At 52.3% G+C, this 69,310-nt stretch overlaps 2 protein-coding genes and 1 long non-coding RNA gene across 3 annotated transcripts in view; 1 reads left to right on the top strand and 2 right to left on the bottom strand.

The window, feature by feature from the left end:
- The window catches only part of IGFBP2 (insulin like growth factor binding protein 2), a 25,693-nt gene extending 1,872 nt beyond the window's left edge, over positions 1 to 23,821 (top strand). The window contains exons 2-4 of the mRNA XM_044751383.2: positions 20,032 to 20,264; positions 21,022 to 21,162; positions 23,357 to 23,821. Of these exons, the coding sequence (XP_044607318.1) occupies positions 20,032 to 20,264; positions 21,022 to 21,162; positions 23,357 to 23,521 (539 nt within the window). The 3' untranslated portion in view covers positions 23,522 to 23,821. The remainder of the gene's footprint in view (positions 1 to 20,031; positions 20,265 to 21,021; positions 21,163 to 23,356) is intronic.
- A 6,252-nt stretch (positions 23,822 to 30,073) lies between these two features.
- On the bottom strand, positions 30,074 to 52,010 carry IGFBP5 (insulin like growth factor binding protein 5). Its single transcript, XM_014852499.3, has 4 exons — positions 50,192 to 52,010; positions 36,599 to 36,828; positions 35,828 to 35,947; positions 30,074 to 34,686 (listed from the first exon to the last, which is right to left on the bottom strand). The coding sequence occupies exons 1-4, from the start codon at positions 50,523 to 50,525 to the stop codon at positions 34,555 to 34,557; spliced, it is 816 nt and encodes a 271-aa protein (XP_014707985.1). The 5' UTR covers positions 50,526 to 52,010; the 3' UTR covers positions 30,074 to 34,554.
- A 1,458-nt stretch (positions 52,011 to 53,468) lies between these two features.
- On the bottom strand, positions 53,469 to 65,916 carry LOC139041060 (uncharacterized). Its single transcript, XR_011495574.1, has 3 exons — positions 65,781 to 65,916; positions 65,386 to 65,532; positions 53,469 to 58,945 (listed from the first exon to the last, which is right to left on the bottom strand). It is a non-coding gene; the product is annotated as an uncharacterized lncRNA (long non-coding RNA).
- Between the last annotated feature and the right edge of the window lie 3,394 nt (positions 65,917 to 69,310).

Genomic DNA, 69,310 nt, shown 5'->3' with positions numbered 1-69,310 from the left:
CTGTTCTCCTTGAGAATGGAATTAGGGGTCAGAGTTGAAATCTTTCTTCTATGTCTCTGGCACATTTTGACCTTGAGTGCAGAGCAAGTTGGGGCTTCCTGGGAGCCGAACCCCCCAGAAAACCTCGGGCTTGCTTCCCTCCCCAGCCTGCCTCGAAGTGAACCACCCCCGCTCCCCCCCCCCCCCCCCCCCCGCTTCTCTTAGAAAGTAATAGTAGAAGGAACAGACTCGGCAAAGGTCCTTTCGCGGTGGGGGCCCGTCCCCCAGGCCTGCGTTCCTCCCCCATCTTCCTTCGCACCCCGTGGTCCACCAGGGAGGGCCTGTGGTTTCTGAGCTGAACTCTGACAAACTAAACATCTTCCTCAGCAGGGTGAATTTTTCAAAATGCCTCCAAGTTCATAGGATCGTTTGGATTTTGACTGTTTTGGTAAAGTGCGTGGCTCATGTCCTTGCTAAACGTTTGAGGATTTTTTTTCCCTCTTCTTTCCTCTGCCTCTCAGGCTGAACACGGACTCTCCTGCTTCCCAGACCCAGAAGCAGGTTCGGGTCTTGGGAAGGGAGCCGATGGGGGAGATTCTCCCCATTCACTCCACCCTCCCTGGAGCCTCAAGGGGGGTGTTGTCAGGGGCGCCCGGGGACAATGGCGTGAGTTCATGGGAAGAATGTCGCTCTGGATTTTCTGCCTGGTTATGGGACTCCTCTCGGCCAGCTCGCCCCAGCTGCCTCCTCAGCCTTTTCCTCCCCATGCCCAGACAGACGCCTTCCGCATTTTTCTCTCGTGCTCCAGGCTGGGAAGAGGGGACACCAAGGTGTGTGTGTGGGGGGTGGAAGCTGAGGGGCACCCTGGAAAGAAGTGACCCAGAGCAGGGTGTCTGAGGCGAGAGCAGGGCTGAGGGGAGGGGGCACAGCAGGAGCCTTGGCTTGCAGGGCTTTAGGGAAGAGAGGGGGCAAGTTTTGAGGCCTCGGTGCAGGAGAGGGTCTTGGGCTGCCGCTGGGATGGCGGCGCTGCATGGAGAGTGCTGGAGTCCGAGCTGGGTGGGGGGTGCCGACTGAACACAGCCCGGATGAGACCTTAGCCCTGAATGCTGCCGCCTCCTACGCTGGCTCTCTCATCCCTTCTTCTCCCCCATCTGAAGAATGAGCCCACCCCCCCCACCCCCCCATATCCCAGCCTGCATTCCTCTTTGAGCAGGTTGCCTTTGAGAATTTTAAGCATACCCTCTTATTTCAAGGCAGCAAACCCCAGCAGTTCCGGCTTTGCTCTTAGCTCTTTTGTCTTTGTTCCCAGGACTCAGGGGCTGGTTGCTGGCTTCCTGGGGATGGCTGAGATGCAGGGGGTGGGGGTGGGCACATCAGCGGGTGCTGAGCCCGCATCCCATGGGGGTGATGGGCTGGGACTTACTGGTTGGTTCCAAGAAACCCAGAAGTCAGACGGGGCCGGGGGAGGGGGGGGGGGTGGTTGGAGTGGGTGAACCTGGGGGAAAAAAATGGCAGGGGGACCTTAAGCTCAGCCTGGTCTGGACTTGAAAAGTGCGAGGGTGTGTTTGGTGGTGGAGGGGACAGAAGTGCCTAGAAATGCCGGGGAGGAAGAGGAAGCGGGCTTGGGCCCGGCCGGGCCCTTTCAGAATTCAGGGCCTGGGCCGGCTGGACGGGCTCGCTCAGCATCCCCCTGCCGCCTCCGCCGCGCACAATGCCCGGGATTATGCCGAGGGGCGGAGCCGCCGCGCAGAGAAAGGTGCTCTGGAAACGCGCGGTCGTTCCGAGCCCGGCGGCGGCGGCGGCGGCCTGGGGAGGCCCCGCGTCTGCAGTCGCTGCGGGAGCGGGCCCGGGCGGGGGCGGGGGCCAGCGCTGATTTACTGTGGCTCAGCGCAGCCTCAAAAAAGGGGAGAGAGGCAACGCGACTTCTGGCTCGAGGCGCTGCTTTGCATCTTGTTTTGCATAAATTTGCATACCGAGTTCAAAGTCGTAAAATAGACTCGGGGAATGAGTGGGACCCACTGTCGCTGATTGCTAGCACCCCTGCCTGCCACCCTCCTCGCCTCTTCTGGACGGAACACCCAGAGCCAGCGCTGCTAAGCTGCTCCTCCTGAGTCACCGCGGGCGTTGGAAGGAGATGGGGGAGCCGAGGGCCACGCGGGAGCAGCAGGGCGTGGCTCTGCTCTCTGGCCTCGAACCAGCAGAGCCGGCGGTGTGTGGAGGCTGGGGTTTGAGGAGGTTCCAGAATCAGGGGCTTTGCCTGCAGTCTCCTTCCCCAATTGCCATTTATGTCCAAAGTGTTCCCCCAGAGCGTCCCCTTTGTATGGTAATGATGACCCCATCCATTCCTTTGACAAGACATTTGAGGAAATAATCCTATATAACCATGTCAAAAGATCTTACAAAAACAGAAACAGGGCTGAGGAATTTCTGAATTAGACTAGGTGGTGGACTCTGGGGGGAAAGAAGAACCCATCTGTTGTGATCGTGAGGGTCTGTCTGTGCAGTGGTTCTTGACCAAATTGGACTGTTGAGTTTCCTGACAGGCAAAGGGAGAAGGGAGTCTTAGGTGGTTCTCACTGTTGGCTTACTTCAGCAGTGAGCCTTACTTTTTTTGTTTTTTGTTTTTTTTTTGGTGAGGAAGATTGGCCCTGAGCTAACATCCATTGCCAATCTTCCTCCATGTTGTATTATTTTGTATGTGGGACACTGCCACAGCATGGCTTGATGAGTAGTGTGTAGGTTCAGACCTGGGATCCAAACCCTGGGCCACTGAAGCAGAGTGTGCGAACTTAACAGTACACAACTGGGCCAGTCCCCTAAAATAATTGTTTGGGGCAAGTTACTCCTTTGGGTTAGGGGACTCCATGGAAATTAGTTCAATAAAAATGTCTATGGGATGTCTGAGGCGGAGTGTGGTCCATCACCCATCATGGAGCATTTGAGGGCTTGCTTTGAGAGAAGCCCTGCTCTGGCCCAGCTGTCGGGTTGGCCTCTACCTGGTTCTCAGGTTAGCTGTTCTCCAACGTGGAGAACGGGACGTGCAATTGCTATGTTTGATGTGAGGGACTTCTGAAAATTCCTGGTTCTGATGGGACGCAGAACAGGAGCGCAGTACGGAGGGTGGGGGGCACTAGGGGGCTGCTGAGGGGTGTGAGGGAGGAGCAGAGGGTCCACACGCTGTACCACACTTGCTCTTGTTAGCTCTTCTCTCACGCTACAACACTGTACCCAAACAAATCATGATTGTTTTTAAAGAGAGTCCCTCTGCAGGGACGGCATTTAGTTTGTTCCTCTATCCCCTGTGCTCCCTGCGCCCTGTGTCGCCAGCCCCCCGCTTTCTCCACCCTGTCTGACCGGCCTCGCTCCCACGCCTCCCCCACTGTGGCCCCGTCTAGGACACCTGGCTGGACGCGAAGCAGGTGGGCAGGGCTTGAGGAAATGGCCTGGGAATGGATGGCCCCAGCCTTCCCCAAGTCCAGTTAGAGGGGGATCACGTGAGTGACTGGGGACCGAAATGTTTGAGGCAGGAATGATTCTTCCATGAGGAGGGCAGGGCCAGGGCCGGCTTCTCGGGTAGGGAGGTGGCCATAGACCCCTCAGGGGATTCGTACTGAGGCTGCTTCTGCTGAAACGAGGCAGAGAAGAGTGAGGTTCTACTTTTAAGTCACCGGTGACCTGGCTGGCAGATGTTCCAGGCCCATCGCTCCTCCTTGCCATCTCTGGCCAGCGTTTGCTGAGGTGGCAGGCAGGCGCCGGGAGCTCGAGCGTCCTGCGTCTGTCTGTTCCTGTTAGGAACCGACTTCTTTGCCTACTTTGTCTCCTTGGCGGACAGCACCCTGCCAGGGGGGCTCTTCACCTCCCTTTTGCAGGTGTGGACTCTGGGGCCCCATCAAGGGGCGCCTTAGCAGGTAAGTAATGAGATGAGGGACAGACCTGGCTCCTTGGCCTCTGCATCCATCTGCCTCCGTGGGCCAAGCAAGGAAGTGGGGCTCTTGGCAGAAAAAGCCTTTGTTCCTGGATGCCTGCCATGTGCAGGTGATGGACAGGCCACAGTTCATTGCTGCCAGATTCCGTTATTTGTATTCCCTTGACTCCTTTGATTGGCCCAAATCCTGGCGCTTGGGGACTTCAGAAATGGAAGTGGCCAGTGTGCAGAGTCAGGAGAGACAAGAGGGCCCCGGGAGGCCTCTGGAGAGGAGAGCTGGTGGGCAGCAGATGGTGGTGGAGACAGCCTGGCCTTTGCTGTCAGATTGACCTGGGTTCCAGCGCAGACCTGTCTCCGAGAACCTGGGTGATGAGGAGTGAGGGCCTTTCCTGTTGGTGAAGTGGTGAAATTGTACCTCTTAAATGGGCTGCATGAGACGGCAGCTCTGGAAATGGAGGTGGAAAGTGCCTGGGACTAGCAGGTCCTCATACACATTGGCCGCCTCCATCGTGACGAGTGCCATCTCCTCTGACGCTTAGTTAGCTGGCCTTTAAAGCTAAGGCCACATGGGTGCGGGCCACTCGAATGTCTGAAGGCCATCCCTCGGTGGTAAGGGGCCTCCTCCGGGTGTGAAGTTGTTTCGGTTCAAAGCCCGGTTTTTTTTTTTTTTTTTTTTTTAAAGATTTTATTTTTTCCTTTTTCTCCCCAAAGCTCCCCCGGTACATAGTTGTGTATTCTTCGTTGTGGGTTCTTCTAGTTGTGGCATGTGGGACGCTGCCTCAGCGTGGTCTGATGAGCAGTGCCATGTCCGCGCCCAGGATTCGAACTAACGAAACACTGGGCTGCCTGCAGTGGAGCGCGCGAACTTAACCACTCGGCCACGGGGCCAGCCCCCAGCAAAGCCCGGTTTTTTTAGCATCTTGCTCACCTGAAGCAAGAGATGTATTCCCTCTGAGCCCCAGCTTCCTTCTCTGTGAGGCAGGCATTGATGGGACCAGCTCCACAGGGTTGCGCCTGCGTGCCTGCGTGCGTGCGTGCCTGCGTGTGTGTATAAGATAGATAGTACTTCTCAAGCCTGAGCACTTGGGGTTTTTTGTAAGAAGTCCCTTGGTGTCCTCTCTTCACCTGTAAGATGGTGAGCTCCACGCCTCGGACCTGCTCCTGCAGACTGTAGCGAAGCCCTTTGTAGAAAGCGTGGTGAAACTCTGCTTCAGGCCTGTGTCCTAGTGCAGGCACTGACCATTCTTGGCGTGGGAGCTTCACTCTGTAGTGCCTAGACTGGGGGCAGAGGTGGCCCCAGAGTTCAGACACAGGGTACGTGCGCTGGCCTGGCTGTTCCTGAGCAGGTGACACAGTCCTGAGGTCTGCCTCCGCCTGGCCAGCCAGCCTGTGGGACCCAGCCGTCCCACTGCCGGTGGTCTGAGGGCTGGAGAATCCCTGAGGCCACCTCTTGGTGATGGGAGCTCCTTTCTCCGTGGATGGCTCCCCAGGAAGCCTGCGGGGACCCAGGTTCCGGAACAGGCTCACGGAGGAAGCGAGCTGGTCCTCACACACTTAGCAATACGGCGTGTGCGAGGTGGGCCCTGGCTGGGCTGCCAAAGCCAGCAAGACCCCGTGGTGCCCAGTTCCTGCTTGGAGAAAATGGGTTTTCAGATCCGTCCTGTCTGCGCTTGGAGTGCCAGAAAGTTGAACGTGATCCTGGCAAAGAAACTGGACGTTTTATCCAGAAAGTGACGTTTCCTCACTCCAGTGTTCACCTCGCTTCTAAGTGAGCGGGGGAGCAGCCTCTCACTTCCTGGGGGTTGGGGGTTCCCAGCAGGAACGCTGGGCGGGGTGTTTTCTGGGCGCTGGGGTTCTTCCTAATGTCCGATTCCGTCTGTGGTCCGGAAAGCCCTCTGAGTGGTGGCCTGTCTGGGCACAATGACATGATGACTGGGTTCTCAGGCATCTCATGGAGGTGAGGCCCCCAGAAGGTGGCTGCCAGTCTTCGGGGGGTCAGCATTGCTTGTGGTGACACCCAGGATGGTCGGGACAAAGCACAGCCTTGGCACTGGGAATCTGGGGTGGCCGGCCCCCTTAGACTCTGGGGGCCTTCGTGGTGGGGGTTGGGGGAGGAGAAGCCCACTTACAGATGAGGTAGCTGGTCCAGAGGAATTTGTGGCTTTCAGGTTTCAGAGTAACTCCCCCCACGCTCCCCCCACAATGGGTAGAGTGTGGGGGCTACAGGAGACTTTTTTTCTACTGGAAAACAGACCATCCTCCTATGCCCCTCCCCCTACTTGGCTGCTAACCCTCGACCCTTCTCTCCTCCTCCCCGTCCATCACTCCTGTTCCTTCACAAAGCCAGGGAAGATCTGGGCTGGCCCAGCTCCTGGGTGTCAGTCAGGACGCGGAGGGAGACCTTGCTCAGAAAGCCGGGTCCCCCGGAAAGAAGTACAGAGTCGACTGTCGTTAGGAATTGCTTCCTTTCCTCCTTTTTTTGTAGGGGGGAGGGGGCATTTGGCAGCCCTTGGGGCCCCTTCTGGCCGCCAGCCCCACATCTCTTCCTGGCTGTTGGGAGGCAGGGCAGGAGTGAAGATTGGGGAGAAGGGGGCAGGGCTGGCGGGCCTCCAGCGGCCGGGCCGGAGAACTGGCCCGCAGGCCCTGCTTCAGCTGGCCCTGGCAGAGCCTGGGGAGGTTTCTACTTAGTGGACGGGCGTGGGTGTGTCAGTCTGTGTTCATTCAAGGAACTGAGCTCTGGGAGCCAAACTCGGAGCAGGGGAGGGGCGCTGAGCCCAGGAAAGCCTTGGGGAACTAGGGAGGGGGGATGGGAGTGGGCAAGAAGAGTGTGCTCAGTGTGTCCCAGCCTGATAGCAGTTGAGATGGGGACCTCTAGCTGGAGGGATCCGAGTTGCATTGTAAAGCGTCTACCTCAGAGAAGAAACGGCAAAATAATGCTAGTTAAATTTGCTTTTTTTCTAGACACCACCCGCTTCTACCAAAGTGCCCATAGGTTTTCTTTTCAGCACTGTTTCAGCCTCAGGATTCTTCCCCCTTGACAGATGAAGAAATCAAGGCTGCATTCAGGTCCAAATGCCAAGGCAGGCACAGACCAGAATGCACGGAGCAGAGCAGGACGGAGTCTGGGTCTCCAGATTCTCATTGCAGGGCTCCATTCCATCAGACTCACACATGCAAAGAAGCAGTGAATTATATACTGCTGCTTGGAAATGCTCCTTTGCCCTGGGAGGTAGTAATTAAGGCATAACTTCTCAAAAATGTTCTTTTATGCAACGCCCCAGGAAGTTTCTTTTCGGGCTATTGTCTGGACTTCTGGATGGAGGTGCCAAGTTGCCTCTGGATGGTGAACTTGCTTTCTCAAGTGCCTGAGGCCAAGATAAAATGAAAATGGCAATTCCCCCGCTCCCTGTGCCTGCAACTGCCTGATAACGCCCCGGATAGTTTCTATGGCAACAGTGGCAGGAGGTGGGTCAGGCAGGATAAAGGGGGTGGGGGTGCGACGGGTTTACTGGATCATAAAGGATTTGGAAGTGGGGCGGGGCCAGCTGGTATATGACTGATGGCTTCCTTCCCTGGGAAGATAAAGGGCCTGTGGAGAGGGGGAGGGGCGAGGTGAGGGGAGCGGAAGAAGTGAAGTGCTGGGGTTAGAAGGTCTCTGCTGGGAGCTTTTCCTTGAGCGACTCCAATGAACAGATGCCATTCTGGTTGATTAAGAGCTATGAAGCGAAACAACCTGGGTTTGGTTTTGGCTCTGCCATTGAGTACGTGACTTTGTGCCATTGGCCTCAACCCCCATGGCTTTTTTGTCAGGTGTGAGAGGGGATAAGAAATTATCAACCTCATGTGATTACTTGGTGATAAGACGGGATTATGTACACAAACGACTTCGCACAGAAACTCAGATAATCAGCGGTGTCTTACGGGTTCTGGCCCGGCTCCTTCTCCTTCTGATCTCAGCACACAGGGGGAGAAGGCAAATGCCTGTTTTCAGATGTTTTCTGATTGGCCAAGTTTATTACCAAGAGGCACTTAAGAGCCCTGTTAGGAGGTGTGGCGTCTTCCACGGGGTGGGGCGTGGTTTTGCTTTGGAAAGTCCAGAATGGAGTCGGTGGAGGGTTTTCCAGTGGGCAGTCATGGCCTTTGGTACCATTGTCACTCCTGGTCCTACCGATGGCTGACGGCTGCCCGTGGCCCATTTATGCCCCAGAGGTGAAGATTCTTCCCTGAGGTGCTGCTGGTTGTCTCTGGTTTGGTTTGCTGTCTCTAACCCAAGAGAGCGTAACTGATGAAGACGACTCATGGGATGCCGTATTACATCAGACAAAATCAGTGAACTTTTAGTGGAAGCAAAAGAAAAGCATCGTGACCTATTTAAAGACACTTATTTATATTCAGGACGCTTCTTGTGCTGCTTTGAGAGTGTGGCCGGCAATCCTGGACATCTTTGCAAGCTTTTAGTTTCCTTTTGCATCCTCTGGATTCAGTTTGTCAGGCCCGGAGTATCTGGGAGCAGTCTTGTGGGGATGGAGAAGAGGCGGGCAGAAGGGGACGGTGGGAGGAGAGCCTGGGGGGGACCTAATCTGGTCTATGGGAGCCAGTCTGTGGTGACACAGCAGCATCTGAGCTGAGTATAAGGACAGTTGTTTGAATGAGGGTCCTGGGAGAGGGAAGTGTCCTTTCTCTTCCACCTCATGCTTCTTTTTGCTCATTGCCTTTCTTTATTCCTACCACTCTTGAGGCTCTGGGACCTAGATGGTGAGGGAGAGGCCAGAAAAGTGAGAGAGAGAAGGAATCGAACACGACACTCTGGGCCAGAGAGTGTGGGATGCTCATTGGATAGTCAGCCTTCCTAATGCTTAAACGCTGGTTGAGCACATACTGTGTGCAAGCCATGAGACTAACTATAAAAATACGATAGTCCTACCACCCTGGAGGGAAGCAGGAAAAGCATTTAAAAACATTGACTGTTATCTGAGAAGAAACCAAATCCGCAGAAATGTATGTAAATCTAATGCACATAAATAGGCGGCTCTTTCAGCCTTTTGACCAGGGCTCTTGGGAAGATCTTGATGTGAAATAATGGCCACTAAAGTCACGGAAGTAAGTTTCAGAGCTTCCTCCTCCTTTGTTCTTTGAAGAAGAAAGCACAATCTCTTCTCCCAAAAAAGTAAACTGAGCACACAAAATGTTTCCCTTCCTGTTCTCCTTTCATGATGTGTGCTTTTCTTTAAAGTTCTATGGAAGCTAAGTCTGAGTTCGTGTCTTCAAGAACCTTCTATCCTTTGGAGGAGGTGGGAAAGACGTGGACCCGTGGTTTCTTGCCAGCGCACGCAGGCTAGAGAGCTGCGAAGGAAGCTGAGTCAAATCACACGAGCACTTTGCCCAGTGATGCCCTTCCTCGACTCGGTCAAGCAGTCTTTGGGTGCTTGGAGGCCATATTGTCCATGCTCCTTCCTGCTTGAAGGGTTCCTCCTAAACTGTACCAGAGGACATCTGTGCACTTTTTTTCCATCTGCAGCTCGTCACTTGTTTTAGTTCTCTGGTCCTCAAGGAGCAGAAAGGTCTCCCTTCCGTCGAGCACCACTGGCCGTGAGGCACCTTCACGACTCTGCAGCTGGGTGACCCCCTCACCCCTATGGCTCACATCCCTTGGCTTTCCATTCTCGGGTCTGAGCCATCTTGATTCTTCATCTTGCCCTCCTTGACCCTATGTCTCTCTTTCACTCTTCAGGTCTTTTCTCCGACTCATTTCCCAGTTCTTCTTGCCACAGAGACCTGGCCAGGAGCCCACAGTCAGTCCCTGACTGGCGGACAGCTGACCCTGGTGACACTGCACCGGCCTCAGGGTGGTGGTGAAGTTGGCCATGTCACTACTGTTTGATCCTCTTCCTGCCAGTGGGGTTTTAGAGGCCCCCCCAAGTTGACCAGTAACCCTGCTTGACAAGGAGGGTGAGGGATGGGTGGAATGACGGAGGTGACTTTTTTAAAAGAAAATTTTAAAAATGCGGACAAGTAACAAGAATGACATAACAACACCAAGTTGCCACCCAGAACTGGGAGTGGTTGATTTCTTTGTCGTATTAGCTTCAAGTCATTTTTTAAAACTTCCTCTGGTGGCTCTCCCTACCTGCCTCCAGCTCCCTGTCCCTCCTCCCCTGGGGCAGCCACTGGCCTGAATTATTTAGTGTTTCCTTTTCTCAGCTAAACAGACTTGCTAATGGATGACCAATATCTAGAGTTGTTCTCTGAAAACAAATTGAAAATGTACATAAAAGGTTTCATTCTGCAACTTCTTCCCCCATCAACGTTAGTTTTTTTTTGAGGAAGATTGGCCCTGAGCTAACATCTGTGTCCATCTTCCTCTATTTTACATGTGAGACACTTACGACGGCATGGCTTGATAAGCGGCGCGTAGGTCCACGCTCAGGATCCAAACCCTAGGCCACCAAAGCAGAATTCATGAACTTAGCCGCTATGCCGCTGGGCTGGCCCTGACATTAGGTTTTTGAGATCTGCTTCTGATCACAGGTCAGAGCTGTTCTTTTTAACTGCTGTATATTATTCCATTATATTACTTTACTGATTTCGTTACCACACAAAGAGGGAGTTCTCTGCCCGAGGTGCATAAAAAGCACGATTATTATGGCATCAGCCTTTGAGGAAAGAAAAAGCTTTATTGTGAGGTTGACCAGCAAGGAGACAGGAGGCGACACTCTCAAATCTGTCTCCCTGATCCAGGGCTGGGGGCACAATTTATAGGGTGAAGGGCAGGGTGGTCCGAAGCGCGGAGATAGATGATGAGAGGTGAGGAGAAGTAGGTAACTGATGATCTGTGCAAGCGTAGTCAAGCTTCATGTCTCCTCGTATGATGCATGTTCACAAAATGGCGGCATCACGCTGATCTGAGGGTGGAATTTTCAGCTCCTTGATGTCAAAAAGATCATGTGTCTGGCATTTGCACAGGCCCAGTTGATGGGTTGGTGGTCTCAGTAGGCCTGAACTGGACAAGGGGTTGACTCTCAGTTCCTGAAAGACCACTCTTAACTCACTCTGTTGATAAGATGCGCTCAGCTCAAATTGGTCCCAGTGGCCCATTGGTTACAATTTTCATTTATCCATTCACCTATTGAAAGGCTTTTGGATCAGGTTGCTAGTCGTTTTCTGTAACTACAAATGCTGTAATACACACTTTTGTGCACGTGCCCCTGTGCACATGTCTGAGAGAAGTAGAACTGCTGGGTCAGGCACATTCTTCCCGTTCCCATGGCCACTGGTCCAAGTTTGCAGCAAAGCTTGCTCTCTACTCACTTGGGCCCTTCCGCAGGTAGGTCACCTGGCCAGGTTCTCCGGCACCTTTCATTGGACCAGGAGAGAAATGTTTGGGACCCGTGGGAAGGAGTGAAAGGTGATAGTGCTGTTTGCCATCTTGATATCAATTTCTCTGGCTCTTCAAGGACAGCCTGACTGGCTGAGTCCCAGAGGACCTTGGCTGAGTGTGAGCATGTTTTGTTTTCTCTGTCTGCCTCAGCCCTGACCCTCCCTTGGTCTTTGCGATTCCAGGAGTGACCCTGGTGTTTATAAAGCAGCCCTTCGGAGAGTTCATAGGCAGGACGCTCTGCAGAGGCCATGCTGTTTCTGCTCACTCAGGGGGAGCCCGAGGGGATACGGCGACGTGAGGGCATGCTCTAGAAATCTCCGTGATGCCTGGCCGAGAAGGGCCCCTCTGTGCATCCAAGCACACGTGTGTCTGTTTATGAAGCCATGAGTCAGTGGATGGAAAGGGCTCCCGAGGCTGCGTCTTTGCAACGTGTGTATGTGAAGCCATATCTCTTGAAAAGGAGAGAGATCTATCTCTTCTTCTAACCAAGAAGTTCTTCAGGAAACCGAGGCAGGAGAGAGAATCGCAAAGGAATGGGGCCCTGGAGGTGCCAGAGCTTGAAGGGGATTGTTAGAAATACAGAGTCCTTGACCCGTGCCCAGGCCTCCTGTCTCTGAGCCTCGGGGGCTGGAGTCCAGGTCTCTATTTTTAGCAAGCTCTTCAGATGATTTCTGAGGAAGAGCCACAGTTGGGAACCATTCACCTAGTCTAACTCCCTGGAGTTACAGATGAGCACTTTGAAACCTCACATCTTAAACCCCCTGCCTGGCATCACTCAGTCCCAGGCATGGTGGTCCTGTCGGGATCAGATCCTGGGAGCGCTGGCTTTCGGGCTAGCACTTCTCTTAGCATGATGGAACTGGTTGGCCAAGGCTCTGAGCCCAAGAGCTGGTGTTCCACAGGAAATCCAGAAAGGGTTCGGGGGACTCGGCAAGTAGTTGGGCCTCTGCCCTCCTTGCATACGCGTCCTCTCCAGCAGCAATTTCTTCCCTGTGTGAGGGCGGTGGCAGTGCCTGCTGGCCGGTCCGCTCTGCAGAGTTCACTGGTTCTTCGACACTCACTGGGCGATAGACTCCTGGTCGCTGCGGCTGCAGGGAGCTGATCCCCAGAGGAGAAAGGCCAGTGCCTGCCCTGTGTGATGGAACCTGGAAGGCTTGTGGGCCTGGAACATCTCAGGAGGCTGCCTGCATTCATTTCCTACCACAGGGGGAATCCGGAGATGAGGAACCACCTCCTTTGGTTTGACAACCATGCTGGGGAGCTGCTGGTCTGTTGCCAGAGGGATTTCTCCAGAACCTGGTGGCGCCTGAGAGATGTCAGGTCTGCTTAGCTGCCTCCCTTGCGAGGAGCAGGGCCTCAGGGGGGAAGGAATGGGAAGGGAGTCTGGAATGAAGCTGGGTGTCAGCAGGGGGTCGATGGACAAACCGGGAGAATATCAGTAACTGAGCTGGACTGGAATGCGTCCCGGGTGCCAGCCCTACACCACTGCAGACATCCGTGCACGCACTATTCAGAATTCCAGCGGGGGACGCCACTGCCGCCTGCTGCTTCTGACCTTGTGGAAAAGAGGTGGAGGAAGACACAAACAGTGTCACTCCCTAGGGAGACAGGGACCTCCAGTTAAACATTAGCTGAAAAATAGCAAATAGGCTCCCCTTTCTACCCAACCCCATTTCTGACTCCTGCCTCCCCCGGCTGCCCAGCATGGCCTGAATTTTCCACCCCGGCCTCTTGGTGGGCTGTGTTATTGAACATAGTGGCCACAGGCTAGATGGGAATAGCAGCCTTCACTTTAGTAGAATTATTATTCCCACTTTTCAGACTTGAGAAGTTAGAGCTCAGGAAGGTTAAAAGATTTGGCCAGAATGATGGGTGATCCTAAGTGGCAAAGCCAGGACTGGACTTTAGGGCTCTTGACTCCTAGCCTCCTTTGCCCATTCGGATTTGTTAATGAATTGTCCACTGCCATGGGTGTTAGCGCAGAAGTTGTCTGGGAGGCAGGAGGAAGATGGTAGGTAGTATTTATTCTTTTGCCCAACATGTGTCAAGGTTAAGTGCATTTTAGGAGAAATCAACAATGAAGGAGCCAAGTGAGTTCTGTGCCCAGCAGGATGGAAGCAGGAAAGCAGCCAGCATTCTGTCCTGTTCCTTGGATCCATTCTCGAAGGGCCTGGAATGCTGTCACCTGTTGGAGGTGAATCCACTGGAGGTAGTGATGGATTCCAGGTTGGATTAGATCATGTCTGTGGTGCCCCAGCTCTTGGATTTCCAATAGTCAAGAGACAGACGAAGGAGAAGGTTGGAAGAAGGCTCAGGTTTCTTGAAAAGAAAGAAAAGAAGAAAGGAGACACATCCACCTGTTAGGAACATGGTTTGGGGGAAGATGCCCTCTTCTCTCCAGGCCTGCGTGCGGACTGACGCCTCACTCTCTGAGCAGGAAGGAATAGGGGGTGCTTTTACATTCTTGGGGCATGTTTTCCTAAGAATGCTTTACGTCTCCCTTAGATAGGAATCACCCAATGTCAGACGGAGCGCTGAGGTCAGAGCATCGCATTAGGAGAAAGTGCGGTTTCATGCTAGTGAGGATCCGTCAGACACGAGGGTTTTCACCCCTTGAGTAATGGCGTCAGTGCCACAATCACACAGATTATGTTGGGGAAGAAAGGGCTTTGCCAAAATTAAGCTTTAAAAGCAGAGTAATAATGCACAGAAGTAGACACAAAGTTCTTTCGGATTCTCAGCATCCAGCACCCTCCTTGGCTGGATTAGTAAGGCTGGGTTGAAGGGCAGTGTGGGGACCCTGTGCCGATTGTGACACACCTCTGAAAATGGCAGAGATGTGGCGTGTGCTCCTGTAGACTCCGATGGCAGGCCTTCTGGGCCTCGAGTTTGCTGTCTGTAAAATGGGACAACTGTCCGCCTCCTCTCATTCCATCAGCCTTCCTCATCTCCGGCTCCCCCAGGTGTGGAAGGCAGAAAGGTGCGGCAGGTACCTACAGTGGGATGCGACTCCGCCCTGTCTCCAAGCCCTTCACAGAGGAGTCTGGGACTCAACTCTCCCCCTCTTGTCTCCCCCACTTCTCTCTGGAAAAGCTTTACTTTCTGGATATAATCGGGAAACTCCGTGTTGACCCATCTCCCAGGTCGCTCCGCAGGGGAGAGCAGCTAATGCTTACTCACACTCAGGGTGAGAGCTCCCTGGGGGCCTTGCGGGTCCTGTCAGTCATCTGTGGGCCAGAAGCCTTTTTGTTAGGTGATTTGAGTTGCTGAGAACCGTTTCTCAGAGTGGCCTTGCTCTGCCGCCCTCGGAGCTGCATACATAAGTGGTTGCTTAATAAATATTCTTCTGAACCTAACTCTCTTAGGCAGAAGAAAAATGCAACTTGGTATTTTTGTTCTGAGGGCAAATTCCATCTCTAGCTGGAGTTTTCCATCTGGAATGTTTGTCTGCAGGCTGCGCCTGTCACCTATAAGAGAAGGTATGGGAAGAACTTGGTAACGTGGGAGAATGCCCTTGTCTGGCTCTGTGTGAGGGTGCTGTGTGGGTACTTCTCTGGGGGGAGAAATGGAAGCAGTTAGCCCTGTGTTCCTACCGTGTGTCTGGCACTATCTATGCATGCAGCATCTCTCGGAATCCTCCCGGCCACCCACTGGAGGAGGGTGCTGTTTGCGTTTTATGGATGGGCAATGGAGGCACAGAGAGCTTAAGTAACTTGTCTAGGGCTGCACAGCTAGGTGGTCAAGCTGGGGTTCAGTCAGCTGATTAGACTCGGGAGCCTGAATTCTTGAGCCTCTTTGGCCGCGCACAGTAACAGTCAAGGAATGGGCGCTTTTCCAGCCTACAGTCCTTCCTGAGCTCCACGCAGTCAACTCTTTCATTTCCCTTCCCTGGGCTTCTGCTTCCAGATGTGGGGCGTTGGCCTGTGCATCAGCAGACCGGCCTGGGGGTTTCCTCATCTTACTGGCAGGTTCGCTGGCACTGATGAGACCAGTAAAGAAATAGGACAAAACATACCCATGAATCTGGTGGCTTCCGTGAAGGTGGACAAATGGACCTTCACCTCGGAGAGGGTGGGGACATCTTGGGACAGGAAGCCGCTCCGTCCCCCGGGAGAAGACTGCCTGGCTGACCCCGTCCTTGGGGCCTGGAGCAGGGCCGTGCTGTCTTTCGTGGGCTCTTGGCACTTGCCTTTGTGGGCACTCATTAAAGAATACTTTAAATCATATTTTATAACTGCGAATATGTCAGTATTGCATATGAAGACGTTTTCATTGACCACAAAGCTTATTTTTCCTTCTGATTTTAAAAGAAATGAAAACATTCTCCAGGCCCTGGGCACCATGCCTGCTGTGTCTGATGAGCAGCCCGCCCCGCCTGGAGCCTGCAGGCTGAGCCCACACTGTCTGTGTGCCCCTCTCTTCCGTCACACGTGTCCCCAGAGCTGGGAGGGCCTGGTCCTGAGCGTGGTGTGGGCTCAGCCAGGGGATGCTCCTGCGGACCCTGGCAGGGGTGAGTGTGGGAGAGCTTGGCAAAGAGGGAGAGCAGGCTGGGAGTCCCCTGGGATGCCAGGACAGCCTCCACCCCCCCAGGAAGGTGGACTAATGGACTGGAAGTGTGTCTGGGAAGGGAATGGGAGTGGAATGTCTTAGCTAAGGGAGGGGAATGGGGTAGAGCTCAGGATCTGCTTTACGTGGGCCTGGGGTCTTCAGCACTGGGCTGGGGAACTTCCAGGCATCTAGATAAAGCCTAACTCCTGAACAGTGATTTTCAGCTAGGGGCGAGTTCACCTCCCAGGGGCAATTGGCAATGTACATAGACGTTTTTTGATTGTCATCACCTGGGGAGGGTGCTCCTGGCATCTGGTGGGAAGAGGCCCGGATGCTGCTCAGCATCCTGCAGTGCACAGGACAGACCCCTCCCAACAAGGAATCATCTGGTCCCAGGGTCAGTGGTGCTGAGGTTGGGCGACCCTAGTCCAGAGGGTGTTCCAGGCATTGGGTTCAGGTGAGTGGAGACTTCCTAGAAGATCTCAGATAGGACTAAACACGGGCCGCCCATCCTGTTCCAACCAGAGAACGTGTAATTACAGCCGCAATGAGACCGCTGTCTGAACCAAAGCCTCGGGCAGGCAGGCAGGCGGCCTCCCAAAGGAGGGGAGGCAGGTGAGCTTCTGAGAGTCCCAGGCCTCCTGACGGCAGAGGGGATGGTCCAGGAATGGTAGCGTGTGCTGCGCCATCAGGGTCCTGGAGCCCTGGTCTTGTCTCACTACATGTGAGCGGAACACAGGGCCCTGAGCGCTGGCAGTGGTGTTGAGGCCTCCAGAAATTCTCTCCACCTCTGTCGGCAGGAAGCCAGCTGGGCAGGGTGGGTGAGGATGCAACCCGGATGTTCCCATTTTATCCTTCTCTGATCCTCGGTGGTTCCCAGGGCAGCAGGGGAAAAGGGCTTCCCTAGGCGCCTTTCTCTCCTCCTCCTGTCCCCTGGGCAATGCCTGCAGGGAGGGGGATGGGGCCTGAGGCTGTCCCGTCAGGTCTAGATGCAGAGAAGCTGTAAAGTTGGAAGTGGCAGGAGATCTGTGATGGAGAAGCGGGTGGTCCCCCCTCTACTTGTGTCACACCTGCCTTATGTCTCAAGGGTCAGTGTGAAGAGATGGAGGGTTACCTGAGTCAGATCCTCCTATTTCTCTTCCAAGTTTATCTCAGGCTCCCCCAGGCCTCTCCTCCAGCCTCCTGCCCGCCACTTCGGGTGTATGAAGAGGGAAGCTGGGATCTTCGTGCTCGGTCCAGCTGCCTGGCCAGTCCCAGAGGGTCACCTTGTGCGCACCTAGTGGGACAGAGGAAATCTGTGCAGCCAGGTGCAGCTACTTCCTGTCCCCATTCTGCGGAGCCTGGCGGGCCACTGAGCAGGGGAACTGGGAATACGTCTCCTGGGGCCCCTAGATTTCTGCTGTTTCAGCCTCCAGGAGCAGAGAGGGGAGGGCCGGGTGGGTGAGTAAAGTCTGGGGCGGGTTGAGGGGTCTGATTGAATGTGGTGGACTAGCACTCCCACCCTGCTTGGTGGCGAATGCCTTAAGTCACCCGTCCCCTGCAGGTGGCATCGGGGCCTCTGGAACAGGATTTAAGCTGCACTTGGTTTATTTATGGTAAAACCCAGGCTACTCAGAGCCCCTGGGGTAATAGCCATCTAGAGAGAAGAATTTTCCAGGTTTCAGAATTCAGAAGAATTTTCTGGGCTTACTCATTTACATATTTCAATTTTTATTTTTCTAAAGTTTAACAATTTTGGATAGATAGGTTTTTTTTTTTTTTTCAACTTGACATGTTAACCTCCTCCGCTTTGTGGACATCCCAAGGTCGTCATCATGATCAACACAACTTTCATTTTGGTCTACACAATGTGGAAGTGGCCAGGGGTTGTTGGTAGTTGCGGCGTTGTTTGCTGTACACTAAATGTCCCCAAAGTTCCTAAGTTTGATTTCTTTAGTGTTCTCTTTCTTCCCTGCCGTTTGATACTTCTTGCCACTGTCCACATGCCTTCCTTCTTTGAATTCTGTTGACTTTCCTCTGCGGTGGCCTTGGACACCAGATATCCAGAAGCCGGGCTCAGTGAAGCGGTCGTGCTGTCAACAGTCAGGGTTCCTCCCACGCCCATTCTCCCCGCCTCTCGTGAGGAAGGCACCAGCACTTTACAAGGCACAGACGGTTGACAGCTGTTCTCACAGCTGAGATGCTCACAGGCTTGTCCTTCTCTGCTTCCTGGCTCTTGATTGGGTTCCACATCACCCAAGTGACAGATAACTGAGACCATCGGCGTCTTCTTCATCATCATTGAAGTACTAACCACCCCCAACACACACAGGGTTTCTGTGCTCCAGGCCCAATCTTAACTGCTCTACCTGTAACATACTCTCAACAGTTCTCTGGAGCAGGAACTATGATTCTCCAACAATTCACGATTCAGAAAATGGAGGCACAGAGAGGTTATACGTGTGGGAGAAATACATCTGGATAAACAGCAGCAGAGCTGGGACTTAACCTGAGTGTGTCCTCGTAACCAGTGCTCACTAGTCTGGAGAGAATGTGCTGGGCTCTGAGGGATGCTGCTGTGGCCCGTGAGAGCTGCCCAGGCCTAAGGCCAGCAGGAAGGGAAGGGATGGGAGCAAACCTCTACTGAACGCTGGTTTGCCAGGACCCTCTGAGCCCACCCCACTGGGCCTGAACTCTAAAGGCACCACCAAGTACCAGGAACTACCTAGTACCAGGGACCACCTAGTACCAGGCACCACCAAGTACCGGGGACTACCAAGTAGCAGGGACCACCAAGTACCAGACACCATCAAGTACCAGGTACCACCAAGTACCAGGGGCCACCAAGTACCAGGCACCATGAAGTACCAGGGACCACCTAGTACTAGGCACCACAAGTACCAGGGATCACCAAGTACCAGGGACCACCACATACTAGAGACCACCATGTACTAAGCACCTTGCCTGAAACTCTTGTGGAGAAATATTTTAAGAGCCATTCAGTTATGCTTTTGTGGCTGTAAGTTTTGAAGGCGCATTAAAGGAGAGGAGGAACTGTGCAGGTTGGTTTAGAAGCAGCTCCTCCGAGGTCCCTGGTCTTGTCGGGACCTGCAGGGGAGCTGCTCCAGGCCACGTGGCCAGAGGCCCTGTTGGCTCTGCTGTCTCCCAGGCACTGGCTGAGTCCCGGCTCCCCTGGAGCTCACGGGGACTGGTCTCCCGCATTACGACTCTTCTCTGCCATTCTGTTCTGTGGCCCACCTGTAGCCGGACGTGCCTAAGCCAGTGTGAGCCTGTACCAGCTGGGGGCTCACAGACCCCCTCCGCCTGAGCTGTGCACACAGTCAGAGCCTCTCTCTGGCTGACTGACGGTGGTTTGAGACAGTCAAAAGAGACTTAGTGGATGAGGCTACACACCGTGTGATAAGATGAAACTCCAAAGCTGAGGAGGTCATAGGTCCTGCTGCTGGGGCTCTCAGGGTAACGGGGGATGGTGGTAGCATAGCACAGACAGCCGTGGAGGCAGGTCAGGGTCCCTGGGGCAGTGCGGTGGCAGCCGTAGGAGCAAAGCATTAGGGGACAGGAAGAGACAGGCAAGGGGAGAGTGATGGCAGGGATGTTAGAAACTGGAGCTTCCAGTGGTGACGTGGCTCTCCTCCTCACTCCCTTGCCAGATGTGGCGTGGCCCAGTGATCGCTGCACACGAGTTCTAAAAACTCAGCCAATGCGTGCTTTTCCGAGGATAAATGATGGAGACCTTAAATCGGGGGTTAGGGGCTGGTGGGTATGTGAGGTCTTTCTAGGGAACTGTGATGGACCCCAGAAAGGACCTCATCCCCTCCCATGGTGAGGACCTTTGGGACACGTCCATCCATCCGTGTTCCTCTGCTGCACCCCAGCTGCCTAGGAGGGGGCGGAACAGAGTAGGTGTCTCAGGCATTTTTCTGGAGTCAGACAGCCTGCGTCCAAGTCTGAATTTGTGATCTTGACCTCTGTGAGCCTCAACTTCTCCATCTGGCAAGGCTGGGGTGGAGGGGGAGGCTCTAGTAGTGCCAGCTTCCGAGTTGATGTGAGACTGGAATTGGTGATCTGTGTCAATCGCTTGGCCACAGTTGCTTAGATGTTAGTCATCTCTGTCTTTGCCATGATCAGGGTCCAGACGGGCCCTGGAGGCCCGTCTCTCTGGAAACAGGACCTGGAGCTCTTCTTCCCTTCCTCTCTGCAGACAATGGCGATGACCACTCCGAGGGAGGCCTGGTTGAGAACCACGTGGATGGGACGGCAAACACGTTGGGAGGTGGAGGTGGAACTGGCCGGAAGCCCCTCAAGTCGGGCATGAAGGAGCTGGCCGTCTACCGGGAGAAGGTCTCCGGGCAGCACCGGCAGATGGGCAGAGGTGGCAAACACCACCACGTCGTCCTGGAGGAGCCCAAGAAGCTGCGGCCGCCATCCGCCAGGGTCAGAGGGCAGAGGATGTACGGGGGGGGGCGGGGGGGTGTGTGTGTCTTACAGCTGGGGAGGGCACCCATAAGATCCATGTCCTGTGTTATCTGCAGGCAAAGTACTTCCCTTTCTGGTTCTGCCACTGATGTGCTCAGTGACCTTCAGGCCAATCAGTATCTCTTTCGGGGGCCTCAGTGTCTCTGGCTGTGAAATGGACTGGGCATGGGGTTTCTTGAAGTCCCCTCCTTCTAAAACGTCCACACTTCTGCTTGGCTTTGGGACATAGGCAGTGAAAATGGGTGCTAGATATGAAGACGGATCCACTTGGACGTGGCTCTCTCTTGTTGAGATGTGCTCCTCTCGCTCAGCTACCTTCTTCCTCTTGCCAGCTCAGCTCTGCTGTTGGGGGTCTTGGCCCTGGTTGGGTTGATGCAAAGGAATGGGGTGTGGGCCACTGGGTTGGGGTAGGGATGCCCTAGAGACACCATCTGAACTCAGTATTTGCAAGTAGACCCCATGTTGACCTCTGAAAGCCATTGACGCAGAGCGAGGAGCGAAAACTCACATCCATATGACTCCTTTAGCGGGTGGGCTGGGGCACAACGGTGTGGTGGTGAGATCACAGACCAGGAGCTGGAAGTCCCTGGTTCCACTAGCTGGCTGTGTGGCCTTGGGGAAGCCCCTTCCCCGTGTCCAAGCTTTCTCCTGAGGCTGCACCCAGGCCAGTGTTCGGTGAGCTCATTCTTACTCTAAGCATCGTCTGTGCCCCCAGACCCCCTGCCAACAGGAATTGGACCAGGTCCTGGAGCGGATCTCCACCATGCGCCTTCCAGATGAGCGGGGCCCTCTGGAGCATCTCTACTCCTTGCACATTCCCAACTGTGACAAGCATGGCCTGTACAACCTCAAACAGGTGAGAGAGGATCTCCTCGGCCCTGGGCCCAGGGTATGCCTTGTTCCTGCCCCACCCACCTGGAATCCTCTGAGGGCTGAGAGCTGAGACGTAGACTTCTGAAATGGGGGTCAGGGGGTCCGGGATGCCCGCTCCCAGGCCATGAAGTGGGGGGCGGTGGCGAGGCCTCCCTCCCTGGCCTCAGGCCTGTCAGAGGCTGACTCCACTTACCCAGCCACCTGGCCATCAGCGCTTGGCATCCGGTTGGGAGGGAGCCTCTTGGAGAAGAGACGTGGGCTCACACTCATGCTCCTCAACTTGTACTGAGTGTCAGAATCGCCTGCAGGTGATTCCTGGGCTTCACCCCCAGAGATTGCCATTCAGGAGTTCTGGTGGGGACCAAGAGTTTGCATTTCTTTTAGTTTTTTGCTGAGGAGGATTCACCCTGAGCTAACATCTGTGCCCATCTTCCTCTATTTTGTATGTGGGAAGCTGCCACAGCATGGCTTGATGGGTGGTGTGTGGGTCCACGCTCAGGATCTAAACCCATGAACCCCTGGGCTGCTGAAGTGGAGTATGCTGAACTTAACCAGTAGGCCACTGGGCTGGCTCCCAACAGTTTGTATTTCTAACAAGCTTCCAGGGGATGCTGATGGTTCAGGGACCACACTTCCAGAATCACCAATTTCAACCATTGACCAAGCAGCCTCTCTGGTTTCCAGGTGTCTTAGGGAACGGGACTCAGGGATGGAAAAATGCCACTTAAAATATTTCTAAAGATGGTAATAGGACAGTTACAAGTGCATCAGAGAACATTAAGACAGTGGGGGTAAACCAGCGCGGCGCCGGCTGCCCTCCATCCACATGCCTTCTCGGGAGGGACGTGCGTCGCCAGTACTGCCCCTTGACATTGTCGGTGTTTTTCACACAGCCGCACAGAGTTTGCAGTGATTTTAGTGGATGTTTAATGCGATCGGTTGCCCTTTTACCTTAGCCCACCCCTCCCTTCCTCCAGTTCCTCCCTTCTGAGGGAGAACAAGCACATGTGCATTTCCCCTAAGGCAGAGAGAGGGACTGAGGGAAGAAGGGAGTGAGCAGTGTGCCCCACCGCCGTTCTGTCTTCATGTGGAGGTTCAGAGCCCTGGCCGCACACTGGGATCCTGTGGGGAGCCTTACAAAGTACGGATGCCAGGGCCCCAGCCCAGAGATTTGGATTTTGTGAGTCTGGGTGCTTTCTGGGCATCAGGATTTTCAGAAGCTCCGCTGATGGTTCCAATGGGGAGTCAGCATTGATCAAAGGGCAGATGTGCGAAGCCAAGGGGTGGGCGATGGGCTCTGCTGATCCCTTCGGGGGTCTCACTTCCCCACCTCCTTCACAGCCCCGGCATCTTGCCCTCTAAACATCGGTCTAGTGTTAAAAGCTATATATTTGTGCACGTGCCCTCTAAGTGTAAGCCCACTACTTCATGGAGATGAAGAGAAGAAATAGTGATCTGTTCTAATGAAAAACAGTCCGTGTGCTGTACCTTCCGGGTGATGAAAGGGATTTACAAGAGGAATTAGTTTATGAGGAAGAGCGGGGACGAGAATGCCTGGGTTTACATTCTCAGCTATGCCTCTTATTAGCTGTGTGACCTTGGGCAAGTTACTTCAGTCATCTGGGCTTCTGCCTCGTCATCAGTAAAGTGGTGAAATGATGGTACCTAACTGACCAGGCGGTTGTGAAGATTAAATGAATGTATATGTTAGACGTAAACCGGAAACGAGCAGCGTTTAGAATTTGAACATATTGCCTGGCACATAGGACGACCTGTGCCAGCACTGACTTTCACCATTACATTCGTTTGTCACCTCACACTGTCACTGAACCCCAGTACACTAGGTCCCCCACTGGAGGGCCCTCCCTGTGTGTGGGGCTGTCTTTTCCTCTTTGGGCATCCCCAGCAGCTTTGCTAGCCAGAGCGTGGCCCCTGGGCCAGCATCACCAGCATCACATGGGAGCTTTTTTGCTGTGCAAAATTTCAAGTCCCCCGACCTCCTGGATGGGAGTCTGCGTTTTGGTGAGAACCCCTGGCGCATGTTCACGCTTGCGAAGCATCCTCCCGCAGTCCGGCTCCGCGCATGCTCCTGGCTCAGTGGACCGTTGGGTTGAGCGCAGGAAGGAAAGCTGGTGGCGGGGGGGATGTCCTCACGACCTCCTCTTCTCTCTCCTCAGTGCAAGATGTCTCTGAACGGGCAGCGCGGGGAGTGCTGGTGTGTGAACCCCAACACGGGGAAGCTGATCCAGGGGGCGCCCACCATCCGGGGAGACCCTGAGTGTCATCTCTTCTACAATGAGCAGCAGGAGGCTCGCGGGGTGCACACCCAGCGGATGCAGTAAACCACAGCCGGCCGGTGCCTGGCGCCCCGCCCCCTCCCCAAGCACCTGCAGAGGGGGCCCCAGCGCGGGGGCGGGAGGGTCCTCCAGGAGCTCCGCCACTTGTATTTATATTTGGAAAGAGACCAGCACACCCTCGCCCTCCCCCTCCCCGGCGGGAGATGCCTGCGCCCTCGCTTCTGCTGGGGAGGAGGGCGTGGTTGCAGTGGGAGCTGGGGTACAGGTTTGGGAGGGGGGAAAAGAAATTTTTATTTTTGAACCCCTGTGTCTCTTTTGCTTAAGATTAAAGGAAGGAAAAAGAAAGCATGTGTCTTGTGCCTGAGTCTGTGGGGTCCCCCTGGGAAAGAGGCCCCTAGGCTGGAGGCCAGTTAGCCTGTCTCCATCCGGCCCTGCCCCCGGCTCCCGGGGAAACGGGAAAGGCACAGCCTCGGTCTCCCACTCGTAACCCGGGAATGAGAAGGCTGCGCAGGAGGAAGGGGACTCTCCTGCCTCCAATGACGTTGGCTTATGGAAACGCGAAGTCAGAATGCAGGTGGGACCCTCCAGGGCAGCCCTGGGCATCTGCGGTCTCCCAGCCGAGGCTCTGTCCCCAGCCCGCCCCCGTGGGCACCGCGGAAGGAGACGTGGAGCATGTCTGTGTTCCTCCTTCAGATGACACCGCAAAAGGAGAAAGGGAACAGGGAAACGTGGGGACTGGGGGCCTCTGACCCCCGAAATAAGGAGATCTCCCTTCTGTACGGGGGGCCGTCAACTCAGCCCCACGGAAATGGAGCTGGGCTGTAGTGGGCCAGCCATTCACAAAGATGGTGAGAATTCAGGCTCTGCGCTGTGGGGCCCAAGTCCTCATTTGGCTCCAGAGCAGCAATGTTAACAAAGGGACTAGGACACAGGCGCACACGCGGGCGCTACTTCTGAAGCAAAATCCTGTGAGAGAGCTCCCCCTTTGTTCTGTCCGCCCCTCAGCCCCGGCGAATTCCAGGGGGCTCCCCGACTGCAGTGGGCCACAGGGAAGGCGGGCTCGCCTTGTAGGGCCCACGGTCCACCCCCGCCCCCTCCCCAGCACGGGGCACTGAGCCCCATCTTTCATGTTACCCCCTCTTCTGTGTCTGGGGTCTGACCCCTTCCTGCCCCAGAGGAGTGGACAGGCAGCTTTGTCCCATCGATCCACCTCCCTCCTGACCCTCCTGGCAACTCATGGGAGGGAAGAGTGACACCTGGGCCTTTCCCGTGCGGTGAGCTTCTCTCGCTGGAGTAGAAGAAAACCAGGTCCTCCCCAGCAGACAGACCCCGGGCCACATTGCTGGGCTGCCCCAGGCCAAGGCCAGCAGGACACTGGGTCCAGCAGCCAGTGGCTGGCCGCCCCGGAAGTACGTCGATTCAGTTAATCCTCGTGAATCCACAAATGAGGTGCTGTTGTTAGCTCCTCTTTACCGATGAGGAGAAGTTGCCCAACCTCCATGGCCCCTATCTGCCGAGCAGGGATGCTGCCCCTGCGTTACACTGCCGCCCGCGGGCCGGGGCGGGTGTGTTGGGAGAACCGAGGGGGCTACAGGCCCCGCTGCATCTGTGCCTCGTGGGTCAGCAGTCCCTGCTTGGGGCCTGATTCCCTTCATCCACTGGTGGGCGCCCCCCTCTCCGTCCCCTCCCCGTGGGCAGCGGCGGCTGTCTCTCCGAGCAAGCGTAGCAGTTCTCAACTTTGGCAACGTTTGAATCTGCCGGTTGGGCCCACCGTCAGAGATGCTGGTCTGATTGATCTGGAGCGGAGCCCACGCAGGACTTTTTTATTTAGTTAGTTTTAAGCTTCCTGGTTGATTCTAATGCAGAGCCAGGGAGGAGGCAAGAAGAATGCTGGCATTTGGACAGCTGGGTTTGAATCCTGATCCACCCCTCGTTATTCCATTGCCCGAGAGCTGTGTCACTCGCCTTCTCTGAGCCTCAGTTTTCCTCATCCCTCTGGGTGGGGATGGTTTCACCCTCAAATAACAGGATAGTGTCAATGTGAGCCAGTGGCTGTGAATGTACCTCGAGAACTGTAGGACTGTCTAGGATGGGAGGGATTCTGACCAGGCCATGGCTGGAGTGAGCCCGCATGCCCCATGGTTGCCAACTCACTTGGGTCCTTTCTGTACTATTTGTGCAGAGTGCTCCTGAAGATGTCACAGTCTTCCTGCCCATCTTTGTCCCACTTGCCCACGGCCTCTAAACCCTCTAAAGAGATGGGTGTTACCAGTGTGCGAGCAGCGCCTTGCTGTGCTGTGGCTGCAGGAGCCACACTAACTGATGTATAGTGTGACCCAAAGACTGCGGCTGAGGGAAGGCATAAATGCCCCCTGTGGGAAGATGCTTGGCTGGACAGGGATCTTGATGTCGAGCTGATCTGGAACTGAGCTGCTCGTTGAAAGCCCGGCAGTTGACCAACACTGGGACTCTACTGCCACTGTGTGGCAGCGCCAAGAACTGCAGCTGAATTTACACAGCGTCTCAGAGAGTCTTGCTTCAGAGATGGTCCCGGGAGTCCAGAAGGAGTCAATTTGTTAAACTCGAGGAATCCCGGGACTCATTCCTGCGCTGGAGGCTTGGGAGGGGACCTGGGAACCTGCATTGAAACATGCCTCTAGGGTGGTTCTAATTTGTAGAATCACCTAATTTCTAGGTGACCTAATTTGTAGGATTCAGGGCAAAAGGATAATTCAGGCCCCTTGTTCAGAAATTAGTAAGAATTTCGAGACAGTGACAACAGAGCATTAAACCGAGCCCGGGGCCCTGTGGGACTGCACAGGCTGCTGCCCAGGAAGCTGGCCTGTTCTGATGTCCTCTGAATTTGGAGTCACTGCTGCGGTGGCTGTGTCTGTCAGGCGAGGCCTGACTGCTAGCTAGCTACATGTGACGTGGTTGAGAGCGTGGGCTTGGAGGTGAGGCAGCCTTTGAACAGAATTTGGGCTCTACTACTTATGACCCATATGACTTTGGACCCATTTCTAACCTCTGAACCTCATTTACTTCATCTTTAAATATTGGGATAATTTCTATCTCAAAGAATTGCTTTGGGAACATGAAATCATTCTGACATATACCAAGTGCTGCCAACACATAGCTGGTACTGTATCCCAGGCTCGGTGTTAGGGTTTTAGGATGATGATGAAAGTGAAGGAAGATGAGACTTTGGTTCCTGCCCTGAAGGGCTGACGTTCTAGTGGAGGAATGACCCCGGCTGTGACGGAGGTGTGCCCAGGTGCACCAGAAGGATGGACATCTGTGTCTCAGAGAGGGTGCAGAGTCAGAGTTGTAAGGAGGAAGTAGGAATTCGGGGAAAGGAGGGATGTGTGTGTGTGTGTGTGTGTATGGCAGGATCCAGACAGAGCTTGAACTATGTACAATGGACGTGTAGCCCTGGCGGTGGTCAGGGTTTCCTGTGGTAAAGGGAGGGTTCAGGCAGGGGAGTAGCTGAAGAGGAGGCCGGAGAGAGCTTGTCAGGAAGGACCTGGTGTGTCGTACTGAAGGATTTCAACTTTGCACTGAAAGCTCTCAAGAGCCGAGGAAGAAATTTAGGCTGAAGCTGGGCATGACTGATCTGGGTTTTAGAGAGTGAACTCCAGCTGAGATTCCAGCGTGGATGACATGGAGCGGGTGGAAGGGCCTGGCAGGAGGAAACGGCAATGATCCCGTAGGAAGTGAGCATGATCTGAACTAGGCAGGGGAGGTGAAGAGAAGGGTCAGATTTGAGAGTTGTCAATGAGGTAGCTTGTTCCTGCGACTTGGAGACTTATTGGGTGTAGGGGGTAAATGAGGAGTCAAGAATGATGCCTGGGGGTCAGGCGTGGGCCACTGGGCGGAGGTGGTGCCATTCTCTGAGATAGCAAAGAGAGGAAGAAGAATACGGGGAGGCGGAGGAGAAGGGAGAAGAGGGGTAGTTTAGAGGAAAGATGATGGTTTCGAATTTTGTTCTTGTCGAATTTGTCCTTTGTACGGTGTAAGATAAAATAAGGCAGGCACAGTACCGGAGTTTACGAGATGAATGCACTGTGCGTTGCCTGGGGGTCGCTGGGGGGAGAAGACATTCTTGACTTTCCATTATCCTTATCCTGACATCCAATTCATGGTCAAGTCCCATCGGTTCCATCTACAAGATACTGTTCATATCCATCCCCTCCCCTCCCTCTCCTCCGTCACCTATGCAGCGGGAGAGGGGGTGGTTGGTGGAGGACGGGTAGCAGCCGGTGGGGAGATTGAAGGAAGGGGGCCGTCCCTTGGAAACAGAGGAGCGCTGATGTGAGAGGCAAGGAGAGTACGGCGGTGGTTTTGTGGCCCACTGTGTGTGTGGGGTGGGGAATGGGAAAATAAGACAGTCGCACAGGTGGGTCTGGGTTTTCTCTGACAGGGAGAAGGCAGTGTGGGGAGATGCACGACAGTGTGTTGTAGACGGGAGGGGAAAGTGGGAGGGAGACGGCCCAGCTGGGGCCCCTAGTAGCTTCTCCAGGCAGGAGGTGGAGCCTGGACATTCTGTGGTGATGTCAGCCCGCATGATGGTGGGAATTTCTCCAGCAAGGCTCCGCGGTGCCCTGCAGGAGTGACCATATTGGCTGGTGAGGTTTATCCAGAGCAGGCGAGACCCGCACAAGCGGAAACTGACTGTGGAGCCATGGGCTCCCACCTCCTTAGGGGAGGAAGCAGAGCAAGAGAGTGTTGACGGATGGAAAGATAGAATGGGCGAGACCACAGACTCTCCTTCTCCACTAAGTAAAATGCTGACGAGGCAGCTCCCTCGTCCCATTTCTCTCACTGAATGGGAGAGTGGGATTTTCCGATTTTTCATGTGGGATGCATTAGAGTCCCGGGCTCAGGGTGTGGCTTCGGTGGATGGAGGTGAGACTGGTGCAGCTGCGGGAGTAACAGAGCGGCCACCACACCACTGGGGGGAGGGTGGCAGACGGCAGACTCCTGACCCCAGCCCAGTCCTCTGGATCACAAGGAGCCTAGGTGAATGTATGATCACCGAGGTGCTGTGTGGGATGTCCCAACGACCACTGACCTGTGCCAGGTGGGGGCAGGACAAGGGGAGGGGCAGCTGGGAGCCAGGATCCAAAAGGACTTCGGTAGATGAGCAGGGAGTTCACAGATGAGGTTGTAGGGTAGGGAGGAGACGCCAGGCGAGTAGCAGAGCATGGTGGAGGGGGCCCTGGGTGAGATGGGCCCTGGAGGAGGAGCCGGGAGAAGCATCCTGGCTCACATCCCCTCCAGGAAGAAGGTAGAGTGATTAGCTGCCGATGGAGAGGCCTGGAGACAGTCCCAGGGCAGGTGGCGCCACGTGGCCTGACCTGGACCAGCATGGCCTCCCTGCACAAGACTCTTCCTGTCCCCTACTCATCAAGGCCCCTGCAAAGGAAAGCGGGAGGGCGCCTGGCCCCTCCCTGCGGCTCCTAGTGCAGCTTGCACAGTCTCCATCGTTGCCTTCACTGCTAGGCACTTGCCAAGAGATCGCCGTCTACAGAGGTGTGCACGGGCCTCTTTGGGGGTCTGACTACCCTAAGGCCTTGAGGCAACTTGGTGCTGGGAGGTCTCAGGACAAAGTGTTCCAGGGAACCTTCCAAAGGACATGTGCCCAGTGATGGGCCAACCCCCTCCCCAGGCAGGGATGCTCCCAATTACTCCACTTGCCAAGTGACTCAGTTGGGGCAGGCCACTGGGGTTCGGGCGGGGCAGAGTGGAGATGCTGCCAACACTGTCTCCCTGCAGGAACCTGGGAGCCCCCTCAGGGTGCGGACAGGGGGATGTATAAAGGGCAGTGTGCCACTGTGGGATCCGCAAATGAAGGGGGACATGCAGACCAGGAGAAGGGCCTGAGGGAAGAACGGGCCGGGGAAGGAAGAGCAACAGGGCGATGGAGGCAGAAAGGAGGACAATGTAGGGACCACGATCTCGAAGCTGCTGGATGGTTGAAATTAGAGTCACTAGCCATTTCATAGCCTCCCTCTTTACGGGACAGAAACAGCAGTGGGGGCTGTGTGGGAGCGGGAGGTGGGAGATACCGCGGCCGGAGGTTCCCAGGAGTTAACAGCTTTCAAGGCACAGGAATAAGTGACTGAAGAACATTCTAGAAATGCCTTCCTTAAAGTCCTCTCCAAGGAGAAGAGACCCATCAAATTAAGCTCACTTTATTTAATAGCATGGGCTGAGATTAAATGATAATAATAAGAAAAACAGTGGCTGGGCCTGCTGTTTAAGAGCGTTCTATGCATTAAGTCACTGAGACAATTTTGAACGGATGGAGAAGGGGGCGCCCAAGCTCTGGATGGGAGGGCAGCCCTGGGTCCCCTCTGGAGGGAGCAGGCCCTCTCTCTTCCCCAGGGGGGCCTGGCCTGAGGACGCTCCTGTGTGCTCACTCGCCCTTTGCCTACCTTCCCTGGGCCCTCGGAGGAAGCTGAGGCAGGCTAACTGAACGCATAACTTTATTAAATAAAGGCTTTGTCGCGACAAAAGACAAAGATAAGGAGTACATAAATTATAAGTTGAATAAATAGCATACAGCAATCTTCACTTTTTTAATAAAACGTGAGATCCTCTGTTTTTTTATTTTTATTTTTATTTCCTTAGGTACAAAACGCTAAACAGGAGGCGAGCTCTTCCACATTCGGGTGATTTCTTTTTCCGCTTTTTTTCTTTTGTCCACAAACTGGTTTTGTTTGTTGGTTTATTTTTTTCATCCTTTTCACCAGTAAAGATTATGAGCATTTATTTATTTTTTTTTAAAAAGGTGAAAACGAAAAAGAGGAGAGAACAGAGCTATGGTATGTATGTGTGTAAAACTATAAAGAACTACAGTAATATGTGCTGTGGTTATTGCTGTTTCAAAAAAAAAAAAAAAACCAAAAACCGGTAGGTAACTCGGAATCTGAAGGAATCTTGTCTGACAACTGTCTATCCTGTGGGCTACTGTGTGGTGGTGGTGGCGGTGGTGGCGGTGGTGATGGTAGAGGAGGAAGATACAGGACTCAGGCTGGTGGCCAGGGACCCGAGAGGTGGGGTGCTGGGCGCGAGGCGGCTGGCCCTCCCCACCTTCCCTCTCCCCATCCAAAAGGAGTTAAAGAGAGGAGGCCAGAGTCTGTAGAAATGGCTAAACTATATACTCCATTTGAAAACCAAGACAGTATGTTTAAAAAAAGACACAAAAACCTAAGAGAAAAAAAAGTGGAGGAAAGTGCAAAATGAGTCTTGCACTTTAGTGGTTTTAAAAATAAAGACAGTCCCACGCCCAGGTTGCCGGCAGGTAACCCCTGTGCCCTGTCCCACCACTTCTGGAGACAGCCTCCTTTCTCTGGGAAGCCACATACATCCTCTCCGAGACCAGAGGGTTGCCCCTCCTTGGCCCACACCTCTCTGGAGTTCCCATCTGAGCTGGAACCCTCTCGGGGCTGAATGGATGGAAGCAGCCACACTGCCCCACCTGAGCAGGGCTTGCGGGTGTGTAGTAGCCCTGTGGCTGCTATGGAGCTAGGTGGTGGGAGAGGGGTGGTCCAGGCCCACCTCCCCAGAGGAGGTTGACTGTGTAGGGTTACCATGGAGACCACTGAGGTGGTGATGGGAAAATGGGCAAGGGGACAGGAGAGGGGACCACACAGGGCCTCCTGGACCTCCCGTCCTCTCCCATGTCGGGGTTTGAATGTCTCCAGGCCTGGCTGTCCAGGCCTGGCTGTCTGAGGAACTTTCGAGTCTCTTCCTTCCCAGATGCCCTGCTTTGCCTGGTGGGTAGGGCGGCTCTGGGGAAGGAGGATCAGTCCTGGCTAAGCCTCCCTCCATCACCTGGCAGCAGTGGGAATCTACAGGGATGTCTCCACTGCTGGAGTGAGGCGTGAGTCAAAAGGGGGATAGGAAGAGACCTCCTGTTGGGCTGGGGGAGCAACATTTAGACTTGAGGCCATGGAAAACCGGGAGCTTAAGGCCTCTGGGTGGGTGGGCAGTGGCCAACAGGCAGCCTGGAGTCAAGATGATCCCTGCTCAGGACTTCACAGCTGGCAGCACTTCACGCCTGCCTTTCTTCCCACCCAGCCCAAGGGAGGGGTGCCATCTTCCTCAATGACTCTCTCCCCTGGTCTCCCCACTCTAGGCTTAGGCCAGACCTCCCCTTTGGGAGGTTGTGTTGCTTCTGTCATGAAGGTCCAGCGTCCTATGGGGAGTGGCCAGCTGACCAGAATCACCCCCTATAAGCCTTGGAGACTCACAGGTTTGGGTTAGTTGGCATGAACTTTGGAAAGCTGAAGAGACTGGTGGAGTTAAACCAGGCTATAATCCCTCACCTGATGGCTGACAGCAAAGAGCCGATGTGAGGCGCAGAGGCCCAGCAAAGTCCAGTAAACAGCGTGGGGGAGAAGAGATAGCCCCTCTCAGGAACCAGGTCCAGGCCTTGGGAAGGGTGGGGTGGGGGATGCAATTCCTGGCTCAGTCTTTTCTTATGGAGAATGGCTCCCCAGTATCCACTCGGCAGATCCCAGTTAGACGAGTGCTCAAGATCCAGAGAAAGAACGGCAGAAGGAAGATGAAGTGGGAAAGGTTTACGATACTGGCCTGAGATGTAGAAACGAGAGTCGGGGGCTCGGGGACAGTTGCACAGAGAGATGGGGCATGCTGACACAGCAGGCCAAGTAAGTCCTCAGGGCTGCCATCCCCATCGGGCCCTTTGTCCTATGAAGATTGACCGCTCTCCCATCCCCACCAGCTGTGTTGTTCAGGGGAGCGGGAGACGTCCCCCACGTTCCACGGCTGCGAGTTCTCCACTAGCTGAAATCTATGTGCTTCTTTGCTGTCTCTCTTCACTGCCCCAAGTTTCTTGTTGGTGGTGGTCTCCATGGTGTCATGCCATCAGGAAAGAGGGGAGACAGCTGTATTCACAGGGAGAAGGGGGCTCCTTTGTCAGTGTCCGAGCCTCCTTTCCTGGCAGGCCATCTCCAGCCTCAGGGGATAGCCCCAAGGCCACCCATTTAAGGAAAACAGTGGAAAGTGGGATTTTTCTTGGTTCAGCATCTGGCTGCCAAATGACAGCACCCCCAAAGCCTCCATTCCCTGCTGGTCCTGGGCCTTTCTCCATCCTCCACCCCAGGGAGGGGCTGCCAGGACTGGCCAGAGTGGACGAAGAGCTTGAGAGACCCTCTGGCCTCAGTCCCTTGTTGCAGGGTGAAAGTGGGCATGTGAGCACATAGTCTTGTCCCTTCCAAAGCATGCCCAGTCTCTACTGATCCTCACTCCTGTCCAGCCGCTAAAGTCTAGGACCCACCTCAAGTTACTTGCCTTCCCTGGCTCAAGGCCTGGATTAAGTTCATTTCTCCATTACAACCTGCTCCCCCATTTTCCTCTCTCCTTCCTCGTGATTCCAGAGGGCTCACAGAGAGGGGAGCCGGGGAAGTTCCTCCTGGCTTTGTCTCCTTTCTGTTGCTTTACTGCAAAACTAGAAGGGAGCAGTCCGCCCCCTGATCCTGCAGCCCACTGACCCTCACTCCATCTGCTCTGGCCTGAACAATCACTTTTACTGTTTCCCTGTATTTAAAGCCTTTTCGCCTCCATCTCCTGCTTTGCCATCTCTCATTTCGGTCTCTCTCCTGCTCTGCCAGCATGAAGACTGAGAGAGGCTTTCAAAATGCAGGCTCTGTCCAGATGAAATGGAAAGGCTGGGCAGGACCAGCGGGTCAAACCTGCACCTTGGGCTCGTTTGGTGTGGGGTCCAGGGACGGTGACTTCTGGAGGGTCTGAAGGCTCAAAGGGGATGCGCTGGGGAGCACGGTGGGTGCTCCGTTGAGTGCTCTCGTCTACCTGGCACAGGGGTTCACATGAACACACGTGCACAAGGGAAGTCATGAAAAACCCAACCTGTGTCCCACAGACGGCTGAGGGCAGCAAATCTGGTGCCCGGGGTTGTGTTAGAAGAATATGGGTTTTCCTGGTTTGCCCGGAATGAGGAAGCTCCTCAACGCCCCCATAGGAACTACTTTGAAAAGTTAATGCAAACCTTTGAAAGAAAGGGAGGAAGGAAGGAAACAAAGAGAAAGAGAATAGATTTATATGCCTATACGTGACTATATGGAGCCTTGTAGATAAATACAAGCCCACGTTTTTTTTTCAGCCTATCCTCCCCCCAGAGGGTGTGCTGCTGCGAATTGAATGCAATGAGGTGCTGAAACCACACGCTTCGTTCTGCACGTAGTTTAGCTCCCCGGAAGAACCAGTCTTTCCACTGTTGGAGTGTGTGTTGATTTCTAAGTCTGCAGGGGTGTGCTATATGCACACATACTTCATATGGATGTACCCGCCTCGGAGAACCTGTCTGTCTCATATCACTCACTTATTAATTTGTTTTGTTTTGAGAGGGATGGAATGCGTTTTTGTTTTTATAAATTTGGGGGAGAGAGAATGCTCTGCTGGGGTGGCAGGATGGGAAGGACAGGGCTGGAGCCATACAGCTGCTGGCTGGAGGAGGAGACAGACCCGGGAGAGGCACCGACACCTTCGTCTTTTCCTTGCTCCCCCTGTGACCCATCCAAACTGGGAAAACGCTAGGTGTGTCATCGAACGTCACATGTTGGGCCATCTTGTTTCCCCATCTCGGGCCAGGCTGGACAGCAAGGTGGAGCCATCCACGGCCCAGTGCACCTGCCTTCTCACCCATTTTCCTCTTCTCCTTTTCCAACTCTGTCTTTCCCTGTCTGTTACGCATATGCTTACCTCTCTCTCCCTCTCCCGCTCCCTCTCTCTCTCTCTCTCTTTCTCTCTCTCATTCTTCCTCTCTTCCCTTCCCCGTTCATTCAACTTGCCTCGAAAAGAAAACCATTTTGGGGGGTGTCTCCTTAGCTTTCTGAATCTCCATTGTTGCCATTTTCCAAGTTGAGACCTTGTAGAGATTCCGAGGTCCTCCGTTTCCTCAAATAGATAGATATATGTATTCTTTTCCCTTACATGAGATGAAATGAGTGGCGTCCTGGGGTGGAGGGAGGCGCTGGCTGGAGTTGGGGCTGGGGTGGGATGGGGCGAGGGAAAGACGGGGAGGGGAGGCGTCACTCCACGTTGCTGCTATCGAAGGTGTGGCACTGGAAGTCCCCGTCGACGTACTCCATGCCGGGCAGCTTCATCCCGTACTTGTCCACGCACCAGCAGATGCCACGCTTGCGGCCGCGGGAAGGCTTGCACTGGGGTGGGGGGAGCGACAGGCGGTGAGGGCAGCTGTACCCCAGGATCCGCTCCTGCCTGGCCTTTATCTTCCCCACCCGGGACCAACTCTTGCCCCCAGAGAGTTGAGGGGCTGTACCCAACCCTGGGGGTCTGGCGTCCCCTCTGCATGGAGAGGGCCCTGGGGAAAATGCTAATTTGGGCAGTCTGCCCTCGGTGGGCTCCTACACCTCTTTTTTATGTCACCCATTCAGGGTCCTCCACCTTGGTATTCTCCAGAAAGCTACAGGATCTGATGATGATAATAATAATAATGATGATGATGATGATGATGATGCCAGGAGGCATAACTTGTACAGCTTTACCATGCACAAGACACTACATCACACTTGTATATGGCAGGAGCTGATCAGGTGCTTTACAAGGATTGTCCCATTATTCCTCACAGTCGTGTGAGATCACAGGTACAATTCTGCATTTGACGTGAGAAACCGGAGGCAGAGACATTGACTAACTGAGGAAAGAGAGCACACTGCTAGTATGTGCAGAACCAAGAGCTGACCCAAGGCCACCTGGCTCTTGACCCCTGACTTAGATGAGGTCCCTGTGGAGCAGCAGGGACACCGGGAGGGGACTTGATAGAAACGCCACCTTCTCAGGGTCCACCCTGACCGAACACTCGGATGCGCTTGGGTGGGCCTGCAGCCAGTGTCTGAGCCAGGCCTTGGGATTCTGGTGCCCTGGGAGGTCTGAGAACCACTGCCTGAGGGCCTGGTCCCACTGCCACAGGCTGAGTCTCACTGGGTGACCAGCCATGGGGGTCCCCAAAGGGTAGGTGGGCTGTGAACGGGACACAAAATGATTCCAGGTGGCACGCGGTAAAAATACGTTCTAAAGTCTTATGTGTGCAATATTTATGTGTGTGTGCATCAGAAAATAACACATCAACATGCGATGGGAGAGTGACACAAAGTTTCCTTTTAAAACGAATTCATGAAAACAAGGTGAATCATTAAATCCAGATGGTGGTACGAGCTTGGTTATTGGAGGGTCAGGAAACACTACTGCCAATGCCAGAGATCCTGGGCATTTAGAGGTAGAGGTTTTCTGGCAAGGGCATCCCAGGGGCCCTCCGGGCTTGCGGGCAGGGGCCGGGCATACCTGCTTTCTCTTGTAGAATCCCTTGCGGTCGCAGTTGGGCAGGTACACGGCTCGGGGCACCATGCGTGGGCTGGCTTTGAGCTCCTGCAGCGAAGCCTCCATGTGTCGGCGGCAGGGGCCCTGTGTGTGGACGGGGGCATGAGAGGCGTGGCAGGTCTCAAGTGGAAACCACCTGCGTGCAGGACGCGTGGCCTAGGGGGCGGGGGCTAAACTGTCTGCGGGGAAAGTGGCCACTTTTTGTTGCAATACTTGCTACCAAAGGTCCTTCCTCCCTCTCACCCATCATGCACCCTGGATGTAGAAAGGGTGCAGAACCTGCATTTGACCAGGTACGAAGGCGTGTTACCCCATTTGTCTTCCAGGCCACCCACCCTCAGCTCCTCCATTCTGCTGAGTAATTAAGTGCAGAGGTGGCTGTCTGGGGATGCTCTGGAGGATGTTCCGTCTCTGGCGAGGTGAGGACACAGCTTCAGGGCGTACACACACCTGGCGTGTGCTCGCTCTGGTGGGCTGGCACCTTCCTTGAGCACTGCCTCTCCTTTCCAGCCAGATAAGTCCTGGCTCCTGATAACTGCCAGCTCTGAGAATTCTCCTGAACCCCAAGCTGAGCTGCCATGGTCAGTGGTAGGTCCATTCCTAGGTCTAGCCTAAGCACCTCCAGCTGCCACGAATGGTCATGTAGAGGCAGGGAAAGGTCAAAAGTCGGGGTCGGGGCAGAGTCTGCCCAGTGTGGATGCAGAAGGAGATGGGGAGAGAATCCTCAGGACTCACCTGCTCAGACTCCTGTCTCATCTCCGGCGCAGAAATGACCCGGGGGTGGGCAGTGTTCTCGGCTCCTCCCACGAACTTGGACTGGGTCAGCTTCTTCCTGCGATCCTTCTTCACCGCCTCGGCCTTCAGCTCGGAGATGCGGGTGTGCTTGGGCCGGAAGACCTTGGGGGAGTAGGTGTCCTCTGCCATCTCGGAGGTGGTCGGCTCCTCGTGTTCCCTGGAGTCTCTGTCTGCGGGGGGCAAGGAGGGAGGATGCAGATCAGCCTTTGGGGGCTGAGACCCCACCGTGCAGGGCTCCAGGCTGGGAGGTTTGGGTGAGGAGACCGGGTTTCCACCCTCCTGGGGCTGACCGGATGGGGGGAAAGCAGAGAAGGAAGGCAGAAGAGCGAACGCTCATGTAAGTGGTGGGAAGTTGCCGACACATGACCAGAGTCCAGAAGAGCGAGTCGAGTCTAGGAAGCCTTCATGGAGTGGGAGGGTCTTGAAAAAGGAGGGAGAGGACATTCTGGGGGCTGTAAGGGGGCATGGAGGAGGGGCCCATGGGAGAGCTCACGCTGTGGTAAGGGGCTTGCTTGCTAGGGGGCTGGCTATGTGGATGAGGCAGTGGCTGCAGGTGGGGCTGCCATGTCAGAACACAACCTACAGTTCCAGGCTGTTGGAGGAAAACAGGGGACAGCCACGCAGGGACAAGAAAGGCCTCTTGTGAGGTATTTGTGCCTTCAGAACTGCTGCAGTTGAGATATATTAGGACTTGGGAAACCAGGGGCAGGAGGGTCCTGGGGGTCTGGACTAGCAGGGTGGTGGGGGCCACCATGAAGGGCAGGAGGAGGACAGAGCCAGAAATGTGGGGCCTAGCGGGGAGCAGTGCTGGTGGGCGAGGGGACACTGAACCCTGAGGCTTGGCTCCCTGCTCTGGCCCAGAGCCGGCTCTGTGCTCTGGGCCCTGGGAGGCTGGGACATAACCCAGCTCCAGGCCAAGAGAGGCCGACAGCTGGCTGGGGCAGGCGCAGTTATATATAGGAGTGACATGGTGACAGTCTATACTTAGCTGACTTATGACCTTTAAAGAAGTAGGACTTTGTTCATTTATTTGTTGATCTGTTCATTCTACCCTCCTGGCCTTTTCTTGGTCCACAGATCTCCATTCAATTGTTATTTCACAGGCGCCCTGCCAGCCTCGGCAGACCCAGAGTGCAGTGGTCTTGGGTTGCTTTTCCCAGGTGACGAGGGTGTGGCCAGGATGCCCACATGAGACCAAGGACAGGGCAGTGCAGTGGGGGCAGGGAGGCCCTTGTCTATATTGCCCTCTTTCCTTTTCAAATTCTAGAAAAAGGACATAGGGCTTTGGGACGACCCCATATGACTCAAAACGGGTGAAGGAAAATCTGTTCTCCGTCCGTTCCCGCAATCTAGGCTACCCAGGAGCCGTGATGGCAAGGTGTCGGGGACGGAAAACAGAAGGAGAGCATTCCACGGAGGTGGGGATGAGAGAGGCAGGGAGAGAGCAGCTCGGGAGCAGATACTGTTCTGTGTCCCAAGCAGGAGCTCTCATCTCAGCCCAGGGGAAGCTCGCTGTGTGCCAAGGGAGGCACTGGGAGACCTGGCCTCACCCTGTCGGGGCGGCAGGTGGCAGGAAGCGCACGAGCACCTGTCTGTCTCGCGGCTGGGGATTTGTCAAATTTAACTGAATAGGGATCTGATCATTAAGGGCCTGGGAGGGAAGCTCCCTGGCCTGCAGTGTTCTGGGTGGTCAGGTGATATAGGAATGTAACCACAGGCCAGGAAGAGAAGAGGTCCCCGGAGAGGAGATGATGGGCAGAAAGCAAATAGCACAGCCGCACGCAGGATTTCCCTGCACCCAGTTCAGCAGCAGACTTGCCAGCCCCCACCTTTAGCAGCCCACTCCACTCCCCTGCCGCCGGGTCTGGACTCAGGGCCTGACTCCACTCTGCCAAACCTGCTGTGCTGACTAATCCACACAGTGACGTGCCTGGGGGCTGGGATGTAGCCTTCTAGACCATATTAGCTAAAGGAGTGATGTTTCCGGGCAAATCAAATTTTCTTGGTTGTGGGATGAGCTAGAATTGGGGTGGGATGCAGGGAGGAGCCAAGCTGGTTTGGGGAGCTCTGTAAAAATTGAAAGGCTAGGGCTCTGTTGTCTAGTAACTAGGGCCCAAACCTGAGGCTCAGGACTGGGGGAGGAGGGGTGAGGAGAGGAAAAGCTAACTATGGCTGCTGGGCCCATCTTACTGAGTGACTTGGGACACTTCACTCCACCTCTCTGGGTGTCACCAAGCATTCTAATCCTCAAAAAGCAGGTGACTAGAAGGGTAGAGCAGACGGCAAGAGAAGGTTGGCACTGAGAAGCTGGGAGCATTTTGGGGGGGCATGGCCACACCCCTTCCCAATCAAGATTGTAACCAGATGACGTGAGGGGGGGAGGGCGAGAGGGCTGGGTGCTGACCAGGGCACGGGAGAAGGATGAGCAGCTCCCTCAGGGGCATCTGTGGAGCTGGCCTCCAGGAATCACCTCTTCAAGGGGAGAGCCCAGGACGCCGCCCACCCCGGCGGCTGGCTGTACCAGCTCCTGGGATCCTTCCAGTATACCATCTAGTCCATGCCCGTGTCCAAGCCGAAATGAGTACCTACGCCATCCCAGGGGAACTCGTCCTAGTTCTTAAATACATCTGGGATGCACGTGCCACCCATCCTCTCTGTCCCTTTGGTCAGAGGGTGTCATTTCACCTCTCTCTGGCCTTGGTGGACATGGAAGCTTGGTGGCTCCTGGCCCGCCGTGTACGAACAGCTCTTCTCAAGACTCTTCACTTTTGAGGACTTTTTCTAAGAGCGCTGTGGGCCACCCTTAACCTTGAGTCTCCCTTCTGGGAAGAGGATGGGGATGTCAACAATGGTTCGATAGACTTTGGGGCAAATTTATGTGACCTCTCTTAGTGTCTTCTCTGAAAGTGTTGGGGCCAAGCAGTGATACTCCTGGAAGACGGAGTGCAGATCCCTGTATCTTCTTTAAGGAACTCAAACACATTCGCAAGCCCTCTCCCCTTCCCCCAGCCTCACCTCGCCGGGACTTCAGGCACATTGTCCCTAGTTTGCTGGTTCTTTGGCTGCTTCTGAAGGGCAGGCTTAAAGTTTTGATGTGTCTCCTAGGTTTTGGAGCCACTTAACCCCATGGGACCTGTTACTTAGGTAGCAGGGGAGTCGAGTGTCAAAGACACTAATCAGGGTCTTGTGGCACCTGTGGGCTCCAGAGACACAGCGGAAACGTGGAGCGGAGCCAGGGCAGAGCCACGAAGATTAAAGGGCTGGAAAGGAAGAGGGGAGCTGGATGCCAGCGCCAGCTAGCCCTGTGCAGCTGCTTTGAGGCCGAGTCATAAATAGGCTTTCAGTTCTGGAAAGGTTTAAGTTTTAGATAAGACAAGAAGGCACAAGCAGCCTGGCAGCTCCTGAGCTATTTCGTCAAGAGGCAATGGGCCGGGGCTGCAGAAGGGCTTCAGGCGGGATATAAGGGAGGACTTCCTGGTGAAGCTGCCCCGCACGTGAACAGCAATGGAGGGAGATTAGCGCAGTGGGTTCTAGAAGCTGTTGGACAAACAGGTCAATACCTCCATACGGCCAGTAGAGGGCAGGGGAGACTGATGGCCACACAACATGTCCCCGGTACTTATTTCTAGGGACTGTAAGCCATTTCAGAGTCTGGAATTTGTGTGCCTCTCTCACTACTTCTCTGACAACCATCCAAACCCTCTCCTTCCCTCTGTGTGTCTGCAGCATGCAGAGGGAGAGAGATGGACAAGTGAGGACTGGAAAGGACCCATGCGAGGGGGACGGTGGAGGAGGCAGATGTGGCAGCTGGAGGGGAAGGGGCGAGGCTTATCTGCACATAACTCCCTGCTGTTTCTTTAATCTGCAACTGAAAAATGATCAGGGTTAGAAAAGAAACCCACCGGAGCCTTCCTTCCTTCCTGTCTCTAGGCATCACTTTGAAAGGATTCTGCAGAGGATGGGAAATGTGTGCTGCTCAGTACTGTTCCCTCCTCTGGGAAGCTGGGGAGGCAGAGTCCTTTAATTTCCTGTGATCTTATCCAATGACCAAGGAAGTGAGGGCTATGATATTGTCCTGATATTTACCTTTGTGGTAGGCTCTGATTCTGTTCTGACTTCTACCCTAGTCCCGTCAGCCAGCTCAGACCCTCCTTCATTCATATGGTGCTGCCTGTTCACACTGGTGCGGCAACATGCACCGAGACGCATGTGGGAACACAGGCCCTCCCTGTGACAACATGAACACCTGCTGAGGACCACGCCATTCTGCAAACACAGAGCGGCTCTGGGTGCAGGCTTGGCTGCTGTGGACCCAGAGCATCCTCAGGTGGGTAGTGCTGTTCACAGCACAGGTGCACAGTGCGCTTTCCCTGCCTGAGCCCCCACTGTCTCCACCCCTCCCTCTTGCCGCTGCTGTCCTCTCATAGGGGAGGATGGTTTAGCAACAGAACCAGGCACTTTCTCATCCCACCCTGTTCCCAGGTCACAGTGACTGGACGGGTCCAGTTGGGGACCTGCTGTTCCCTGCAAGCCATCCTTCCATTTGGAGCCCTTGATCACACCCTGGCCCCATTCACAGCCTGGGTCCAGGCTGGTGCTAGCCTCCCACTCTGTCTTGACTTCATAATCAAACTTAAGAGAAACCTGAGGTGGCCTTGATATTGGGATTTACTTCCGGAAACTGAGGTGTACTTGGAATTCACAGCTCAGGGAGGAGGCAGGGCTTTGCCAGGCCACCTGGACCTGGAGAGAGGAAAGTCTCCTTTTCCAGTCAGAAAACAGGATGGGTTTGCCCCGTGTCTCCTCTACAAGGAATGAAGAGGGGAGCCGGGTTTCCTCTGGCTCTCCTTCTGGCTCCCTCTGTGGAATTTAAACAGTCAACGTTTTGAGGGAAGAGCTGTGTTGTCATTTCCTCTCCAGTGTGTAGTATTCAATAAATAATCTTTAAATGGAGAGATGCATGGATCTGCTCAAGAGACAGAGAGAAGTGGGTCTCGAAGCATTTCTGTCACATAAGCTGGGGCATGTTAGACCTCAGGATGCCCTGAGAGGTCATTCCACTCATGCCCTGACTTCAAGCATAATAACTGCCCAGAGGGAGCAAGGAGGCAGGAGGAGGAGGCTGCAGGGGTGGGAGAGAAGTAGGCGTCCCCAGGATTTCCTGGGTTTCTTTGGCCTAAGGCTGCACTGTCCAGTACAGTAGCTACTAGCCACATGGGGCCATTTAAACTAATAAATATGAAATCAAATTATAAATTCAGCTCCTCAGTGGCTCTAGGTACATTTCAAGTGCTCCAGAGCCACTGTGGCTAGTGGCTACTGTGTTGGACAACACAGATATAGAATATTTCTATCATCGCAGAAAATTCTACTGGACAGCACTGGTTGAGGACGCTGATTCATATCTGGGTGTGCCTAGGTGCTCAGTGCCCCCTCCCCACCTTGCCGTTTCCTAGCCAGCCTGCAGCCTCCTGCTCTTCGCTACATGAGGCTTATGGGAGAATGATGGATCAGCAGCTCCCTATTTAAAAACCCTGAGACGTCTCAGTCTCCCGGAGTCTGACGGGCTCCCAGCTGTGGATGCCAAACGACTCCGTCACACTGTGTGTGGGTGCCTTTGCAAGGAGAGAGGGGACGGGGCTGCAGGGAGGGGCTGTGGAGCCTGCCCGGGGAGCTGCAACGTCCCTCCTCCCACTGCTCCATCCCTGACCAGTGACTGCCTTGCCCCAGTCTCTCTTGGAAGACACTGTTTTCTTTTCCTCTGTGGTCAGTAACAGACGTGCATGTTCTGGGCTCTTTTTAACCTGAATTATGGGCTGAGAAGGAAAGGAGTCTGACTTTCCAAGAGGAAAACAAACTCAAACAACCATCAGCTGAAGGAACAGTGGCAAGAAGGGAGGCGTTGCAAGAAGACACTGGAGGGGAGTCTTGCTGACTAGGGGTGAGTGGCAGAGGCGGGGAGCAGATTCAGAGTCAATGACTGGATGCTGAGGGCAATAGGCTTACCCCACGGAGCTCCATCACAGCCCTGAGCCCATTTCAGGCCAGGAGAACTAATGTGGGCAGGTGCGCTAAACCAAAAGGCAAAGTCAGCCGGCGCAGGCATGTAACATCTCTATCCTGAGCAGAGAAGTAAAGATGCCATATGGCCAAACGGGCAACCATTCCGAATCGGGAGCCAGACTCTTCACCTTTACCCCTCAGTCACCCTTCCTGGAGGAAGGTGGGGCTGCTACCACTGGTTCAATAAACCTCGGCGCAGAGTTACACGGACCTCTCCTAATCTCTTCCTCCCTCTCTTTGCTTTGGTTTTCTCCTCTGAGTTATGGGGAGGATGATGCCAGCCCCTTCTCCACAGGGTCATCATGAGGATTACGAGAGTTGATGTGTGCTAATTAACTCTCAGCACAGGTCTCTGCTGCCTCTGACTTCCCTAGTTCCAATCGCCAACTCAAAATCTGGTGACAGGTGTCTACTTTCAGAGCACAAGGTCTGAGGCTCCCGGGACTGCAGACAGGTCTGCTGGAAAGCGATGGCTCTCCGTGTCTCCAGGAGGCTGGCTGCCACAACTAGTCCCCACTTAGAGAGCTCCCCCCCCCCCCCCCCCGGGAGTTCCTCCCTGTGTAATCCCCTTCCTTCACGCTGCATTACGGCACCAGCTCTCCCTCCCAAAAGGTGGGGAGAGAAAAGGCGGAGATGTGGCAGGTAAGAAGTTGTGATGCTTCCCTGGAATGAAAGGTGGGGGTCCCGCTCTCACATCTCCCACTGTCCAGGGACCAGAGGTAAAGAAGGGTCTCCCTCATTTTTTTTTCCTGGGGAAATTAGGATTCAGGGCACATTTCTTCATCCCTGGGAGGCAGCTGGTGATAAATTTACCCATAAGAAAGACACACTTTGCACAACTCCCAAGATGAGTATTTCCAGTCTGTCTAGGGCTGGGGAAGGTGGAGCATGCTCAGTAGAAACGTCTCTATCTGTTCCCCGTACACACCCCAAACCAGGAGGTAATGGAGGGGCCAGGTGAGGAGCAGCCTCTGAATAGAGGAAGGGGAACTGAGGAGGGGGAGGACGCCCCTGGCTGTTTCTCTGGCCTGGCAACACTTCCACTTGTGGTTCATCACAGCCCATTCAGAATATGATGCCTAGGAGCTGCATTCCCCGCAAAGTCCTGCAAAACCAGAAGGGGGCAGCAGGGAGCACACGGCTGGAACTTCTGCTTTTCTTCCCCCCCCCCCCCCCCCCCCCCCCCAGGTCCCCTTAAGAAGAGAGACTTGCCAGGGGTCAAACAGGGGAGCTGTGTCCTGCCTGGCTATCAAGGCTCAGACATGTTTTCCTTTTCGACTCTTTGTGGACAGGAGAGAGTGGAGACAGATTCACTTCTCAGGTTCTCAGGTGAGGGAGGGCTCGCTTGTGGCCACTAGCCACGTGTGGCTACTGATGCTTGAAATGAGGCTAGTGGAACTAAATTTTAAAATTCATTTCATTTAAATTAATTTAAATTTAAAACGATTTTTGAGTATGTTTGGAAAAACTGGGTATACGAATTTACTTTTCAACTGTAAATTTTATGAAACCTAGAAATCCAGACCAGGTACTTCCAATGAAAATTTAGGGTCTGAATTGAGATGTGCTGTAAGTGTAAAATACACATCAGATTTCAAGATTTAATACGGAAGAAAGTAAAATATCTCATTATAATTATTTTGAGTATATGTTGAAATGGTAATATTTTGACTATGTTGAATGAAAATATATGATTAGAATTAATTTCACCAGGTTCTTTTTCTATCTTTTTCAAAAATGTGGCAACCCAAAAACTTGAAGTTACACAGGTGGCCTGTAGTCTATTTCAACCGGTCAGTGCTGCTTTAAAGGGTCTGGAGGGACCGTCGTTGTCGCTGGGGTGACAGAGGCACTGCGGTTCTGATGGTGCAATGTAAGTGGTTCAGGACACCCGGAGCCCACACAGAACATCTTTGCAAACCAGCAGAGGGCCTATGAGGCTGGGTTTCGAGAGCAAACTCAGTCTGGGCCTTGCTCAGGACTTGGCAAGGGGATGAGCCAGATCTGATGGTTTAGGCTGAAGGATCAAAAGGAAGATAACTCATCTACTTTAAAACTCCCCGAGAGCTCACCTGGCAGGTCTACCCTATTGGGAAGAGGGACTTATCTTAGCAGCCTCCTTCTTGAGCATCCCCCAGGTGAGGATGTATTAGGAAGGCTTCAGGCATTCCTTAGACCAACTGAAATCCCCAGGCCCCTCGCCTCTCCTCCAGAGAGATCTCCCACATACCTGCATATGTTCAAAAACCAGGCGGCCCTCTTGTTCTCTTCCTTATCAACTTCTGTGGTTTTCTCTCTTTTCTCCTGATGCAGAAATCCCCCAACCATTCCCTCATCCCACCCTACCCAACCTGAGCTCAGATCCCTCTCCCTTGCCGGGCTTCATGAAAGGCCTGTGTGGTGGAGGCTGGTTGCCATGGGAACAGGCCACTTCTGTGCGTGTTGTCCTTAGAGATGTCGGACCACTGCACAGCCGAGGGCCAGAGAGGGCCTGCCTGCCTTCCCACATCAGGAGAGCCCCCTGTCATTCAGGAAATGAGGTTTGGCACAGGGACCTGAGGTCCGGGCTGAACACTGCCTCTTTCCACTCTCCTTGCCCCATCCCTCTGCTATCCCAAACCACTGGCCTAGCCAGCCTTGTTTGCAAGACTGTGTAGAAAAAGGGACAGAATAGAATGTGCCTGTAAATAAGCGGGGTGTTGCATTCTCCATTTTGGGGACACTTCATTCCCCTAGAATGGAGCACTCCCAAGTTCTGAGCTTTTCCTCCATCTTTACAACCCTCACCATGGGAGGGTGGCATTGGGCAGTGTCTGCTGAAGGCCTCACTGCAGGTTAGGCGAGGCCCCAGCCAGAGCCCTAGTGAGAGGGACACAAGCCAGGAGCAGCGGATGGAGTCCAAGGACCAGAGAGGAAGAGCTGGGTTCTAGCCCCGGTTCTGCCGCTAACCCTGTGACTAATTTCGGGCAAGTGACTTGCATTCTGCGTATCAGAGTCCACATCTGTAAGATGAAGGCCTCGATGGCAAGGATGGCCGGGGGCTCCCTCCAGCTTTAGCATCTTCGGCCAGCACCCAGACAACTACTGGAAAGATGCTAGGACCGGGCTAAGCTGGGCGGCCAGGCAGGAAAGGCCACTTCACCTATCATACAGGTTTCCAGTCATTCCTCTGGATTTATACCAAAAAACCCTGACATCATAACAAATCAGAGAAAGAAATGAAACTGGAGACAAAAGTGGGGGGTTCTCCGGATATGGAGGAGAGAGGAGGAGAAGCCTAGAACTGGCTTCCTTGTTTATTTGCTTATTGATTTTTGCAACTACGTAATACATCTTAGCGTTTTGGAAAACATATCCAGATTGCAATTTAAGGCTGGCCTCTGGGGACTGCAACTTTTGGACCAACTGTAGCAAAAATACAAAATGAAAACTTAAACAAAACCCTCCACACTGCCTCCTTGTCTCTCCCAGCAACCCTTCTCCCGCCCTCATTGGTACCTGGTCCGTTTATAGCGTTCTTCCAGTTTCTGGACGCAGTGGGTCTGGAGTTGGTGATCCCGTCTCCAAAGTTTTATTTTCCACACATTAAGTAACTCAGAGTTGCAAAGGAATTGCTCAGGTACAAAGTAAAAACTTTAGACAAAAATCACCTTCCTTTCCCTCTAGCATCCCCCCCCCCCCCGGCCCCCCTTAAGAGGACCAGGGTTTCTGCTGGGATTCCTGCTCCCATGCCCTATGCTGTAACCCCCACGGTGATCTCTGGCTCCTAGGTCAGCCCGGTCCTCCCTCTGCAGCTGCAAATCCACCTGCCTGCTCAAATCCAACCCCAGCCCCAGGACTAACTCGAGCGGCACTGACTTAAAACTCAAGCCCTCAGGGGATGCCTTGGTAGGGGGGAGGGGGGAGCGGGAGGGAGGGGGGAGCGGGAGGGAGGGATAAGAAAGAGTGAAAAAGAAACGGAAAGAAAATGAGGTCTCACTGTGGCCAGCTGTGCTTGCACTTCCAGTCTGAGCTGACACAGCAGAAGGGTGGGGGGAGGACGGCAAGAAAGCTCAAGTTAAAAGCAGCATCTCTAGCCGTCCCAACTCCCATTTTGGTTGGCTCAGGGCGCAGCCAGCCTCTCAAAGACTCGTTTCAAAGGGAGGGGGCGCGCGCGGGTGGGAAAGCCATCTGGCTCCTTCAGTTTTCCATGGTCTTGTTCAACCCAGACACAAATTTGGCCAATAAACCTAACTCTGGAACTTGACTTCAACATGGCATTTGGACCAGGCGTGGCGTGGATGCCAGGCTGACGGAAGCCAAACCCCTCCAAGAAGCAAAGGCTGAATTCATTTTTATTGAGGGATTTTTTTTTCTTTCCCAGAAGCATACTTTCTGTCCTTCTTTCTCTATTTCTCAGCGACGGAACTGAAACCCAGAAAGCGCTTCTTCCTGCATCCCAAATTCAATGGCTCACAGGCACAGGAGAGATCACCCAGACCCGGGCAAGTATGCGCGCCGCCCTCCCGCCCAAGAAGCCACAAGGCTCCTTTGCCAAACAATGCCCAGGGCAGAGCCCGGTCCTTCCTCGACTCGACCCAGCTCACCGATATTTATTGAACTGGGTCCAATAAATAACTCCCGTCTCCCGCCTTCCTCCAGCCTCGCACACACTGCCCTGTGTTTCTGTATTTATCTTCGCCCCTGAACTCGCCCAAATGAAATGCACGGCGCGGCGCGCTCCCGCGCCGGGCTCGCGGGCGGACTCCCGGTTGCTCAGCAGCGCGCGCAGCAAAACGCCAGGCTCCGCCCGCCCGCCCGCTCTTCCTCCAGCAGCTCTGGCCGCCCGCCGCCGCGCTCTGCTCAGCTCCCCATTTCAGATTCTAGAAAGGCACTTTTTTTTTGCTTAAAAATATCTATCTACCTACATATCTATCTATCTATCTCTTTATAGACATACGTGTTAAAAGATACGTGTATATATATATATATACATGTATACGTATATCATCTATATCTGTATTTGTATGTATATGACAATCGCGAGAGGGAGGGCAAATGCAAGTTCGCCCTGCTGACTTTGGTAGGGGGCATAGAGGATGTTGCGGAGCAGGAATTTTGGCCAAAGGAGCTAAAACGCTCCTTCCTTTCTCTGTTCATTTTCCTCTCTGCACCATGTCCAACTTTTTGGGGACCCACCCAACGGTTTTCGAGCTTAGAGAGGCTCCAGCCAGGAGCGCCCACTCCCATCCCGTCGGTCCAGGAGGAAGGCGTCAGCTCCAGCCACCGGTGGAGCGCAGCCATCCCGCGACTGCGGTCGGTCAGGCACCTGCCTAAGGCGGGGTGGAGTCGGTGAGAAGAGCTGGAGCGGGGTGGGGGCGGGGCAGGGAGGCTGCTATGTGTTGGCTCAGAGGCTCCTTGAAGGTGGGGGTTGAGGAAGAGGCTGCAGAGAAGTCTAAAGGGCATCTTACTTGGGGCAAAAAGCCGGCGTGTGTGTGTGTGTGTGTATGTGTGTAGCGGGTTGAACTGGAAAGTTGGATGCGCCAATTTGCTCTCTCAGCAATTGCGCGCGCGCGTGCGCCCTGTGAGCACTCCCTCCACACCAACCGCATCACAGCAACCACACACTTGGGCAAATAAAATTGGGGCCAGAGTGCGGCTGAGTGATACCGTGCATACTTTCGATGTGACCAGATTGTCACCCAGAGCGCTCCCTTCCAAGCCAGGAAATCGATTCATACCTTTTTACCCTGGTGCTAAGCTTTCCCAAATCCACATCCCCCGAGATGAAGGCGGGCGGGACTGCCTTTGACAAGTGGCTCTTAATAAAAATAACTCCACAAGCCGGCCTCTGGGGCCTCCGGGGCCTGCACGTTGCCCTCTGTCCCTATTTTGCAGGCTGCAATCCGGAGAGCGACTACCTCTTGCAAAGCTGGAGGGGCGGCCGCCAGCGACAGGGAAAACCTGCAGGAATTGCGGGGATCCAGGTGGAATCCGGAAAAACTCTCCTGCCTCTTCTCAAGTGCCAGCGCACTCCTTTCCTACATTATAGAGTCTGGTTTGCAGTTAGGAAAACTCATGTTGGGGTGCTTGTAATGGAAGGGGATAGGAGGGAGGGAGGGCATTGTCCCAGCAAGAAACCACACAGAATGAACATTATTTAGCCAACCCTTTGGGAGAGGATCAATCACCAGGCTGACGTCTCAGAATCCAGACTTTAGTGCATAGTCCATTAAAACTTTAAAAAAAAAATTTAAGATTAAGTAACTCCGAGAAGAAACCCAGTCTGAAGGGGGCAGAACTGTTCTGAGTGAGCAGGTAGCTCGGTCAACCTTTTAAACCCCAGACTCTCGGCACCGAGAATTTGGGGGCGGGGCAACCTGGGGGCGGGGCAATCTGGGGGCGGGGCTACTTGGAGGCTGAGGGGAGGCTCCGGGTGCGTGGCTTTTCCGTCTCCGCCCCCTGGGTTTTGCATTCTGTGTTTCCAGGGCCCTCCTTGCGTTTACGCCACACCCACTTGTGGTCTGGTTTGAGAGATTGGGGTGGGGGTGGGGATTAGCACTGGCGGAGAAATGATGTCTGAATTTCACATCCCTTCTTGCCTCCCAACCCTATATCCACCTTTCTTCCTAAGTGAAATCTGAATTGGGGCGGGGAAAAAGAAATTAGATTCAGTCACGAACACCCAGCACCGGATCACCAAACCCCTCCTTCTATCCCTTCCCCCATGACCCCTCTCCCCACAGCCCCCGCCCCCGCCAAGCGTACCTCAAGTAGTCTTTCCCTTCATGGGAGGAAAAAGGTATTTTGCCTTTTAATACGTTTTACCATCTACCACAATCAATCATACTAAGTCAAGAGCACTGGGTGTGCACGCGGGAGGGGCGTCAAAGCCCCCACCCAAAAGGCGTGAGCTCCCAAGGGTGCGTGCGTGCGTGTGCGTGCGTGTGTATGTCGGAGCAGACGGATACAAACGTCAGGAGGGACTGGTAGGGGGCAGGGGCTGGGAAGGACGAAGGTGGACTGAGCACGGAAGGCTGGTCACGCCTCTCCAAGTCCCCAGTTAAAGCAATATTTTAACAAAAGAGATTTTTTTCAAGTTCAGGGAAAAAAGGTATTGGGTGGGTGGGGAGCGGTGGAGGAGGGGGTTGATAATGTAACATGCACCCTTCCAGACCAGAGACTGAGTACCTGGGTATTTGGACCTTAAGACCGAGTAGGAGCTGAGAGTCTGTATTCAGGCGAGGGGGAGGGGTGCGGTGGAGTAAGGTGGGGGCAGGGGCGAGGAGAAGGAACGAAAACCGCGAGAGGCTTGGCTAGACAGCAGCCCAGGGCAGCTGGATGAGCCAGGGCTCCAGTTCTGAGGGGCAAGGACCCTCCCCGCCCTCCTCCCGGGCTGCACCCCCGCTCTAAGCCACTTGCTGGACACAGCCTGTCCCGTGTCCCCCGCCCGTGCGCCGTGTAACCGCCTGGCACACTGAGTGCGCTCACCGATCTTGGCTTGCTCGCGGTAGCTCTTTTCGTTGAGGCAAACCCCGCGGCCGTGCAGCAGGGCGTGCAGCGGCTTCTCCTCGTCCTGCCGGGGGAGGCAGCGCAGCCCCTGGGCGCAACGCTCCGTGTAGACGCCGCACGACTGCCCCTCGGCCAGGGCGCAAGTCATGCAGCAGCCACAGCCCGGCTCCTTGACCAGCTCGCAGCCCAGGGGGCTCGGGGGGCACATGGAGAGGGCTTTCTCGTCGCAGGGCTCGCAGTGCACGAAGGAGCCCAGGCTCTGGGCTGGCCCCGCAAAGGCGGCCAGCAGCAGGAGGACCGCGGTGAGCACCATCTTCTCCGAGTCTCCCCCGTTACCTTGGGGCGGGGCAGGAGAGCGAGAGTGCAGGGAGAAAGGGGCCAAGAGGGCGCCCGGGGAAATTTCTTGTTAAAAAAAATTTCTGGCAGGTAGAGCAGGTGCCCTCCCCCAGACAATGGCAAAATGTGGGGAGAGACGGAGGGCTGCGGTGCCTGCAAGCAAGCCCCAACTGCAAGGATTAAAGACTTGCAACAGGTTGGGGGGAAAAGAGCAGCGCCAGGTGCACGCGGAGGGAGTGGAGGCTGGAGAGACAAGCCCTCAAGCCGGAGCTGGTCAGAACTGCAGAGGGGAAAAAGCCAAAAATTGTTCACCTCAAAGCAACCACCGGAATAATGAGCTCGGAGGCTGTGGAGGAGAAGGGGGTGGGGGGAGAAAAATGGATTTGTTTTCAAAAATTTTGTTTAAGATCTAAAGTACACCCTGCTCCTTTCTAACCCTCAGCTGCCAGCGGCGCGCGGCTGCCGCGGAACAGGTAAGAGGCGGCGGCTGCAGCCGCGAGGGTGGGGGAGAATGTCGAAATCGAGAAATTAAAAAAAAAAAAAGCCCCGAATCCAAAATTCTAACACCTCTTTGCTCCCACTCTGCCACCACCTATTCGAGATTCGTAGGTTCTGCGTGAAGCCCGGAGAAGGGTGCAAACGGAGGAGGGGGTTATTAAAAGGAGCAGAAAAAAGGAAAAACCCCACACCGCTTTGCAGCTCTTTCCTAGCTCTTTTCCCCGGCAGAAGTTTCCAAAGAGACTACGGGCTCCGGTCGAGCAGGCGCTTTTAAATAGACGGCCCCTGGCTGCCAGCCAGTTTGTAGCTGCAATTTGAGCTCCCCAACACCCAACCCAGGCAAGGATGCCAAGGAGCTTTGCAGTACAAACTCACACGGGGTGGGGGTGGGGAGAGGCCTTCGAGACACACGGGGGGCTCCCCTTTGCTCCCTGAACCGCGCCCCCCTCCGCCGGAATGTAAGAAAGGGGCTGGGGGGAGGGGTTGAGGTGGGGGGCGCAATTGGAAGAGAGAGTTCTTCGGAGCACACTGGGCACAATGAGGAGTAACTCGGTCTCCCCCTCCCTCCCACCCCTTAACTAGCCAAAGCCCAGGCTGGAGGGAGAAGCTGTTCTTATTAGCCACCTGGATATACCCAGTGCCCAAGAAATTCTTCCCAAACTTTGAGAAAGAGCTGTCTGCTAGGGTCTAGGTTAGTGTGTAAGGGTGTGTGTGTGTGTGTGTGTGCGCAGATGCATGTGTTCGGGGGCAAAGTGTTAGTATAGGATGGCCAGCAATGGGTGATGAGCTGAATTAAAAAGAAAGAAAAAAAGAAAAACTGGATTTTTCCTCCAAAAGCCTGGGGAAGGGGATTTAATCAAGGGTGTTTCTGTTGCTGGTGGAATGGCTGTCTTTGGTCATATGGGCAAGAAGTGGCCACTTTCCTTCAGCTACGGCATTGCCCAAGGAAGCTGTGTGTGTGTGTGTGTGTGTGTGTGATCTGTGCTATGTACTTGCAGGCAGGGACAGTCACACGGCAGCACTTTAGGAGCAGTGGGTTACAGAGACTGGCACTTTGGAGGAAATGCTAGGTCTGAAAATCTTGCCTGGCAGCTCAACATGTCCCGAGGGGTGGTTTTCAGACCAAGGAAGGCAGAATGGAATGATACTTTCCCTCCGTGTTCTTTTAAAGGGGCATTTCCATTGCTAGGGCCACTTCTTTGGAGGGGATGGGTGACGGGCCAGAGGGGCCCCTTGTTATAAGGTTAACTGGCACACACACGGAGGCACATCCTGGGAATAGGAGCTGACAGGGCCATGGGGCTTGCTCTGAAGTGATTGTGACCAGGAGCATTCTTGTCCCATTTGAAACCTCAGATGATCCTTTCAGACACCGTGGACTCCTTCCCTTAGTGAAATAAATGAAAGAGAGTAAGGCTTAAGGTAGCTGGTGGTTTTATTGTTTTCTGAAATGGACAGGGATGGGCTGTGGACTTCATAACCAGGTGGGAGAGAAATGACGATTCGTTGCCACCCCATTTGGGAGAAGGTGGGAGGACTGTGACCCCTTTTACATCTCCCTTCCTCCCTTTGGAAGTGCTCTGACTTTCCTTTGGAGAAGGGGCTGCATTTCATGAAGTTTGCCACTAGACTGCACCCTTATCTATGATAAGAATTCTTTCCCCAGGGCTGCTTCTAAGCAAATAGTTATTTCTCTTGCTGGTTTGGTTCAGGAGTGTCTCCTCCTTGTTGTTAACATCCTGAGATCCTGATTTCTCTTCTCACTTATCTATTTGCTGAAAGGCACATTTGAAAACAAGGCCAAAGTTTGAAGTTGTGCCTTTTTGTCTGTATTGCAGGGGGGGTTTTAGATGTTGGCTGGGAGAATGAGGAGGAGCTCTGTGTACCGATTAAAAAAAAGACAGCCACGCCTGTTCCATTGCTTCTCCCCTCTGTGGGGGCTTCGTAAGGTAGAGGGAAAATTAATATTCAAAAACTGGGTTGCAAGGTCTGAGGAGCGAGGGAGATGGTGTGTTATTTTCCCTTTTGTGTCAAGTTCAGACTAGACAAGTGGCCGAATGGCGTGCGCTGTGTGTTCCGCCCCTGCGCCTATTTCTGCACCGTGCACCGCTGGCTCCAGCCGTGCTGGTAGCATTTCAGATGAATGGGGAAATTGTGGTGCTCCTTCCAGAGAAACATGAGTTGCCTGGTCCCAGCCACCCTCTATTCTGAGAGAGACGACCTCCAGTGACACGTCTTTTTGTCTAGCCGACTTCCAGTGGCTGGAAAATAAAATGTGTGAGGACAGGTATGGGGAAGAGGAGGGTGATTCATCGAGAAGACAGAAAGGGTAGAGAGAAGGAAGGAGGAGGTTGGGGCGAGAGCTGGTCCTTGGGGTAGGGCGGGGGAGGGGGCCATGAGAGAGGGTGGGCTGCACGTCTGTGAATGTCAGGTGATCATTCCATATCTCCACTTAGTGATGGGCTTATGTCCTGAGGGCTGGGAGCTGGCTGATGGGCGGGGAGCTGCTGTCCCAGGGACTTCGGAAGCCTCCCTGGGGGGGGGGCGTGCAAGAAGGCAGTCTCAGTAGCCTGGAGTTGTCTCTAGTGGTTTGTTTCAGAGATGGGGGCCTGGCTGGATAGTTTTGCTTCTAAGGGTCCATACTTCATGTGTGACAGTGGACGGGGGAAGGTTTGCTACAGGATGTTGGATTATGGGATGCCTGGGAGCCCGTCTTGATGCCATTTCTCCCTCCATTCTGAAGTCCTAGATCTGTTCACAATCACCTTTAGGAGATTGCCTCTGGAAAAAAATAGTTTGTCTCAATGAATTTCGTTGGGAGGGGCTCATGTCTTCGTGCTGGATGCGGATGCCAGCGGCCAGGCCCCGTTCCCTCCTTCGAGCTGACTTGCTTGCACCGCCTGGAGCTTCCCAACTCTGGCATCGTCCAGTTTTGATGCCTTTTGACCACGTCTTTCTTGCAGAAGTAAGAAGTTAAATATTATCCATGTGTGTCTGGTTCCCCAGAGATCGCCCCTCCCCATTCCTTTAAAAGATTAACTACATATCAAAACGAAATTTCAAGAAGTGCAACTGAGCACGAGGTTTGTGCTTTTATGTGGACAATTTTTCAAAGGGTGCATAGCATTTTGGTTTTATAAAGCTTGACTCCTTTCCTCTGATCCTTTTTTTTGTAAATTTCTAAGTGTTTTTTAGGCAAGGGTGACACTGATAACATGGTTTGGGAAAGATAGCCTTTTAATAGGACATGAAATATCTTGGGCTCCTCTGGTTGGAAAGGGAAAACGCCAGCTAAGGGTCTTGGCTTCATTCACTCCTATGCATTGCTCTCACCACTCTGTCAGACAGGTTTTACTAAACCATCCCCACGGTGGGCAATGATCCTCTTTTAAAGACCTTATGAGATTGACACCAGTCCCTTTCCCAGAGGCCAGCACACATCAGGCATCCTGGTGCTGCTGGTTCTGCTCCAAAACTAAGGTAAAATGACCTTCAAGAAATAAAGTACCCAGTGGCTCAGGTCCCTCCCCAGATAATGGAAGTTCAGCAAGATTGAGGTCTGTGCAGAAGAGTGGCTTAAGGCAGCTTTGTTGTAGTGACATGGCTGAAGGCTAGGTGGCAGAATAGATACATCATTTAAAACACGCCTCCTTTCGAGAAGGGAAAGAAGCAGGCACAGGGGAAGTCTAACAACAGGGATGAGGAGTGGGAGAAGCAGAAGTGTTGGGGGGGGTGAGGTGGGCCACATCAACACCCCGTAGGTCAGCAGTGCGCCGCCCCAGCCTGGGTGCTGCCCTTTGGCTGCAACAGCGCCGATCCAGCTGGAGGTGGGAGGTCCTCCAAGCCCCCGGCAGCTATAATCATGATCACTTTACCTTGGAGACGAGGTGCGGCCAGGTCAGAACTTGATTACTTTGGGTTTGTCAAAGAAAGCCCTAAAGCTGCCGTGATGAATAGTTCGAATGTGGTCTTCAGCCAAAGTGCATAAAAAAATGTCCTTTTTAAATTTTAAAATGCTAATTATGGTCTATTTCAAACATTCAAAGAGCAGAAGATAATATAACAGATATCCTGCACTCACCACACACGTTTAACACATGTGAACATTTGCCATCCGTGTTGGAGATTTTGTTAAAAAGAAATACAGTGTCACAGAGAGCCGCTCCCCTCCTGCTCCAGTCCGTCTTGTTTTTCCTGCGCGGAGGTAGCACCCTCCTGAAATGGCTTTGTGTCCTTTCTGCAGAATGTTTTTCTAGGTTTTATATGAAGTTTCTTGTACGGCAGAGTCAGGACAATTTTGAGGGTGAAACCGTCTGCTGGTTTAGAGTGAATTTGTAGTGGTGCTTGCTCTGGTGGCAATTTAATTAGAATCTAAATTGACCCGAGGGCTGACTTTTGAAGGAGCTGGAGCCAGCTACGACTCACGGTGATTTATATTTCTATGTGAGCAATGTATAAGTTAATAGTTTTAAAAATTGATGTTTAGGAGGCTTCTGGAGCCATTCCAGCGAGAGATGGCGGAATAGAGAGAGTGCCATAAATCCAGCTCCTGGTTGGAGGCCTGCTGTCTCCTTGGATCACGGGATCTGCGCGGCCCCAGAGCTGTGTTTGAATTTTGGAAAAATGAGATTAACTAGGGAAAGTGATCGATTGCTAGCTGAAAGACAGTGTTGGTAGATCCAGGTCTAAGAAGGATAAAGATGGACCAGGTAGGGAAGATGGAATCACTTGGGATAGGAGGAAAGAGGAAGAGTGTTAACTCCTGGAGCGAGTTTAATATAATGCACTAGAGCATCGAAAAGTCCAAATAAAATCACAGCGCTGGGTTGGAATCCAGGCTTCATCACAGCAGGAGAGCGAGAAGCCTAAGGGCTAGGTTACCACTGTTAGCCCGTAGGGCAAATTTGTGTAAATTAGGAAAAAATGCCCTTCCTCGAGATACTTTACTTCTATTTGTCCGAAAATTGTTAGAAAATACAGATTTTGTTAGAACAAGAAATTTACTACCCCTTCCAGGCAATTGTCATAATGAATGTATATATCTATGATGTCTGCTATATGAAGAGTGCCATTTAGACGGAGCTCTAACTATGCAGTGCACAACCTGCACAGCTGTATGTGGTGGCCCTGGTTGGAAGAGTTGAGCCTGGTTTCCAAACCATGAGGAAACACTGCTTTTCTACCAATGTGGAAAGGATCGGCCCAGTGACATGGTTTGATTCATTACTAGGGTTGAAGCATGGGCTTAAGCCCCTACAAAGGTGCTGACTCTGGCCATGTTCTCAGCTGGGCCAATCTACACCTTTGTGCCATTCCTTAGAAAACCCATGGTTTTCCATGCCCCTGTGTCTTTGCACAAACGGTTCATTCAGACAGTAATGCCTTTCCCCTCAGGGTTGACCAGTGAACTCCTTGTCATCATTAAAGATGCAGAAGAAGTCACAGCTACTTTAGAAGGTTTCCTGACTCCCCTGTGTGATTTCCTAAGGGCACCTAGCTGGGTAGCAGCATTTATCCCACGTGGGCCTCTCTGTCCCCAGTGGCGAAATGGGGGAATAGTATAGCCTACTCCATAGGTTGTTGTGAGCCTTGAATGAGGCAGTGGCCCTTGCTAGTGCCCAATCAATATTACCTGTTGGGGCCCTCTCTTCCCATTAGATTGAATGTCTCGGAGGCCCAAGGTCTTAATTCATCTCGGTATCTTACTTTTGCTTTTTCTACTTTCCCTACCTCTTGGCCATGAGTCTCGAGTACAGTTCCTGGCAGAGAAAGCACTTAATAAATTATTTTTGAATGAAAAATACTTACCATCCTCTAATAATTCCAACATCTTCCCAAACACTTAGCTTTATCTCTGTGCTATTCTGCCTTTTGGTAATGTCCATATAAATGTGTTTCTATTTTGTCCCTTTATACATGAGTCTGTTCAGTCCTTTGTGCCTCAGATGGGAGTAATTTATGGACTCTTTTAAAATAACAGTGAATTCCAATATATTCCTATTGTTGGATTTAAAATATATTAATTGTAGTGTAACCTAAATATGTATAAACATATTAAGGTATAAATTCCATAAGCTTATCTCACTGTAAAACCCAACAAATAGGTAAATAAACTCAATCAAAACTACAAACCCAACAAAATGCAAAATGCCAACATTAATTCAGCGTGTTGGTTGTTGTTTGGTTGATGTTTTGCTGAAAAGAAATCACTACCCATGTTGTGATTGTGGTTTAAGTGTGATGGCACAAGTTTTTTGAGGTTGACATGCACACGTTTGATGTTCTGTTTGATGATTTAGTTCTCTTACTATTTTTTTTTTTCAACAACAGTGGAGCCATGGATTACATAGTGGTTAAAGTCAGCTTGAAATACAAAAATTGAGTATAATCAAAATTACCCATGAAAGCTCCTTAAATCACTTGCAAAACAAAATAGTACTGCGGAATCTTTATATTCATAACACAGCGTCATGTCACCCCCCCTCCCCCACCCCCCCCCCCCCCGCCCGTCACTCAGCCCCGACACGGTGTCTCAGGATCAGGTCTGCAGCTGCTCGATAGCCCATTAGCCCATGACAACGAAGGAGGTTTTACTTGGCTCCCACGACTTTGAAAATGGAACGCATCTTCTGGGGCTAGATAGAAGAAGGCTGAGGTAAGGAATCTGCACACAACTGGGTGACAAACCGTGGACAAAAATACAAATTAAACAAACATAAATGACATGAACAGTCTGTACTATGATGGCCGGGGTGTGTGTGTGTGTATGTGTGTGTGTATATTGGAGGTTGCACAGTGAGATGGCATGAAGCCAGGAGAGTTGGCTCCCATTTGTTGATAAATGAGGGGGTAGGCATTTAGGTGCCACGTGCGACATAAACATCACAACTCACTAGGTCTTTCCATGTATATGGACTTAGAACAGGTGAGTGCACCAATCTGACCACCACACAGGACATGCAAGCATCTTAACCAGAAGCCAACCAGATGTTGAAGAGACAACATCTATTTTGAGCAAGGATTGAAAGGCTGAGTGAAGAACGCCGTGGGATTTACCCAATTAGGGTAGGTTGGGTGTGGGGCGGGCTTCCCTGAGCCCGAGGCTTTGAATACCACTGTCCTTTTAGATTGAAGCAGCTCAGCCTTGAACAACTTACTTACTCTTCCTCTCGTTTAATTTATTCTTCCATAAAATGGACCATGGTACCTATTGATGGGTTGTCCCGAGGGTTAAATGAGACAGTGGATGTAAATCAGTTAGCATAGCACCTATTACATATCATATGCATTTGCCAGGGCTGCTGTAACAGAGGACCACGAACTGAGAGGCTGAAACAACAGGAATTTGTTGTCTCACAGTTCTGGAGGCCGGAAGTCCAAGATCCAGGTGTCGTCAGGGTTGTGCTCCCTCTGAAAGCTCCAGAGAAGGATCTGTTCCAGGCCTCTCTCGGAGCTTCTGGTAGGTCCTTGGTTTGGGGCAGTGTGACTCCACTCTTCATGCGGTGTTCTCCCTGAGTGTGTCTGTGTTCAAATTTTCCCTTTTCGTGAGGACACCAGTCGTACTGGATAAGGGGCCCACTCTGCTCCTTATGACCTCAGCTTAACTAATTGTGTCTGCACCAACCTTATTTCCAAATAAGGGCACACTCTGGGGGTTAGGACTGGAACACATGGGTTTTTGGGGGTGGGCACAGTTCAACCCATAACACACAGTAAACACTCAGTGGCGGTGACTTTATTTGTGGTTCCTTCTTCGTTCACCTTTCTGTGGGGTATTTTACAGCCAGAATTTCCAGATCTGCATTCTCATCGTCTTTTCAGGCCTTGATTGTGTCTAGAAAGAAAACGCCATGGGAACAGACCATGTGACTGTTGTGTTGGCCATTATGTCGCCAGGGCCTAGAACACATAGCAGACAATCGATGAGTGTTTGAGAACAAATGAAAGAAGTCTGTTTCCTCCTGTCTCTGTTCTTTTCTTTTTTTTTTTGATTTCTCAGTAGCTAGCCTCTCCCCTTGGTTATCTTTTCTAGATTGCCAGAGTACTAAAGGCAAAAGAAATGAAACCAAACAAATTTTAATTTCTTGTGTTGATAATGATTAAATCTTCTCTAATCACTTGTTCTCTGCGGCCAGTTAGAGACCCAGCAAGATGGCAGAGGGTGGCGGTGGTCCTGGTGTTGGGGCGGGGGGTGGGGGGCGCATGGTGCCTGTGCTGGAGACCCACTCTGGGCACTTCAAGGGCTTGATATTGGCCAGGGTGGGCACTTTAGAATGAATGGGACCTAACTGCACTCTTAGAGTCTGGGCAGAAACCAGCGAGGTCAGTCTTGGCTCCAGAGATTGAAAGTCAAAGTGTAAATGAGGAGCCACAGGCCTGGAAAGGTACAGGGGCTTTATCTGGTCCTCAGAAAGGTGTGATGCATGCCCCTTCATCTTGTGCAATGACTCCCTGGTCCACACACCACCAGTGCAGGCCCAGAGGATGTGGCCACCTTTATCAGATGGCTCCTGGTCTGAACACGTCTGAGGAGCTGTGCTAACCTTGGACTCAGGCAGGAACTGGAGTGTGAAGTGTAGGAGACAACACTCTGTATCCTAGAGACCCCGCGGTGAACTGTCACAGGCCTAGCATCTCTGTGGTGGTCTCTGGACTCAATCCCTCGCCCCCCCAAAAAGAGAAATCACTGAACACACACTAATGATTTACTGGCATCCTCTATGTACATATGTATCTATCTATCTCCCTAGCTATTTTCTCACAGCTGTAGAACAGATGTCACAAATGCACACGGCCCCCGGCCCCCGGCAAGACACAGGAAGGATGCAGGCTGGGTGGGGGCTGCGGAGAATTGTGGGTTCAAGAGGGGCAGGGGAAATTCAATTCCAGCCTCTTGTTACCATTTGGGACTATGGCTCACCCTCCCCTGACTTTTTTTTTAATTAACTGATTATTTAATTTTGCTAAAACCCCTTTTTATTTGTATTGTGGAGAATCTCAAACGTGCACAAAAGCAGACAGAATAGTGTAAATCTCCATGAACGCATCCCTCAGCCTGAAGAGGGATTACTCTGTGACCATCCTACCCAACATGCACAGCTCTGGCCACTTCCTCCATTTCTACGGACTGAACTTTAAAATATAATGAAAACAGACCTCTTCAGCTTTGGGCACACTGTTATGTTTATGGTGCTTGTTTCTTCTTACACCCTGAAAATTCACTCAAACATTCTCGAATAGTAAGTAGTGATAGAGATGATTTCGGTCTATATTATGCTAGAAGAATTTGGTGGCCAATAAAAGAATATTTGAGAAAAGCGGCTAAGTGGAGAATAAATGACTTTGAGGTTCCAGAGTGTGGACATCTGAGAGGATGGGCTGGGAGGCAGATGATCTGAACAGAGGAAGCACTGAAGAGAGGTGGAGAGAAGGGGCTGGAGACGGTACACCTAGGTGAGGCTAGATGAGCACAGAGAAAACGGCAGATCTGGAAAGAGCAGGGCTGGTGGTAGAGATCTGGGGATCAGCCACACGAAACAGGGCAATAGAAGCACAAACTCCCAGCAGGAAGGCATGACGCAGGGAAGAGCTCCTTGGTCTGAGCTTAGGAGGAGAGCCCAAGTTATCACCAGGAAACGTACTCAGTTTCCCAAGAAGGGAAAGAGGTGTTGCTGCAGAGGAAGGGGGCTGGAGGGCGCCCGTCTGATTTGATCTTGGTGAAGGAGGTCAAGAGCGGGTCACCACGTCAAGGTGGGAAGAGATTGGGAGATGCGGAGAGAAATGAGCATTTGAAACAGCTGGGTTGGATTGGGGTGGGGAGGGAGGACCCTGGGAACTCAGAGGAGGAGGTGGCTGCCTGCCCAGCCGGACACCAAGCTCCTCTACCCACACCAAGAGGATCTGTGCCATATAGCGATATGGGCCCGCCTTGAGAAACACGACAGATCTCAGATAAGCAGGCTAACGCTACACCTAAAGGAACCAGAAAAAGAGAATAAAGGAAGCCCAAAGTCAGCAGAAGGAAGGAAATAATAAAAATCAGAATGGAAATAAATGAAACAGAGACTGAAAAGACAATAGAAAAGATCAATGAAACTAAAAGCTGGTTCTTTGGAAAGATAAACAAGATTGACAAACCTTTAGCTAGACCTACTAAGAAAGAAGAGAGAAGGCTCAAATAAATAAAATCAAAAGAGGAGAAATTACAGCACACACCACAGAAATACAAAAGATTATAAGAGAGTACTGTGAAAAGCTACATGCCAACAAATTGGATGACCTAGAAGAAATTGATAAATTCTTAGACCCATACAACCGTCCCAAACTGAATTAAGAAGACAGAGAGAATTTGAATAGACTGATCACTGGTAAGGAGATTGAAACAGTAATCAGAAACCTCCCCAAAAGCAAAAGTCCAGGACCAGACAGTTTCTCTGGTGAATTCTACCAAACATTCAAAGAAGATTTCATACCTATCCTTCTCAAACTCTTACAAAAATCGGAAGACGTGGGGACACTTCTCAATTCATTTTATGAGGCCTAGATTACCCAGATTATCCTGTGAAGACCCACATTAACAATACGAACAATATTAATACCCACATTAAGAATATGAAGAATAAAAATCATATGATCATCTCAATAAATGCAGAGAAAGCATTTGACAAGATTCAGCATTCATTTATGATAAAAACTCTCAGTAAATGGGTATAGAAGGAAAATACCTCAACATAATAATGGCCACATATGACAAATCCACAGCTAACATCATAGAGAATGGTGAAAGACTGAAAGCTATCCCTCTGAGAACAGGAACCAGACAAGGATGCCCACTCCCACCACTCTTATTTAACATGGTATCGTGAGTCCTAGCTAGAGCAATTAGGCAAGAAAAAGGAATAAAAGGCATCCAAATTTAAAGGAAGAAGTAAAACTGTCACTATTTGTGGATGACATCATTTTATATGTAGAAAATCCTAAAGAATCCAAAAATTGGTTAGAAATAATAAATGAATACAATAAAGCAGCAGTGTGCAAAATCAACATAAAAAAATCTGTTGCATTTCTCTATACTAACAATGAACTAGCAGAAAAAGAAATTGAGAACACAATTCCATTCACAATTGCAACAAAAAGAATAAAATAGCTAGGAATGAATTTAACCAAAGAGGTTAAAGACTTGTACACTAAAAACTATGACATTGTTGAAAGAAATCCAAGACACAAAGAAATGGAAAGATATTCCATGCACGTGGACTGAAAGAATTGACATAGTGAAAATGGGCATACTACCCAAAGCAATGTACAGATTCATTGTGATCCCTATCGAAATCCCAATGACATTTTTCACGGAAATAGAACAAAGAATCCTCAAATTTATATGGAACAACAAAAGACCCCGAACAGACAAAAAAATCCTGAGAAAAAAGAACAAAGCTGGAGGCATCACAATCCCTGACTTCAAAATATACTACAAAGGTACAGTAATCAAAACAGCATGGTACTGGCAGAAAAACAAACACAGATCAACGGAACAACAGAACTGAGAGCCCAGAAATAAACCCACACATCTATGGACAGCTAATTTTTGATAAAGGAGCCAAGAACATACAATGGAGAAAGGAAAGTTTCTTCAATAAATGGTGTTGGGAAAACTGGACAGCCACATGCAAAAGAATGAAAGTAGACCATTATCTTACACCATACATAAAAATGAACTCAAAATGGATTAAAGACTTGAATGCAAGACCCGAGACCATGAAACTCCTAGAAGAAAACATGAGCAGGACACTCTTTGACATCAGTCTTAGCAATATCTTTTTGGATATGTCTCCTTAGGCAAGAGAAAGAAAAGGAAAAATAAACAAATGGGACTACATCAAATTAAAAAGCTTCTACACAGCAAAAGAAACCATCAACAAAAGGGAAAGACAACCCACCAATTGGGAGAAGATATTTTCAAATCACATATCTGATAAGGGGTTAATATCCAAAATATAGGAAGAACCCATAAACTCAACAACGAAAAACCAAAAAAACTTGATTAAAAACTGGGCGGAGGATCTGAACAGACATTTTTCTGTTCAGATCTTCTTTTAGAACATATACAGATGGCCAGCGAGCACATGAAAAGATGTTCAACATCACTAATTATTAGAGAAATGCAAATCAAAACTACAATGAGATATTGCCTCAAGCCTCTCAGAGTGGCTATTATTAAAAAGACAAGAAATAACAGGTGTTGGAGAGGTTGTGGAGAAAAGAGAATCCTCATGCACTGCTGGTGGAAGTGTAAACTGGTGCAGCCGCTATGGAAAACAGTATGGAGATCCGTCAAAAAATAAAAAACAGAACTACCATGTGATCCAGCTATTCCACTTCTATTTACCTGAAGAACACAAAAACACTAATTTGAAAAGATACATGCACCCCCATGTTCATTGCAGCATTATTCACAATAGCCAAGACTTGGAAACAACCTAAGTGCCCATCAAGGGATGAATGGATAGAGAAGATGTGGTATATATACACAATGGAATACTACTCAGCCATAAACAAGATGAAATCTGTCCATTTGCAACAACGTAGATGGAACTTGAGGGCATTATTCTAGGTGAAATAAGTCAGATGGAGAAAGACAGTTACCGCATGATTTCACTCATACATGGAAGATTTAAACAATGCAATAATAAGCAAATGTACAGATACAGAGAAGAGATTGGTGGTTACTAGTGGGGAAGGAGAGTGGGAGGAGGTTGAAAGGAGTAAAGGGGGACATTAGGAGTAGGGTGACAGATGGAAACTAGATATTTGGTGGCGAACATGATGCAGTCTGTAGAGAAGTAGAAAATGATAGACACCTGAAATTTATGTAGTGTTATAAGCCAATGTTACTTCAATAAAAAAAAAAGAACCTGTTCCAGCTGTGAGATAGATAGAGAGAGAAAAAGAGAGAGCGCCTCTGCTGGGTGGAATGTCTAACTTCGGGGACCATCTAGACCCTCTTTTAAAAAGCTCACCTGATTAGATCAGGCTCACCCAGGATAATTTACCTTTTGATTGACTCCAAGTCAACTGCAAATTAACTACATCTGCAGGAACTCTTTTCGTTTGCCATACAAGGTAAGGTAATTACAGGGTGATATTCTATCACCTTTGCCGTATTCTAGTGGTTAAAAGCAAGTTACATGTCCCACCAGCCCTAAGGGGAGAGGATTATACAAGAGCCTGGGTCATTGGGGGTCATCTTCGAATTCTGCCCACCATGCTACTTGACAGGTCAATGCTGTTTTTGTCCTCAGGTGTCCCCCCAGTACAATGATAGGACTCTGAGTCCGTGGACCAGTGCTAAATCTTATGCAGAGACCCCATTGGCAAGAGAGAAAGGACTTCAGAGAGGAGGAAATGTTAAGCCATTTTCATGCCCCTCAAGCTCCATAGTGTTTCATGAAAGTCAGAGGAGGCCGTCCGCAACGAACTTGAGTTAGCAGACACGTGAGAAGAGCATGTGAGGGGCTGATCCCGTGGCACAGTGGTTAAGTTTGCATGTTTGGCTTCTCGGCACCCAGGGTTCGCTGGTTTGCATCCCAGGTGTGGGCATGGCACCGCTTGGCAAAAGCCATGCTGTGGTAGGCATCCCATGTATAAAGTGGAGGAAGATGGGCACAGATGTTAGCTCAGGGCCAGTCTTCCTCAGCAAAAAGAGGAGGATTGGCAGTAGTTAGCTCAGGGCTAATCTTCCTAAAAAAAAAAAAAAAAAGGAAGAGCACGTGAGCAGCAGGCACGTGCCCCTCCCGGAACACAAAGATGAATGTGTTTCCTGCTTGCTGAGATCTCTGCAGTTTCCTGTGGGAGATCAGACACATACAGTTGGTACAAAATGGCCTAAAGGTAATATCTTAAGAGATGTAGGCAGCCAGGCTGAGGGCCACTAAGACCCACATGCGGGAGCCATCCTATCATACGTGCACGTCGATAGGTGTCCTGTGGTTTCTGGTCACTTAAGCCCTCCTTGTCTTTCTGACTGCCCTACGGGGTGTGACCCACTCAGGGAAGACTCTGCTGTTGCTGGGCTCTGCTTTGACATTGGCTGACATCTGGTCAACCCCACAATAAAGCCACACAGACCAGTAGCGCGGAAGAGGCTGACAGCCCCAGTGAAAAATTGAGTTTTCCAGTTCTGACTTCCAGGGGTTATTCAAAGTGTCAGGGATGTGAGAGGAAGAGAAACTGTTCAGGAAAATTGACCAGGAGCGTTTGGGCTGGGAGCGGATCCGGCCCCCTTCCTGAGGCTGGCCCGGGCCACCCCATCTCACCCCCGAGTCTTTGCCGTGTGTTACCTGGACGGCACGCTGGCCACGCTTGGCAGGAGGGGAGGGAGGCTGTGTGGTCTGGCAAAGAGCAGAGCAGAGGGGCAGAGGGACAGAGCTTGGATCTGCGCTGACTCACGGCACCACTCATGCCAGGCATTTCTCCATTCAGTCCAGCTGGAAAATGAGGAAAAGACCCAAGTCAGGCCCTCTCTGAGAAATCCAGATGCCTTTCGGGAGAACAAACAAGGCCGCCTCCCCTGTCTCTGGCCCCTGGTCCTCTGTGTTTGTGATAGTGTGCGCATGTGTCTGTTTCTGGGTCTTTAGGTGGAGGGTGTGCGTCTGTTCCTGCTCTAACCATTTCTCTCTGATCCCCTTCCTCGTCTTTCTCTGTAGATCGCTTTAGGACCTGCCTTTGGTCTCACCTTCTGTCTCCGTCTTCAGGTGGGAACCCGCAGAAGCACTGTGCCCCTCCTTTCTCGTTCTAGCTTCCTTCAGTTCAAGTGAGGTCTGGGCTCCCGCCCGCCTCCTGCGGGCTGTGTCTCGGCACGCCTCTGCCCCTCATCTTGACAATGGAAAGGCTGGGGGTGGAGGCATAGGAAAAGCTCTTGACCTGGCAAGGGCCGTGCGGGCCTCTGGTTCTGTCTGTTGCTGGAGCAACAGCAGGGATTTTTTATAGGCACTTTTGGTGCAGGAACAAAGAACAACAAAAAAAATCCCTCCTTTTAGCGAGTACTGTCCTGTGCCCTTGGATTCCGTTTTCTCCGTCGCCCCCTGCGTCCCTCCCAGGGTCCCGAGACAGGCACCTTTCTTCACCTTCGTACTGTTTCTTCCCTCCGATTTACTCAGGAAAAGCAAATCCATTTCTCCTTCTGGCTTTCCTCTCCCTCCCCATTCTCCCGCATGTAGGGTGACTTTGGGAGTGAATGGCTTTGCACTGTCTGCATTTCATTCAAATGTTTGCAGAGGGAGAATCCTGTTCAGTGGCTGACTGTGTCTGAAAACATGCTGGCTAGGAGCCCTCCAGGCCTGAGCTGGACCTTAGGGCCCCCGCCAATTAGTTGAGTGACCCTGGGGAGTTACCTTTCTGAGCTTCCGTTTTCCTTTTGTGTAAAATGGAGATAATTAAGCCTGCTGTGCAGGATGGGAATACTAAACAGGACAATTGAGGGACATTTCTTAGCACACTGTCCTCTAAATGGATGCGCTTCTGACCTGAGGTTCCAATTCTTCATACTCATTGTGGATAGTGGAGAGTGTTTCCTCTTTTAAGGTGGCTTCCCCTCTTTCCCTTCTTAACAGGCAGAGTGATGATTGTCCTGCTCTGCTCACAGGTGGCGAGCCTGAGTGCCTTGGGCCCTTTCTGCCCCATCATGGTGTTTGGCTCAGGGTAGGACACCTGCTCCCATTGGGGCTCGCCCCTGGGTGAGGATGGGCCAATGAGATTCTCTCTCTCATAAATGTGAATGAAAGGCACAGAAGGAAGGACCAGTTGGTGGTGGTCATGGGAGCTGGGATATTGGGATAACAAGATGAACATATATTCAGCATCAAGTGAGGGCAATGGAACCAACAATCTAGAGATGAGTGAGAATGGCCCCGAATCACAAAGGCTTTGGCTTTCTTGTTCCAGGGCCTCATGATACTTCACTCATGGCTCCATGATGTTCCTGGTACCCTTTCAACAACCCCTCTCTCCTCTTGAACTAACTGGAGAGAGTTTCTGATCTTTACAACCAAAAAAGCTTCTATTAAAACATCTCCGTGGATTTTCTGGTTCTGGGTGGTGCTGGGCTGTCACTGACTCTTCTTCTCCCATCGAGTGTTGGGATCCTGTGCCTCTATGGAATGTCAGCTCTGCAAGATGCTGCGTGCCAAGAGTTCATCATTCTGTCAATTTTCATGCATAAAAATCTTGTACTCTTAGGAAACTCCTGAGTCTTAAGTGCTGGTCCTTTTGCTGACGTTTGAACTCTTCTGCCATCATTCTTTTTACTCCCTCTGGGAGCCTAGTACTCTGTCTTTTTTCTCCATATTGTTTGGGTTCCAGGACACTGGAGAACTTTTTCTACATCCTAAAGACTCTGAGTTTCTCAGGGCAGAGCTCCTAGAGATATAAAGTCTGTTTTGAAAGCTTTAAAGCATATCTTATCCTTGGAAGATGCCTGATGTTTCGGATCTTGCCCCATCCTTCTGAGAATTTACCATACACTCACAGACATCATCTCTTTGGTCCCCCCGACAATGTCTGCCTGGATAAGTGAACCCGTTCTACCAACCTGCAAGTAGAAGTGCAGAGGAAGGCGGTCGGCAGTCGGGGTCTCTGAGGCAAGTCAGCTTTGCAAACCTGGGTGGAATGCCTCCTTCCCCACTGTCCCAGGCTCACCGCAAAGCTGCCAGCTAGAGACCTGAGCCTTGGGCAGCGCTCGTTTCAGGGTGAGTCAAAAACATGAGAGAGTCTTGTCCACACGTGCCCAGCAAAGGAAAGGCCCCCGACGGAGATGTTTCAAGGAACCCTACCAGGGACTTGGGAGATCTTTGCTTTTCTCCACCAGGAGAGAGTCCACCAACTTGGAGGGTGTGCAGCTTTCCAGGCGATGAGCGGGGAAAGGACTTAGAGATGTCCCGAGACCCTGTCTCCATGGCCATGGTCAGTGTCTATGGAGGACAGAGTTGGGGGCATTGATAATAGGCACAAAACACACCTCTAGCCCTTTAACAACAGAGCTGCTAAGACAGCGCTACTGCTGTCCTGGACACCTCTGTGACGTTACCTTAGAAACCAGCTAAGCCACTTCTTTGATTTTCTCTAACACCTGGGAATTAAACTCTTCATATGAGCCAATACTTTCAGCCTTTTCTTAATCCCAACCAGCACTGTCATGGAGGGAAAATTTAGAATGCGTGCGCTAATAGCCTTTTGGGATGCCGAAGGTCTTTGACACTTAGTATATGTGAGAGCCCCCGCACCCCCAACCTTTAAGTCGCTGACCACACTCCTGAGTGAGATCAGGAGGCAGGCGGATGGTGAAGGGCCTGAAGATAGCCTGCTACTCCTTAGATCCTCTGCCCTGATAATTTTCAGATGACTGAATGAAAACAGGGTGAATTCACAGTGGATCAGGTTCATGTTCATAGTACAGTGTGTGTGTGGGGCTGGGTGAGAGTATTTCTGTAGGGGACCTAGAGATAGGTGTGTTAGAGTTAGGGATGCTGGATAAAACATAGGACGGCCAGTTAAATTGGACTGTCAGATAAATAAGGAATAAATTTAGTGTAAGTATGTCCCATGCAATACTTGAGACATACTTACATTAAGATTTATTTGTTGTTAATGTGAAATTCAAATTTACCTGAGTGCCTCATATTTTTATTTTTATCTGCCAACTCTGCCTGGGGTGGGCACAGGGCCTGGCATCTCCAGGTGTGTGTGGAGATGGCAGATGCAGATGTTTGTGTGGGTACCAAAGCAAATAGGAAGGGCGTGTGTCTAAAAGTGTGTTTGTCCCTTAGGAGGAAACTTTACCTGGGTCAGAGGTCACTTCAGTGTTTTATTTTTTGTTCTGTGAATGATTCCGAAATTAATTAATTTTCTATTTCCTAACATTTCCCAAGACCCTGGGGATCCCTGGAGACTTCCAAAGGCCCTCCTGAAATTTGAGCAATTAATCCTAATTAAATTTCCCCACTGGGTCACTTGGAAGAATGAGCTAGCTAGGATTCTTGGAGCAGTTGGTAGACCTTTCCTCCTTGTTTTTATCATTATTTAGGATTGTTCCCCTGACATTCCTCATTCTCCTTTTTGATGAGCCTCTGAGGGGATAAGATGTGGAGACAGAAGCTGTAGGTGCTTAGGCATGGATGGGGAAACATAAATCGACTCTTAGAGGTTCCACTGCAGAGACGGGGGCATTCAGCAAGGGCTCTGTGGGCGCGGTAAGGACAGGCTCCCGGC

Source organism: Equus asinus, chromosome 19 (genome assembly GCF_041296235.1).
Source record: "Equus asinus isolate D_3611 breed Donkey chromosome 19, EquAss-T2T_v2, whole genome shotgun sequence".
In the NCBI taxonomy this organism is placed as follows: domain Eukaryota; kingdom Metazoa; phylum Chordata; class Mammalia; order Perissodactyla; family Equidae; genus Equus; species Equus asinus.
This window is presented reverse-complemented; position numbering and strand designations above follow the sequence as displayed.

Coding starts and splice junctions, on each gene's coding strand:
- IGFBP5 (XM_014852499.3), bottom strand. CDS start 50,525: ATGGTGCTCACCGCGGTCCTCCTGCTGCTGGCCGCCTTTGCGGGGCCA. Junction 36,829..50,191: donor CCGCGAGCAAGCCAAGATCG/GTGAGCGCACTC, acceptor TGCCCCCCGCAG/ACAGAGACTCCAGGGAACAC. Junction 34,687..35,827: donor GATTCTACAAGAGAAAGCAG/GTATGCCCGGCC, acceptor CCCCCACCCCAG/TGCAAGCCTTCCCGCGGCCG.